The following is a 72089-nucleotide window of genomic DNA, read 5'->3' as shown; positions in this document are numbered from 1 at the left end:
GCATGGGAAATATTTTGTCAATAACCAAATATGCTTCTCCCTCCAAAATATCTCCTCAACATGTTTTCTTCAAGCCAATTATCTCTGTTTAGTAAGAAGTTTTCTGAAAATCTCTTTAATGAGATTAATGAGATCAATTCTTCCATGAAATTACCAGTGTATCATGGGGCCCAAAGTGCCCATCCTCTGAGTGAGACTCCAACAGACAAAATTTATGAGCGGTTCCTGCTTTGTGTGGCCTACTCTACTTAATGTGAATGTTTTTGCTTGTTCTGATTTTGGGGATTTTTTTCTCCAAAAAAAAGTGTTCAAAACAATTTCTTAAAGCCTAATAGTATCTGGACCCCAGTCAACTTAGTTAGCTGAGATGCCCTTAAATAAATATTATTGTATAATCATTTAGAAAGTGCCTAGACCAGATAATTACTGAGATTATTAGTGTTTTCTCCTAAAGTACACAGAAAAAAAATAAAATCTAATTCAATTTGCACAAATAACAAACAATACATTTATGAGATACTTCAGAATTAGAGCATACCTTCACTTCGGAATTGCAGTGTACCTTCACATCCATTTCTTCACCTAGTTCTTATGAGGTTCTTGTGAGATAGACATTATTCTCTTGTTTAGCAAGTTGAGTAATTTGCCTGAGGTGACTCAGATGCTACATGACCAAAGTCAACTCCATATGATCCATATTATCCCTTTATTGAGGTGCGAGGGTTACAACAGTGAGCAAGACAGTGTCTTTCTCCACATTGTGTTAGCAGTGTGTGTACACATATTCTCAGTGAAAAGTCTAACACTTGCAGGAATGAGCTAGAAATTAGTCTCTTCCAGCAGATAAGAAAACTCTAACCAGTCATAGTTCCAATTCAGTCTACCTGCCCTCCTTCAGCATTGACGTTGATAGATCATAAATCATGAGGGGAAAATAGTCGCTGTGCCAATTCTGTTTTTGTTCAGATCCATACAAGTCACCAAGAAAGCTTTTCAGCTTTTTAGAAAACCAGTGTCTCAGGTTGCTGTTACGAGGGCCCTTAATGTCACGTTCATTGTGCCAGGGTGTACTAGTGCTCCACCCTAGGAAAACGTAGGAGCAACTCTGAAGTTCAGCCACTAAGAGGAAGATGACCTGAAAGAGGTCACGTCAAACCACTTAGACCTGTTAGATGTGAACAAATTTTTTTTCTGCTGATTTTTTCCCTGCTGATATGTGGAATGGGATATAGTGATGTGAACTAGTATTCACTTTGATGTCCCCTAAATTCCACTGAAATATTGTCAGAAAATCAGGATGTAAAACTTGCAAACTGTTGGCCAAAGGCACAGACAGTGGTCCAAAGAGTGGAGAGTGAGGCCACAGGCGTGTAGAGCCGTATAATGACTGTGATCTGTGTCAACTTCACCCCTCCACCTCCTCTGCCTCCCTGCTTCTCTGCACTGAGACACCTTCCTCTGGTATATTCAGGATCGGGCTCTATTTTCTATATCTTTCCTCAACTATATACACCCAGCAATTGCTCCTCCCCCCTCTCTTAAATTCTGGCATATGGCATGACTCATTTTGCAGCTGGGGGCTGTCTAGAACTTGCTGTCAGAGTCCCCTTTGAAGGAGGGTGCCACTTCTTTCTATGAGACCAGCAGACAAGACAGGCCTATTTCTTATCTTCTCCACCCGCATGTTTGCTACAACCCCAGCCCACAAAGCTGTGTGATGTGTCAGTCAGTCTTATCCAAACTGTTGAGATCACTAAAAGCACTGGGCCAAGAAGCGAATCATTTAGTTAACAGAATTTGTCCAGGGCAAAACAACCAACAAGGTTCAGCCCTGATAGAAGTTTCTAGATGGACCCTCCCCAAAGTCTCATCCTGTTGCCTTATCCGCACCTATTTGGTATAATCTCTTTGCACCTCACATAACCTGATGCAAATCACCTTTAAAACCCCACTCTTAACCACAGTGGTTGCCCTTTCCTCACTGTTCATTTCCCCCAAGTCACTACATCTAAAATAAATCCCTGAGGTGCTCTGGGCTTCCCTGGTAGCTCAACTGGTAAAAAATCCACCTGCAATGCAGGACACCCCAGTTCAATTCCTGGGTCAGGAAGATCCATTGGAGAAGGGATAGGCTACCCACTCCAGTATTCTTGAGTTTCCCTGATGGTTCAGCTTGTAAAAAATCCACCTGAAAATGTGGGAGACCTGGGTTTGATCCCTGGGTGGGGAAGATTCCCCTGGAGAAGGGACAGGCTACCCACTCCAGTATTCTGGCCTGGAAAATTCCATGGACTACACAGTCCATGGGGTCACAAAGAGTCAGACACGACTGAGAGACTTTTACATTCAGGTGGTCCAGCTGGACAGTCCAGTGTGGCATGTGGAATTTTCCATCTTGCAAAGCAACCCAGCACAGATGTAGAGATGTCATGTCCAGGTTCTCTCTGAGAATTTCCTATTAATGGGAAATCCCTTCCTTCCTTCAGATAACCAGGGAACAGGTGAAGGGACTTGGCATACACACACACATCTCTAAAGGACCAACATTCATTCTCAGAGATGGTAAGCCAGAGTTTAGCCAGAAATCACAAAATAGTGACCATGGATCTGTTTTATTTAAGCCTTTACATTAAAAAGTTAATCAATTTCTGGAGTGGACAGAATTAAAACCCCCACTAAGATACCAGACCACCTGACCTGCTTCCTGAGAAATCTGTATGCAGGTCAAGACGCAACAGTTAGAACTGGACATGGAACAACAGACTGATTCCAAATCAGGAAAGGAGTACATCAAGGCTGTATATTGTCACCCTGCTTATTTAACTTATATTCAGAGTACATCATGAGAAACACTGGGCTGGATGAAGCACAAGCTGGAATCAAGATTTCAGGCAGAAATATAAATAACCTCAGATATGCAGATGACACCACCCTTATTGCAGAAAGTTAAGAAGAACTAAAGAGCCCTTGGTGAAAGTGAAAGAGGAGAGTGAAAAAGTTGGCTTAAAACTCAACATTCAGAAAGCTAAGATCATGACATCTGGTCCCATCATTTCATGGCAAATAGGTGGGAAAACAACGGAAACAGTGACAGACTTTATTTTGGGGGGCTCCAAAATCACTGCAGGTGGTGACTGCAGCCATGAAGCTGAAGCACTATTTGTGGCAATTTGTTTCAGCCGCAATAGAAAGCTAAAACAATTTTCAACATTTTAAAGTCAGAAGTTTTGACACAGAAAAAACTGCCTTTCTTAGAGAAAGATAAATACCACATTCTAACGCATATATATGGAATCTAGAAAAATGGTACTGAAGGATTTATTTACAGGGCAACAGTGGAGAAACAGACATAGAGAATAGACTTATGGACGTGGGGAGAGGGGAGGAGAGCGGATGTATGGAAAGAGTAATGTGGAAACTTACATTACCATGTGTAAAATAGATAGCCAATGGGAATGTGCTGTATGGCTCAGGAAACTCAAACAGGATGACCCTGAGGGATGTGATGGGGAGGGAGGTAGGAGGGGGCTTCAGGATGGGGAACACATGTACACCCATGGCTGATTCATGTCACTGTATGGCAAAAACCACTACAATATTGTAAAGTAATTAGCCTTCAATTAAAATAAATTAATTAATTTTTAAAAAGGGGGGCTCTGTGTCAACCTAGAGGGGTAGAACGGGGAGGGAGATGCGAAGGAGGTTCAAAAGAGAGGGGATATATGTATACCTATGGGTGATTCATGTTGAGGTTTGACAGAAAATAGCAAAATTCTGTAAAGCAATTATCCTTCAATAAAAAATATATTAATTTTTTTTAAATCTACCTTTTTTGCTTATCTTTGAAAATACTGTCCACACTCAACCTACTTTTCATGGCAGAAATCAGCTGAGGAGCAGCTGTCTCTTTTAGAAAGAGAGGGGTATACAGGTCTTCACCATCCCTCCCTTCCCTGTGTTCCCAAGTGCAGGAGCAGAGTCAGGGGTGGATTATCATCCTCAGCTTCGCACTGTGATGGATGACTGGTTGCTTCTCCCAGTGCTCAGTCACCACTGTGGCCACACAATTCTTCCTCTACCATTTTACTGCCTTGAACAATTGCCTAAATGGACAGTCATCCCTTGTTTAAAAAAAAATGCCATCCCAGTTTTAAAAAACTGCCCACGGAAGGCTCCTGATTTTATCTTCACCTCTGAAACACACTGCACAGAGACTTGGAACAAATCAGGGAAAGGAGATAAATGAATCCGCAGGCAAGCTGGGAAGAGGAGCCGGATCATCATGGTGTCACCACTGAGGCCCCATATCCTCTTGAGTTCAGACAGATTTATTTTGACAGTTTTATTTCATGGGTGATTTACAGTAATTGCATGCACACATACAGATTCTACAGATTATAATCATTGAAAGTCTTGGCTTTGTTTAGTTTGAGAGAAAATAAGCCTAAATTAGATTTTAGAATTTTGGGCCAGTGATGTATTTATATCATTTTTATAAAATCATATTTTAAATTCAATGGATGTCAGCCAGAATCTAGTTTGTTTTTTCTGAGAAGAAGGCTCTGGCCACAAACAACTCCTAAAGAGCTTGTAAACAGAAAGTCATGATTCTAAATGTACATAAAAGGGTATTCAAAAATATCTCTGTCTTGGAAATCACTCACTCAATTTGACTTCTAAAAAATGTTTCCACTGTATAGGGGGAATCTTTTGCCAAGCCAGGTAAAAGCATGACTAGCTATAAATGTCTAAAGTTACTTTTTAAAAGGCTACTTTATAAAACAGCATTGGTGTTTTTTTTTCCAATAACACTGAATATCAAAAGTCAGCATGAACAGTACATTTCCAGAAATCATAATCACTTCTTCGGTTAAAAACATCTATTCAGAGCCTTCACTTGTTACCAGGCAACTTCATCTGACTTTATTTTTGTAACATTTTATAACACCTCTGATGGTTCAACTATGCAAAGGCCAAGGCCAGTTCTATTATTAGCCTGGTTGAGAAGAGTCTGCAGCCCCAAATAGTGGGACTAGTGGAAGAAATTTATTCCCCAAAACTAGCTGTTCCCTCTCAATGCAAACTCTAGTCAAAGAACTGTTGAATCTGGGAAATAAGGCAGATTTGGAATATGAAGTAGACTTGTGAAATGAAGCAGTTTTAAATTGCTTAGGTAAACACATTTTTTTCCAGTGTGAACTAAGTCACTCTGTTCTCTGTGGTACGTGAGATTTCAGTGTGTATCCCCTGGAGAAGCACTTTGTTGACCTATTTGCTTACGGACCTATGTTAATTTAGTAGGTTGACTATAACAAAGTACCATAAATGAGGTGGCTTAAGAAACAAAAATTTATTGCCTCACAGTTCTATACCCTGTAAGTCTGAGATCGATGTGTTGGAAGGCTTGGTTCTTTTTGAGGGCTGTGAAAGAGAATCTATCTCTAGCTTCTTTCTTAACTTCTGGAGGTCTGCTGGCAATTTCTGTCATTCCTTGTGTTTGGCTGTGTCACCCTAATCTCTGCCTTTATCATTATGTGATATTCTTCCTGTGTGTATTTTTGTCCAGATCGCCCCTTTTATGGGCTTCCTAGTCGGAGAAGGCAATGGCACCCCACTCCAGTACTCTTGCCTGGAAAATCCCATGGACGGAGGAGCCTGGTAGGCTGCAGTCCATGGGGTCGCTAGGAGTCGGACATGACTGAACGACTTCACTTTGACTTTTCACTTTCATGCATTGGGAAGGGAAATGGCAACCCACTCCAGTGTTCTTGCCTAGAGAATCCCAGGGACGGGGGAGCCTGGTGGGCTGCCGTCTATGGGTCGCACAGAGTCGGACACGACTGACGCGACTTACCAGCAGCAGCAGCAGGTGACTCAGTGTAAAGAATCCACCTGCCAATACAGGAGATGCAGGAGACTTGGGTTCGATCCTGGGTCAGAAAGATCCCCTGGAGGAGGAAATGGCAACCCATTCCAGTATTCTGGCCTGGAAAATTCCATAGACAGAGGAGCCTGGTGGCTGCAGTTCATGGGCTCTCAAAGAGTCGACACAACTGTGCGACTGAGCACGCGTGCACCCCTTTCATAACGACTCCAGCTGTATTGCATTAGGCTCCCACCCTACTCCATTATGATCTCACCTTAACTTATTACAACTACAACAACCCTATTTCCAGACAAAGTCACATTCTGAGCTACTGGGGCTTAAGATTTTAACATAAATTTTGAGAGTTCAGCCTATAACAGGAACAAATCTATTGGTTCAATTGAACCAACTTTTAGAAAATTATGCTAACAGAAAAAGAGAGAAGTTGCAAACTAAGGCTACTCTCACTTTTCTCTTATACGCCATACTCTCTGTTCTTGGCATTTGGAGGATTTATGAATGATAGGCCTTTATCAAGGTAAAAGTTACAGAAAATTTTGTTCAATATTTGAACTTTGTAATTAGATTTTATCAGGAACTCATTTCCAGACACTGGAAATGGATAAATTAATATTATTATGTTTTAAGAGCTAAAATAAAAGAATGAGAGCATTTTAGGTAAGAGTTAATCTGGTTTCTTAAAAATGGAGTAACTTGGCCTGGGGGTAGACTTTTGCTGTAAAAATCTGACTGTCACCTCATCACTGTGGTCGTCTTTGCCATCGTTGGCTTTCTTCCTTCTACCTTGGTCTCCACGCCTAGCTCTCCAGTGGTTTGGGGGGGATTTGTCTGTATGTTTTTGCCATCGTGTGTAGCATGTGAGATCTTAGTTCCCTGATTGGGATTGAACCTGCAGCCCCTGTGTTGGAAGTGTAGAGTCTCCTCTATTGGGTCTCCAGGAAGTCCTTCCGTTTTGATTCTCTTCTTGCCTTCTTCTCACTCTTTGCCATCTTCAGTGAGGTGTAGAATCTTCTCCACATTACACTCCACTTCTGTCCTCTTTCCCTGCTCTACCTTGTGACCTCATTTAGTCTTGGTTCCAATGATCAATTTTAGGTGCCTGATTCCTAAGCTGGTATTTCTAGCCTTGATTTCTCTACCTCACTATAGACTCACATGTCCAGTTGTTTGTGCCTGAAACTCAATAAAACTACAACTGAAAATATTATGTCATCCTTCACCCTAAATCATCTTCTCCTCTGCATCACACTGTTTCAGTTAATTTATTATTCTTCTGCTCAAGCAGGCTTGGAAACTCGTGATCATCATATATGTCTGTTCCTCTTCTCATATATCCATCTTTCTGGAAAATCTTTCGCCTCTACCTCTGAAATATAGTGGTGTTCCTCTGACTTGTCCTTGTCCCCCCCCCTCTTTTTTTTTCATCTGAGGATTTTAAATTGTTTCCTGTTATCTCAGGAGCTCTCTGCTCCTCGCTAAACTTCACCCTGCTTAAAAATGTAATTGATTCCCTCATTCTCTATAAATATTAAACTGAGGCCAAAGTTTTAAACTGGCGTCTGTGACCTCTATACAATGGATATACTCTTCTGGTTTCCTTTATTTCTGGCCAATGTTGTACAGGTACCCCATCTTTGACCAAACTAGACTCCTTGCTATTTTTTTTTCAAAACTAGATTTGACAAAATTGGGATTTTTCCAAACAGTGCATTCTTTAAGGCTAAAGACTTATTTATTCCATATTCTCTATGAAGTCATTTTCTGATCATCCAACAGGATCTCTGTGGCTTAGCATTTATTTGGAACCTCTATTGTTCCACTTAACACCACCCTGACAGAGGGATGGGCTCATGGTATACACTCAACAAACATCTTAACTGACTGTTTCCCCCGTAGGCCTTGCCTTAAAGTTATGGGCATGTTTGTGCTATCCTGTCTCAGTTCAGTTTAGTTCAGTAGCTCAGTTGCATCCAACTCTTTGCGACCCCATGAATTACAGCACGCCAGGCCTCCCTGTCCATCACCAGCTACTGGAGTTTACCCAAACTCATGTCCATCGAGTCGGTGATCCATCCTGCCATCTCATCCTCTGTCATCCCCTGAGTCTTTTCCAATGAGTCAACTCTTCACATGAGGTGGCCAAAGTATTGGAGTTTCAGCTTCAGCATCAGTCCTTCCAATGAACACCCAAGACTGATCTCCTTTAGGATGGACTGGTTGGATCTCCTTGCAGTCCAAGGGACTCTCAAGAGTCTTCTCCAACACCACAGGTCAAAAGCATCAATTCTTTCTTCACAGTCCAACTCTCACATCCATACATGACCACTGGAAGAAACATAGCCTTAACAAGACAGACCTTTGTTGGCAAAGTAATGTCTCTGCTTTTGAATATGTTATCTAGGTCGGTTGTAACTTTCCTTCCAAAGAGTAAGCGTCTTTTAATTTCATGGCTGCAATCACCATCTGCAGTGCAATTATAAAAACTTAATATTCTATATAATCCATCTCTTTTTACCCCATATACTCTTCCTTGTTCTGTGCTTTAATTAGACTACTAACTAAAGACTGTTAATTTAAACCATAAAGGATACTGAGAAATCAATCTGACACACCAAGAAATTCTGTTATAAACTTCCCAACCAATAGATGGGCAGAAGGTTGCAATTATTATTTGACCTAACTATCTATTTTGTTATTTACATTGATTATTTGAGCAAACTCTAGGAGATAGTGAAGGACAAGGAAGCTTGGCATGCTGCAGTCCATGGGGTCACAAAGAGTCAGACACGACTGAGTGACTGAATAATAACAATATTGATTATTAGATTAAAGAACCTTATCTTTGAAACATAATAACTCTCTTGTGAAGGTTCCATGGGCTGCGAATGACTGAGGACTTGGAGGAGAGGGATTAAGAATACCAGAAGGAAACTTCATGTACCCATGAGCCCTGTTGAAAGTGAAGGAGAAGAAGTAATCCAAAATCTTAACCTTAAGAATGTCTCCATGACAAAATTTCCACATGTGCCTGTGTCTGTTACTCTTTAGTACAAGATTTCAGGCAAGAGACCAAGGCTTGGCTTTGTCTCCTAATTTCGTAAATTGAACTTTCAATAGTAATGAAAGATGTTCTTGTTTGTGTTTTCTTACAAGCTCACATTAAAACATCTAAGTTTATTTTTTATTTATCTTGAAAGCTGAGTTTACTTATAGAGAAATTGAAGGTTCTGCTTTTCCTCCTTCCCCTGAGCTGGTGTGATAGTCAGTGATAATTATACTGGAATTTCTAAAAATAGAAAGAAATTTAACACCATCACATTTTTCAGATACTTTGCTTGAAAAAAATGCAGTCTAAAATATGAGTTTACGAATATGGAAAATATTCACCATTTTAATTTACTTGTATAAGAGATATAGAGATCCCTTTCTGCCATAAGCTACTCTAGCCTTGAATTATTTTAAAATACAATTTGAGTTGCAAAATCTGACACTTTTTTTTCCAGAAATGTATATTAAGTAAAGATTATTGAGAAGCTATTGTGTGTAAGCAACTGTTTTATAGATCCTATTGCATAAAATTACAAGCCACGACTAGAACCAGTTAGAGGAAAGAAGTTGTCTAGGTCTTTCAGAGACTGATACTATCTGGGATAATTGAAGTTTACAGCAAAGCGCAGTCAAAACCACATGAGTCCTGAGTGCTTGGATTAGCTCAGTGTTTCGGAGGTTGAGCTCTGAAGTCACATGACTAAGCTCCAATCCCAACCCTATTCCCTACTAAATGCATCGCGTTAACCAAGACATTTAACCTCTTTAAGCATCAAATTCCCAAGTGTGAAATAAGGATAATAATCACATTTCCTTTCTCATAAGCTTACTATGAACATTGAGACTTTATCTAAACTGCCCTCTCTGAAGAAGCCACTCAAGCTGCCTTAAATATTATTACTCATAGCAATTAGTTATGCTGTCAAATTAAACTGATAATTATGGTTGGTTGGTTTGTTTGTTTGCTTGTTTTTCTTTTAGGCTGTAAGGTACTGGATTTCTTTGACTTTTTAAAAATAGCTTTATTGAGATATAATTCACATACATTTCACCCACTTGAAATGCTCAATTCAGTGGTTTTTAGTATACTCATAGATTTTTGCAACTATTACCACAATTTGATTTTAGAACATTTTTTTGTTTATTTTTTGTCTAATAAGTTAGCATGTCTCTTCCTTTTTTAATTTTTGTACTCTATCTTTTTTAGAATTCTTCCTAAATCCCTGTAAAGCTATGGTTGAATAGTAGAAGGAACCATTTTATTAATGGAATTACCAGGATTTTTAGAGTTGGAGAAGTGCAAAAATTTAATTGACATGAAGGCAATGCTGGATGATATTAATATCAGTGTTCTTGGCTGTTTCATACAAGATACAAGATCAATCAGGCTGGTAGAACAGAAGAAAGCAATGGCCTGATTATTATTTTTTCATCAGTTGGGTTGTAGGTTGGCATATAGGTGGACTCATGCCTTAAGAATAAAATGGATCCCCTTACCCAAATATACATGATATTGTTGAGGGCTTAGAGAAGAGGGGATACAATCTTATACCCCTTCAGGGTATAGAGAGTAGAAAGAAGTGTCACAGGATGGGGGACCATAAATCTCTAAAATTCTGAGCTCTGAAGGACTACTCTGGATAAAAAGCACCTTGAGATAACATTCTGTAGGAGAGGAGCACATTGTGGTTTATTTCACCACTTGGCTAAGCACAGATTAACTAAGACCAGCTATTCATGACTCAGTATTTGAGGGAGAGGGCCCTGCTTAGTGTTAGCTTGAACAGGGCACGGAAGGTAAATACTTGGGCAGGAAATTAAGCCCTAGCATTGGTATTCCAAGGCCATGCTTCTGAAGTTGAGGTAAGATGGGCTGAACATGAGATCAAATGGCAAATGTAGAAAAACTGGAACCACTTCACAAAATTGCCTAGTTCCTGCTCTGCTCAAAACACCCACAAGCACACATCAATCCATATTCAAACTTTTTGGCTCATACACACAGAGTGATTTTGGATTTTTTTTTTTAAAGAGTAAATAGGTTCAGAAGAAGCTGAGCATGTACGTTGTTGCCAGTCCCCAAAGTTTCTTGGATGAGCTCAGGCTACAGCTGCATAAACATTTTTTATATTGGCCACCTGCCCCACTCCACTTCTTTGCAGGAAAGAACACATTTTTCCAGTTCAGTTTACTGCTTGCATCTTATGTGGACTGACTGAAGAACATTATTTCTAGAACTAGAGGTGTTCCAAACATAACTATGACTTCTGGCACCTAAAGAGACACTACGAGACAATTTTTCTCCCTCTGTCTGGCTATTCATGTTCATCCTTCGAGACTTAGCTCAGAATTTTCTGTATCAAGAAATGAAAAGGACCTGTATGAATAAAACTATAAGTCCTTATTAAATAACACAAAAAACACTTGAATAGACTGATACACCTATTTAATGGAAAGAAAAATTCAAAACTCAATTTTTCTTAATTAAATCTAGTCTCTATAATAACAATCAAAATCTCAATAAGCTTGTTAGGAATTGATAAAATGACTCCAAAGTTCATCTAGAAAAAAACACAGAATCAGGAAAATTCTGAAGAAGAATGAGAGAACTTGTCTACCTACAAGATAATGCTAGAATTGGTACTGTTTCATGAATTTCTAGATTTTAGTGAATGTAACAGAACAGTCTAGAAATAATCCCACATAACATGTGAATTTGGTATCCAATAATAGCTACAATTTAGTGAGCTAAATTGTCAGCTCCTGAATATCCCTGATATCCTATGCTATGTTTCCTGTATTAAGCTCAGAGGTTTGAAAGAGAAGGCACCCAGTTGCTCAACCATTTGGGAGCTCAAACAAACATCTAGTAAAGTAATATATTGTTGAGGACAGTAGTGTGAGTTTTATGATATTAAGATATTGTTTTTCCCATCGATTTTAGTGAGATAAATACATTGTGCAGAAATGCAAAATAACACCTTTTTAAATGTATCTCTCTCCCTTCAACCAAGACACAGGGTCTCAACGAGTTAACCAGCATCCTTCAGAACCCCTCTTTGAGTACTGCTGTCTCAGCTATGACAGGGCCTGACACTGATTTGCTCCTGGGAACATGTCTCACTCTCTGCTTCTGCAAACTGGAAATGAGGATAATTTGCCCAGCAACAGACATCGACCGCCAATGGCTGTGGGGGCGAGGAAGTGTTTGCTTGAGGGCCTTGCTTTAGACATACTTTCTTTCAGCTCCAAATTTTCCAGTGAACTCTGTCTCTATTTTGACATTGAAAAAATGTTTTGGCACTGAGTAACACTCAAAAATGTTTCACAACAAGCTCTTCTTATCAGCTTGTTGACTTTGTCATGTGAGGTTTTCCTCTAGCCAGACGGCAAATACATTCTGGAGTTAGTGCTTTTGAACTATAGTAGCAGATAGGAATTATAGGTAGCCATGGTCCCTAACTGGGCTTCCCGGGTTGCTCAGTGGAAAAGAATCTGCCTGCCAACATAGAGACCCAGGTTTGGCCCCTTGGCTGGAAAGACTCCTGGAGAAGGAGATGGCAACCCACTCCAGTATTCTTGCCTAGGAAATCCCACAGACAGAGGGCTGGTGGGCTGGTGGGCTACAGTTTCTATTCAGTTCAGTCACTCAGTCATGTCCAACTCTTTGCGATCCCATGAATTGCAGCACGTCAGGCCTCCCTGTCCATCACCAACTCCCAGAGTTCACTCAAACTCACTTGCATCGAGTCAGTGATGCCATCCAGCCATCTCATCCTCGGTTGTCCCCTTCTCCTGCCCCCAATACCTGCCAGCATCAGAGTCTTTTCCAATGAGTCAGCTCTTCGCATGAAGTGGCCAAAGTACTGGAGTTTCAGCTTTAGCATCAGTCCTCCCAAAGAACACCCAGGACTGATCTCCTTTAGAATGGACTTGTTGGATCTCCTTGCAGTCCAAGGGACTCTCAAGAGTATTCTCCAACACCACAGTTCAAAAGCATCAATTCTTCAGTGCTCAGCTTTCTTCACAGTCCAACTCTCACATCCATACATGACTACAGGAAAAACCGTAGCCTTGACTAGATGGACCTTTGTTGGCAAAGTAATGTCTCTGCTTTTGAACGTGCTATCTAGGTTGGTCATAACTTTCCTCCAAGGAGTAAGCGTCTTTTAATTTCATGGCTGCAATCACCATCTGCAGTGATTTTGGAGCCCCCAAAAATAAAGTCTGACACTGTTTCCACTGTTTCCCCATCTAATTCCCATGAAGTGATGGGACCAGATGCCATGATCTTCGTTTTCTGAATGTTGAGCTTTAAGCCAACTTTTTCACTCCCCTCTTTCACTTTCATCAAGAGGCTTTTTAGTTTCTCTTCACTTTCTGCCATAAGGGTAGTGTCATCTGCATGTCGGAGGTTATTGATATTTCTCCCGGCAATCTTGATTCCAGCTTGTGCTTCTTCCAGCCCAGCGTTTCTCATGATGTGCTCTGCATATAAGGCTACAGTTTAGTGGGTCACAAAAGAGTCAGATGGGAGAAGGCAACGGCACCCCACTCCAGTACTCTTGCCTGGAAAATCCCATGGACGGAGGAGCCTGGTAGGCTGCAGTCCATGGGGTCGCTAAGAGTCAGACATGACTGAGCGACTTCCCTTTCACTTTTTATTTTCCTGCACTGGAGAAGGAAATGGCAACCCACTCCAGTGTTCTTGCCTGGAGAATCCCAGGGACGGGGGAGCCTGGTGGGCTGCCGTCTATGGGGTCACACAGAGTCGGACACGACTGAAGCAACTTAGCAGCAGCAGCAAAAGAGTCAGACATGACTCAATGACCAAACAACAAATCATCTCTAATTACTACTATATTATAATTATTATCAGATAGTAATATGACATTTTAAATATGTGAAAAGGGGAGTAAATAACATATCAGATACAGCAAAGGAGTCCTCTAAATGAAATTAGTTAAAAACAGAGAGACTAAAAGTCCATATTCAAAGTGTTAGTGTATTCCTGAACATATTGTAGAGGACCATGTTAGTTTTGGTGTTGATGGTGCTATTGTTGCTTTAAAAAGCAGCAGACAGAATGGTAGTAAGTAAAAAGCTTTAGCCCCCAACACACCAACTAGAGGTAATCATTTCATGTTATTCATAGATATTCAGGTGGTTACTTCACCACTGGGTTTGTCTCCCTGAGTTTAAGGTGGGTGTGATTTTCACACGCTCTTCCAGCCAATGGAAGCACCAGCTGTTAAGGGTAACATGAAAACTATGACTCCCGTTTTACAAATATTGACACTAATGGGGGAGTCATGCCTTCCTTAGTGTTTGTTTACTTAATTTTTTGGAAATTAAGTTTGGAATTCCAACACGTTAAACATGTGTTATCATTTTAATCTTAACATAGTACAGAAAAGCTTATTAAGACATATGCATTGCTAAATATTTATTTATTTAAAAATCAACGGTCCAAAAATTGTATTTATTTATTTTTGACGTGGACCACTTTTAAAGTCTGTGTTGAATTTGTTACAATATTGGTTCTATTTTATGTTTTGGTTTTTTGGCCTCAAAGTATGTGGGATGGATAGTTCCTCAACCAGGGATCAAACCCACAATCCCTGCATTAGAAGGCAAACTCTCTACCATTGGACAGCCAGTGAAGTCACCCAAAGTTTTAAGAAATGTAAAATATTGGGGAATATGAATGAAATACTTCCAGGGAAAAGAAAGAGAGGGAGAAAGTTAGAGAAAGGATGTTTAGAAGTAAGCATGAAAAAGAAGTATCAGACACAAGGAACATACAAGCTATAGTCAGCACAATTATATATGACTATAATTTATAGCACATTATGGCATATATTTCTTGGAGTAGGAAATGGCAACCCAGTCCAGTATTCCTGCCTGGAAAATTCCATGGGCAGAGGAGCCTCATAGGCTATAGTCCATGGGGTCACAAAGAGTCAGACATGACTGAGCACACATGCATGGCATATATTTATAGCAAAAATACTGCAATTAACTTAGATACGGATCTAAGGTCACACAGACTTTTCCTTCCACTTTACACAAATATACTTTTCACTTTTAAGCGAAGGCAGTCTGGGGCTTCCCTGGTGGCTCAGTGGTAAAGAATCTGCTTGCCAATGCAGGGGACATGGGTTCAGTCCTTATCTGGGGAAGATCCCACATGCCTCGGAGCAACTGGGCCCTGTGCAACAACTATTGAGCCTAAGAACCTCAGGACCATTTCTATGGAAGCCCATGTGCCCTAAACACCATGCTCTGTGATGAGAGAGGCCAGCACAACCAGAAGCCTGCACACTGCAACTAGAGAAGAGCCCCTGCTCTCTGCAACCAGAGAAAAAGCCCACTCAACAACGAAAACCCAGCACAGCCAAAAATAAATAAATTTATATTAAAAAAGAAGGCAGTCTGTTACATATTCAGTCATCAGTGGCCATTAACATATCACAACAATAAACTTTTGAAAATGTCTGTTCATGCCTTCCTAAGTGTGTAGGTTCAAATCAACAAATTATCCTCTAAAAAATTCGATCAATGGGCTCCCTGGGAGTTGTACTTGAGAAGAACTGAGCTTATTAATAAATGTGTAGATAAAAGACAGATAGCTACCAGGATGTGCTAGAGAGGCGGATAGTAAGCCAGCTACATCTAATTCTCAAACTACTAATTTATCTCTATTTCTCAATTTAGCGACCTAAGACAGTATCTCTCAATGACCACTATTACAGAGAAGTGATTCACCTTATGTTACTCCTTACTTCTCACCTACCCCTTCTCCCAGGTTTTGTTGGTTTCTTAGCTCTTTTTATTGGTTACTTAAATCATATAATAGGAATTATTTCATAATTTCATAGAATTGCAAATAATACAATGCATATAATTTCAAATAAAATGCTTACATTATTGTTTCATTATTTTAGACTGTATCTTAATTCTCTTTAAGTGTAATGGAGGAATAAGACCCCTATGTTACCTTTACCTTTCTCTACCCCCAGTTCCCAACTTTGTCAACTACACCAGAACTTTTAAATTATCAGTATTTAGAACAATTTTTTGAGAAGGCAATGGCACCCCACTCCAGTACTCTTGCCTGGCAAATCCCATGGACGGAGGAGCCTGGTAGGCTGCAGTCCATGGGGTCGCAAAGAGTCAGACACGACTGAGCGACTTCTTTCACTTTTCACTTTCATGCATTGGAGAAGGAAATGGCAGCCCACTCCAGTGTTCTTGCCTGGAGAATCCCAGGGACGGGGGAGCCTGGTGGGCTGCTGTCTATGGGGTCACACAGAGTCGGACACGACTGAAGTGACTTAGCAGCAGCAGCAGAACAATTTTATCTACAGCCACCCTGACCTTGTTTATAACTTGTATGGAAGACTCTGAGCTTTGTTTAGAGGTTAATTCTAAAAATTAAAAACAAACAGCCGGTACTATTATCATGTCATGATTATTCATTGCATATTCAAGTATGACGTTTGAACCTCAGGAGAAGGAAATGTAATCCTATGTTTATTAAAAATTTATTAGGAAAACTTTGCCATTTAAAGAAAATGACCAAAGAATTAAAGTAAAATTAATTCAACTTGAATCAAGCAAAGTTTCCTTTGTTTCATATATGGGAATGACTTTCTTATACAAGTTTTAGGTTTTATTCTGAGTTTTCTAGTTGCTTTTTCCCCCTATTAGACAAGAAACATATGCACCCTTACTTATATTATTAAAGCAATTCAGTTTTTTTTTCCTTCCCCTCCCATTCAACTCCATTTTTCTGCTCCTCTTACTTGATTTCTTTACCAACTGAGCTAGCAGCACAGTCAGACACAACTGACCGACTGAACTGAACTGAACTGAACTACTTGATTTGTTAGTAGAAAGATGTTTGGCATCCTGGATTAATGTTTAAGGTCACGTGTTTTTTTCTCATTCTATGTTTTTGTCTCACTGCTCTACTTTTATTATTTTTTAATATAAATTTATTTATTTTAATTGGAGGCTAATTACTTTAACAATATTGTATTGGTTTTGCCATACATTGACATGAATCCGCCATGGGTGTACATGTCTTCCCCATCCTAAAGCCCCTTCCCACATCCCTCCCCATCCCATTCTTCTGGGTCATCCCAGTGCACCAGCCCCGAGCATCCTGTATCATGCATCAAACCTGGACTGGCAATTTGTTTCATATATGATAATATACACGTTTCAATGCCATTCTCCTAAATCATCCCACCCTCACCCTCTCCCACAGAGTCCAAAAGACTGTTCTATACATCTGTGTCTCTTTTGCTGTCTCACATACAGAGCTATTGTTACCATCTTTCTAAATTCCATATATATGTGTTGTTATACTATATTCGTGCTTTTCTTTCTGGCTTACTTCACTCTGTATAATAGGCTCCAGTTTCATCCACCTCATTAGAACGGATTCAAATGTATTCTTTTTAATGGCTGAGTAATACTCCATTGTGTATATGTACCACAGCTTTCTTATCCATTCATCTGCTGATGAACTTCTAGGATGCTTCCAGGTCCTGGCTATTATAAGCAGTGTTGCGATGAACATTGGGAGACATGTGTCTCTTTCCCTTCTGGTTTCCTCGGTGTGTATGCCCAACAGTGGGATTGCTGGGTCATATGACAGTTCTATTTCCAGTTTTTTAAGGAGTCTCCACGATATTCTCCATAGTGGCTGTACTAGTTTGCATTCCCACCAACAGTGTAAGAAGGTTCCCTCTTCTTCACACCCTCTCCAGCATTTATTGCTTGTAGACTTTTGGATCGCAGCCATTCTGACTGGTGTGAAATGGTACCTCATTGTGGTTTTGATTTGCATTTCTCTGATAATGAGTGATGTTGAGCATCTTTTCATGTGTTTGTTAGCCATCTGTATGTTTTCTTTGGAGAAATGTCTGTTTAGTTCTTTGGCCCACTTTTTGATTGGGTTGTTTATTTTTCTGGAATTGAGCTGCAGGTGTTGCTTGTATATTTTTGAGATTAATTCTTTGTCAGTTGCTTTGCTTTCTATTATTTTCTCCCATTCTGAAGGCTGTCTTTTCACCTTGCTTATAGTGTCCTTTGTTGTACAGAAGCTTTTAATTTTAATTTGCTCCCATTTGTTTATTTTTGCTTTTATTTCCAATATTCTGGGAGGTGGGTCATAGAGGATCCTGCTGTGATGTATGCCAGAGAGTGTTTTGCCTATGTTTTCCTCTAGGAGGTTTATAGTTTCTGGTCTTACATTTAGATGTTTAATCCATTTTGAGTTTATTTTTGTGTATGGTGTTAGAAAGTGTTCTAGTTTCATTCTTTTACAAGTGGTTGACCAGTTTTCCCAGCACCACTTGTTAAAGAGATTGTCTTTTCTCCATTGTATATTCTTGCCTCCTTTGTCAAAGATAAGGTGTCCACGGTAAAAGCAATCCTAAGGGGAAAGTTCATAGCAATACAGGCACACCTCAAGAAACAAGAAAAAAGTCAAATAGTAACCTAACTCTACACCTAAAGCAACTAGAAAAGGAAGAAATGAAGAACCCCAGGGTTAGTAGAAGGAAAGAAATCTTAAAAATTAGAGCAGAAATAAATGCAAAAGAAACAAAAGAGACTATAGCAAAAATCAACAAAACCAAAAGCTGGTTCTTTGAAAGGATAAATAAAATTGACAAACCATTAGCCAGACTCATCAAGAAACAAAGGGAGAAAAATCAAATCAACAAAATTAGAAACGAAAATGGAGAGATCACAACAGACAACACAGAAATACAAAGGATCATAAGAGACTACTATCAACAATTATATGCCAATAAAATGGACAACGTGGAAGAAATGGACAAATTCTTAGAAAAGTACAACTTTCCAAAACTGGACCAGGAAGAAATAGAAAATCTTAACAGACCCATCACAAGCGCGGAAATTGAAACTTTAATCAAAAATCTTCCAGCAAACAAAAGCTCCGGTCCAGACGGCTTCACAGCTGAATTCTACCAAAAATTTAGAGAAAAGCTAACACCTATCCTGCTCAAACTCTTCCAGAAAATTGCAGAGGAAGGTGAACGTCCAAACTCATTCTATGAGGCCACCATCACCCTAATACCAAAACCTGACAAAGATCCCACAAAAAAAGAAAACTACAGGCCAATATCACTGATGAACATAGATGCAAAAATCCTTAACAAAGTTCTAGCAATCAGAATCCAACAACACATTAAAAAGATCATACACCATGATCAAGTGGGCTTTATCCCAGGGATGCAAGGATTCTTCAACATCTGCAAATCAATGTAATACACCACATTAACAAATTGAAAAATAAAAACCATATGATTATCTCAATAGATGCAGAGAAAGCCTTTGACAAAATTCAACATCCATTTATGATAAAAACTCTCCAGAAAGCAGGAATAGAAGGAACATACCTCAACATAAGAAAAGCTATATATGACAAACCCACAGCAAACATTATCCTCAATGGTGAAAAATTGAAAGCATTTCCTCTAAAGTCAGGAACAAGACAAGGGTGCCCACTTTCACCATTACTATTCAACATAGTTTTGGAAGTTTTGGCCACAGCAATCAGAGCAGAAAAAGAAATAAAAGGAATCCAAATTGGGAAAGAAGAAGTAAAACTCTCGCTATTTGCAGATGACATGATCCTCTACATAGAAAACCCTAAAGATTCCACCAGAAAATTACTAGAACTAATCAATGACTATAGTAAAGTTGCAGGATATAAAATCAACACACAGAAATCCCTTGCATTCCTATACACTAATAATGAGAAAACAGAAAGAGAAATTAAGGAAACAATTCCATTCACCATTGCAATGGAAAGAATAAAATACTTAGGAATATATCTACCTAAAGAAACTAAAGACCTATATATAGAAAACTATAAAACACTGGTGAAAGAAATCAAAGAGGACACTAATAGATGGAGAAATATACCATGTTCACGGATTGGAAGAATCAATATAGTGAAAATGAGTATACTACCCAAAGCAATTTATAGATTCAACGCAATCCCTATCAAGCTACCAACAGTATTCTTCACAGAGCTAGAACAAATAATTTCACAATTTGTATGGAAATACAAAAAACCTCGAATAGCCAAAGCGATCTTGAGAAAGAAGAATGGAACTGGAGGAATCAACCTACCTGACTTCAGGCTCTACTACAAAGCCACAGTTATCAAGACAGTATGGTACTGGCACAAAGACAGAAATATTGATCAATGGAATAAAATAGAAAGCCCAGAGATAAATCCACGCACATATGGACACCTTATCTTTGACAAAGGAGGCAAGAATATACAATGGATTAAAGACAATCTCTTTAACAAATGGTGCTGGGAAATCTGGTCAACCACTTGTAAAAGAATGAAATTAGACCACTTTCTAACACCATACACAAAAATAAACTCAAAATGGATTAAAGATCTAAACGTAAGACCAGAAACTATAAAACTCCTAGAGGAGAACATAGGCAAAACACTCTCCGACATACATCACAGCAGGATCCTCTATGACCCACCTCCCAGAATATTGGAAATAAAAGCAAAAATAAACAAATGGGACCTAATTAACCTTAAAAGCTTCTGCACATCAAAGGAAACTATTAGCAAGGTGAAAAGACAGCCTTCAGAATGGGAGAAAATAATAGCAAATGAAGCAACCGACAAACAACTAATCTCAAAAATATACAAGCAACTCCTACAGCTCAACTCCAGAAAAATAATGACCCAATCAAAAAATGGGCCAAAGAACTAAATAGACATTTCTCCAAAGAAGACATACAGATGGCTAACAAACATATGAAAAGATGCTCAACATCACTCATTATCAGAGAAATGCAAATCAAAACCACTATGAGGTACCATTTCATGCCAGTCAGAATGGCTGCAATCCAAAAGTCTACAAATAATAAATGCTGGAGAGGGTGTGGAGAAAAGGGAACTCTCTTACACTGTTGGTGGAAATGCAAACTAGTACAGCCACTATGGAGAACAGTGTGGAGATTCCTTAAAAAACTGGAAATAGAACTGCCTTATGATCCAGCAATCCCACTGCTGGGCATACACACTGAGGAAACCAGAAGGGAAAGAGACACGTGTACCCCAATGTTCATCGCAGCACTGTTTATAATAGCCAGGACATGGAAGCAACCTAGATGTCCATCAGCAGATGAATGGATAAGAAAGCTGTGGTACATATACACAATGGAGTATTACTCAGCCATTAAAAAGAATACATTTGAATCAGTTCTAATGAGGTGGATGAAACTGGAGCCTATTATACAGAGTGAAGTAAGCCAGAAGGAAAAACATAAATACAGTATACTAACGCATATATATGGAATTTAGAAAGATGGTAACAATAACCCTGTGTACGAGACAGCAAAAGAGACACTGATGTATAGAACAGTCTTATAGACTCTGTGGGAGAGGGAGAGGGTGGGAAGATTTGGGAGAATGGCATTGAAACATGTAAAATATCATGTAAGAAACGAGTTGCCAGTCCAGGTTCAATGCACGATACTGGATGCTTGGGGCTAGTGCACTGGGACGACCCAGAGGGATGGTATGGGTAGGGAGGAGGGAGGAGGGTTCAGGATGGGGAACACATGTATACCTGTGGCGGATTCATTTTGATATTTGGCAAAACTAATACAATTATGTAAAGTTTAAAAATAAAATAAAATTAGAAAAAAAAAAAAGATAAGGTGTCCATAGGTGTGTGGATTTATCTCTGGGCTTTCTATTTTGTACCATTGATCTATATTTCTGTCTTTGTGCCAGTACCATACTGTCTTGATGACTGTGGCTTTGTAGTAGAGCCTGAAGTCAGGCAGGTTGATTCCTCCAGTTCCATTCTCCTTTCTCAAGATTGCTTTGACTATTTGAGTTTTTTTTTTTTTTTTTTCCATACAAATTGTGAAATTATTTGTTCTAGCTTTGAGAAGGCAATGCCACCCCACTCTAGTACTCTTGCCTGGAAAATCCCATTGATGGAGGAGCCTAGTGGGCTGCAGTCCATGGGGTCACTAAGAGGCGGACACGACTGAGCGATTTCACTTTCACTTTTCACTTTCATGCACTGGAGAAGGAAATGGCAACCCATTCCGGTGTTCTTGCTTGGAGAATCCCAGGGATGGGGGAGCCTGGTGGGCTGCCGTCTCTGGGGACGCACAGAGTCGGACATGACTGAAGTGACTTAGCAGTAGCAGTAGCTTTGTGAAAAATACCATTGGTAGCTTGATAGGGATTGCATTGAATCTATAGATTGTTTTGGGTAGTATACTCATTTTCACTATATTGATTCTTCTGATCCATGAACATGGTATATTTCTCCATCTATTTGTGTCCTCTTTGATTTCTTTCACCAGTGTTTTATAGTTTTCTATATATAGGTCTTTTGTTTCTCTAGGTAGATATATTCCTAAGTATTTTATTCTTTTCATTGCAATGGTGAATCGAATTGTTTCCTTAATTTCTCTTTCTATTTTCCCATTATTAGTGTATAGGAATGCAAGGCATTTCTGTGTGTTGATTTTATAACCTGCAACTTTACTACATTCATTGATTAGCTCTAGTAATTTTCTGGTGGAGTCTTTAGGGTGTTCTATGTAGAGGATCATGCCATCTGCAAATAGTGAGAGTTTTACTTCTTCTTTTCCAATTTGGATTCCTTTTATTTCTTTTTCTGCTCTGATTGCTGTGGCCAAAACTTCCAAAACTATGTTGAATAGTAGTGGTGAGAGTGGGCACCATTGTTTTGTTCCTGACTTTAGGGGAAATGCTTTCAATTTTTCACCACTGAGGATAATGTTTGCTATGGGTTTGTCATATATAGCTTTTATTATGTTGAGGTATGTTCCTTCTATTCTGCTTTCTGGAGGGTTTTTATCATAAATGGATGTTGAATTTTGTCAAAGGCTTTCTCTGCATCTATTTAGATAATCATATGGCTTTTATTTTTCAATTTGTTAATGTGGTGTATTACATTGATTGATTTGCGGATATTGAAGAATCCTTGCATCCCTGGGATAAAGCCTACTTGGTCATGATGCATGGTCTTTTTAATGTGTTGGTGGATTTTGTTTGTTAGAATTTTGTTAAGGATTTTTGTATTTATGTTCATCAGTGATATTGGCCTGTAGTTTTCTTTTTTCTGTGGCATCTTTGTCAGGTTTTGGTATTAAGGTGATGGTGGCCTCATAGAATGAGTTTGGAAGTTTACCTTCCTCTGCAATTTTCTGGAAGAGTTTGAGTAGGATAGGTGTTAGTGCGTCTCTAAATTTTTGGTAGAATTCAGCTATGAAGCCGTCTGGTCCTGAGCTTTTGTTTTTTGGAAAATTTCTGATTACAGTTTCAATTTCTGTGCTTGTGATGGGTCTGTTAAGATTTTCTATTTCTTCCTGGTTCAGTTTTGGAAAGTTGTACTTTTCTAAGAATTTGTCCATTTCTTCCAAGTTGTCCATTTTATTGGCATATAGTTGCTGATAGTAGTTTCTATAATCCTTTGTATTTCTATGTTGTCTGTTGCGATCTCTCCATTTTCATTTCTAATTTTATTGATTTGATTTTTCTCCCTTTGTTTCTTGATGAGTCTGGCTAATGGTTTGTCAATTTTACTTGTCTTCTCAAAGAACCTGCTTTTGGCTTTGTTGATTTTTGCTATGGTCTCTTTTGTTTCTTTTGCATTTATTTCTGCCCTAATTTTTAAGATTTCTTTCTTTCTATTAACCCTGGGGTTCTTCATTTTTTCCTTTTTAGTTGCTTTAGGTGTAGAGTTAGGTTATTATTTGACTTTTTTCTTGTTTCTTGAGGTATGCCTGTATTGCTATGAACCTTCCCCTTAGGACTGCTTTACAGTGTCCCACAGGTTTTGGGGTTGTTGTGTTTTCATTTTCATTCATTTCTATGCATATTTTGATTTCTTTTTTGATTTCTTCTGTGATTTGTTGGTTATTCAGCAGTGTGTTGTTCAGCTTCCATTTGTTGGAATTTTTAATAGTTTTTCTCCTGTAATTGAGATCTAATCTTACTGCATTGTGGTCAGAAAAGATGCTTGGAATGATTTCAATTTTTTTGAATTTACCAAGGCTAGATTTATGGCCCAGGATGTGATCTATCTTGGAAAAGGTTCCGTGTGCACTTGAGAAAAAGGTGAAATTCATTGTTTTGGGGTGAAATGTTCTATAGATATCAATTAGGTCTAACTGGTCTATAGTATCATTTAAAGTTTGTGTTTCCTTGTTAGTTTTCTGTTTAGTTGATCTATCCATAGGTGCAAGTGGGTATTAAAGTCTCCCACTATTATTGTGTTGTTGTTAATTTCCCCTTTCATACTTGTTAGCATTTGTCTTACATATTGCAGTGCTCCTATGTTGGGTGCATATATATTTATAATTGTTATCTCTTCTTCTTGGATTGATCCTTTGATCATTATGTAGTGTCCTTCTTTGTCTCTTTTCACAGCCTTAGTTTTAAAGTCTATTTTATCTGATATGAGTATTGCTACTTCTGCTTTCTTTTGGTCTCTATTTGCATAGAATATCTTTTTCCAGCCCTTCAGTTTCAGTCTGTATGTGTCCCTTGTTTTGAGGTGGGTCTCTTTTAGACAACATATATAGGGGTCTTGGTTTTGTATCCACTCAGCCAGTCTTTGTTTTTTGGTTAGGGCATTCAACCCATTTACATTTAAGGTAATTATTGATAAGTATGATCCCATTGCCATTTACTTTATTGTTTTGGATTTGAGTTTATACACCTTTTCTGTGTTTCCTGTCTAGGCAAGATCCTTTAGCATTTGTTGGAAAGCTGGTTTGGTGATGCTGAATTCTCTCAGCTTTTGCTTGTCTAAGAACTGCACTGCACACCCGACTCCCTGAACCCCGACAGCTGTCAGAGCAAGCCCGCCCCATGGGGGCAGGCAAAGCCAGGGAGGAACCTGTGCTTGCTGCGACCACAGGCCAGGCTCGCGGGGGTCTGAGGAGGACTCAAGTGCCCACTCCACTGCACTCCAGGACAAAGGGTGGTGGGCCGGTGCCCAGGGCCGCAGCAAGCTCCCCTGCTCTACTTTTAAATTCATCTTTTCATTGAAATTAGGTGGGGGGGGGGGGCAATATTTTTAACTTCCAACCACTTTCTCCTGTTCTCTTTTTGCATACAACACTTTCTTAATAGATGCCATCCTTTTAAGAAATCTTTCTGAGGATATTAACTAGAGTTAAAAAAAAAGTCATTTTCTTACCTGAATTATCACTTTGTTTGATTCTTTTTTGATCCGTCACCTTCTTCATTCGTCTTAGTTCTATTATTTGGTGCTATTGCTTTACCCCCGGTATCATCTGTTCATACTTACAAAGGAAAGTCTAGGTTAATGAACTCAAGGACTTTGGGTGGATTTCCGCCACTGTTGAGTAGGTGGTTTTTTTCTCAAAAGGTCCTACTGATGGGGAAGATTTCAGAGTAAGTGGGCAAGTCATGCTGACGGGTAGGCTCCTTTAAGATATGTGAGCAAGAACACAAAGGCAATCAGGGTTTCACTCTCAATATAAGAGCAGGAGGCTCTTTTCTACTGCCCACACCCTCACTAAGAGACTTTCCAAGGCTAATTAGCACTGCAAACAAGGTCTGCTTAGATGGGAAGGAGCAGCCATTTTAAATACTAAATACAATCCATCTGCCCATTCCTCTCACTGGGGACCCAAGCCTTTCCAGGAAAGATGGCTTACAACTGTGCTGCAGCTTTGGGGACTTCTATGTCAATATATGTCAAAATGGCTTATATGACATTTGACATAATCAGAAATCTATTTTTTTTAATTTTATTTTATTTTTAAACTTTACAATATTGTATTAGTTTTGCCAAATATCGAAATGAATCCGCCACAGGTATACCTGTGTTCCCCATCCTGAACCCTCCTCCCTCCTCCCTCCCCATACCCTCCCTCTGGGTCGTCCCAGTGCACCAGCCCCAAGCATCCAGTATCGTGCATCGAACCTGGACTGGCGACTTGTTTCATACATGATATTATACATGTTTCAATGCCATTCTCCCAAATCTCCCCACCCTCTCCCTCTCCCACAGAGTCCATAAGACTGATCTATACATCAGTGTCTCTTTTGCTGTCTCGTACACAGGGTTATTGTTACCATCTTTCTAAATTCCATATATATGCGTTAGTATACTGTATTGGTGTTTTTCTTTCTATTTTTGATCCACTAATGGTTCCAGGCTATCCTGCTTTTAAAAGAAGGAGCTGACATGTTTTTGTACTCTTTTCCTTTCATATCATTGGCATTTGAGGAGTTCGGTTCAGTTCAACTCAGTTCAGTCACTCAGTCGTGTCCGACTCTTTGTGACACCAAGGACTGCAGCACACCAGGCCTCTCTGTCCATCACCAACTCCCCGAGTTTATTCAAACTCATGTCCATTGAGTCGGTGATGCCATCCAAACATCTCATCCTCTTTCGTCCCCTTTTCCTCCTGCCTTCAATCCTTCTCAGCATCAGGGTCTTTTCCAATGAGTCACATCTTCACATCAGGTGGCCAAAGTGTTGGAGTTTCAGCTTCAACATCAGTCCTTCCAGTGAATATTAAGACTGATTTCCTTTAGAATGAACTGGTTGGATCTTCTTGCAGTCCAGGGAACTCTCAAGAGTCTTCTCCAACACCACAGTTCAAAAGTATCAATTCTTCGGCATCCAGCTTTCTTTATGGTCCAACTCTCACATCCATACCTGACTACTGGAAAAACCATAACCTTGACTAGACGGACCTTTGTTGGCAAAGTAATGTCTCTGTTTTTGAATATGCTGTCTAGTTTGGTAACGACTTCTCTTCCAAGGAGTAAGTGTCTTTTAGTTTCATGGATGCAGTTACCATTTGCAGTGATTTTGGAGCCCAAGAAAATAAACACTGTTTCCACTGTTTCTCCATCTATTTGCCATGTAGTGATGGAACTGGGTGCCATGATCTTCGTTTTCTGAATGTTGAGCTTTAAGTCAACTTTTTTACTCTCCTCTTTAACTTTCATCAAGAGGCTCTTTAGTTCCTCTTCACTTTCTGCCTTAAGGGCGGTGTCATCTGCATATCTGAGGTTATTGATATTTCTCTTAGCAATCCTGATTCCAGCTTGTGCTTCATCCAGCCCAGCATTTCTCATGATGTACTCTGCATATAAGTTAAATAAGCAGGGTGACAATATACAGCCTTGACATACTCCTTTTCCTATTTGGAACCAGTCTGTAATTCCATGTCTAGTTCTGACTGTTGCTTCCTGACCTGCAAACAGATTTCTCAAGAGGCAGGTAAGGTGATCTAGTATTCCCTTCTCTTTCAGAATTTTCCACAGTTTGTGGTGATCCACATAGTCAAAGGCTTTGGCATAGTCAACAAAGCAGAAATAGATGTTTTTCTGGAACTCTCTTGCTTTTTTGATGATCCAACGGATGTTGGCAATTTGATCTCTGGTTCCTCTGTCTTTTCTAAAACCAGCTTGAACATCTGGAAGTTCATGGTTCACGTGTTGTTGAAGCCTGGCTTGGAGAATTTTGAGCATTACTTTATGAGTGTGTGAGATGCGTGCAATTGTGAGGTAGTTTGAACATTCTTTGGCATTGCCTTTTTGGGGGATTGGAATGAAAACTGAACTTTTCCAGTCCTGTGGCCACTGCTATGTTTTCCAAATTTGCTGGCATATTGAGTGCAGCATTTTCACAGCATCATCTTTTAGGATTTGAAGTAGCTCAACTGGAATTCCATTACCTCCACTAGCTTTGTTTGTAGTGATGCTTCCTAAGGCCCACTTGACTTTGCACTCCAGGATGTCTGGCTCTAGGTGAGTTATCACACCATCGTGATTATCTGGATCATGAAGATCTTTTTTGTAGTTTTTCTGTGTATTCTTGCCACCTCTTCTTAATATCTTCTGCTTCTGTTAGGTCCATACCATTTCTGTCCTTTATTGTGCCCATCTTTGCATGAAATGTTCCCTTGGTATGTCTAATTTTCTTGAAGCGATCTCTAGTCTTTCCCATTCTATTGTTTTCATCTGTTTCTTTGCATTGATCATTGAGGAAGGCTTTCTTTTTTCTCCTTGCTATCTTTGGAACTCTGAATTCAAGTGGGTATATCTTTCCTTTTCTCCTTTGCTTTTCTCTTCTCTTCTTTTCACAGCTATTTGTAAGGCCTCCTCAGACAGCCATTTTGCTTTTTTGTATTTCTTTTCCATGGGGATGGTCTTGATCCCTGTCTCCTGTACAGTGTCACAAACCTCTATCCATAGTTCATCAGGCACTCTGTCTATCAGATCTAGTCCCTTAAATCTATTTCTCACTTCCACTGTATAATCGTAAGTGATTTGATTTAGGTCGTACCTGAATGGTCTAGTGGTTTTCCCTACTTTCTTCAGTTTAAGTCTGAATTTAGCAATAAGGAGTTCATGATCTGAGCCACAGTCAGCTCCCGGTCTTGTTTTTGCTGACTGTATAGAGCTTCTCCTTCTTTGGCTGCAAAGAATATAATCAATCTGATTTCAGAATTTACCATCTGGTGTTATCCATGTGTACAATCTTCGCTTGTATTGTTGGAAGAGAGTGTTTGTTATGACCAGTGCATTCTCTTGGCAAAACTCTATTAGCCCTTGCCCTGCTTCATTCTGTACTCCAAGGCCAAATTTGCTAGGTATTTCTTGACTTCCTACTTTTGCATTCCAGTCCTCTGTAGTGAAAGGGGCAACTTTTGGGGGTGTTAGTTTTAGAAGGTCTTATAGGTCTTCATAGAACCATTCAACTTCAGCTTCTTCAGCATTACCAGTTGGGGCCTAGACTTGGATTACCATGATATTGAATGGTTTGCCTTGAAAATGAACAGAGATCATTCTGTCATTTTTGAGATTGCATCTAAGTACTGCATTTCAGACTCTTTTGTTGACTATGATGGCTATTCTGTTTCTTCTAAGGGATTCTTGCCCACAGTAGTAGATATAATGGTCATCTGAGTTAAATTCACCGATTCCAGTCCATCTTAGTTCGCTGATTCCTAGAATGTCGACGTTCACTCTTGCCATCTCCTGTTTGACCACTTCCTATTTACCTTTTTTATGGACCCAACATTCCAGCTTCCTATGCAATGTTGCTCTTCACCACATCGGACCTTGCTTCCATCACCAGTCACATCCACAGCTGGGTGTTGTTTTTGCTTTGGCTCTGTCTCTGCATTTTTCCTGGGGTTACTTCTCCACATTTGAGGAGTAGATTGGATAAATAGATGTACTACTTTGTTTGCTATCTACCATTGACTAACAACGTGGGCTGGGAATTCCCTCCCCACTCTCCCCAATAACCTTCACTCCTTCTCTCCGTCTTTTTCTCTAACCTTTTCTTTTACAGATCACTACCTAGAAGTCTCAGAAATGATGTTGGATATATACCCAGGAATGAAATTGCCAGATCATATGGTAGATCTATTTTTTTGTTTTGTGCAGAACCTCCATACTGTCCTCCTTAATGGCTGTACCAACAAGGTACAAGGATTCCTTTTTCTCCACATCCTTACCAACATGTGTTATTTGTTGTCTTTTTGACAATAACCTTGCTGACAAGAGTGAGGTGATACCTTACTGTAGTTTTGATTTGCATTTCCCCGATAATTAGCAATGTAGTGCATCTTTGCATGTGTTTGTTTGACCATCTTTTTTGATGTCTTTTATGTCTTTTTTTGAAAAATGACTATTTAGGTCTTCTGCCCATTTTTTAATCAAGTTGTTTGTTTTTCTGATATAGAATTTTATGAGCTGTTTATGCCCCTGGGAATATAGTCAAAGAAAAAGAAAACACTAATTTGAAAAGTTACCCTGATATTCACAACAGCATTATTTACTGTAGCCAACCACAATAAGGAAGCAACTTAGGTTCCATCAATAGATGAATGGATAAAGATGTGATATATGCCATGGAATATTAGTCATAAAAAGAATGAATTTTGCCATTTGTCACAACATGGATGGACCTGGAGGGTATTATGCTTAGTGAAATAAACCAGACAAAGAAGGGCAAATACTGTATGCTTTCACTTTTATGTGAAATTTAAAAAATAAAATAAATACATGAATATAGCAAAACAGAAATAGACTCACAGATATAGAAAACAAACTAGTGGTTACCAGTGGGAACAGAAATGAGGGGAGAGGCAAGATGACATTAGAGGATTAAAGAGGTACAAACCATTATGAATAAAATAAATAATATATAAGGATGTAATATACAACAGAGAATATATCCAATAACTTAATAACAACTTCAAATGGAGTCTAATCTATAAAAATCTTGAATCACTGTATTGCACACCTGAAACTAATACTATATTGTAAATAACTATACTTTAGTAAAAGTAAAAAACAGTGATGAAAATTTTCCTCCTTTTTTACCATAGAGGTTCTTTACAATGACCACAGTAGAAATTTCAGCTGTTTTCCAAAGAACAGAAAGTAAACAATTTAGTTTCTCTATTTTAAACAAATCTCTTTGTAGACTCCTACTATCAAAGAAAATATGTCACATTTGAAGAAAAAAATTAACAGGTATATTTAACTAAATAGTTCTTCCAACATGACACTTTGCATAAAGATAATTCATGTAACAATAAATATGTTGAAACAGAAAATATTCTTAATTATTCCTCATATGAATTTAAGAAACACTCTGGGGCATATATTTGGTACTTTACTAAGAGTTCTAATCCCCTATATGTTAGATATTAATATTCCCAGTATGTGAATGAAGAGCACAAGTTCAGGGAAGTTTGACAACATTCCCAGAGCACAGAAGCTAGTAATTACTAATAGCAAGGCCAAAATCTGAACCCAGGTCTCTCTGCCACTCCTAACTATTTCTGTATTCCACCTCCTATAGGCATTAAGAATGTCCCAAAGTACTGTAAGCACTGCACAAAGACCCACGAAGACGCTTAAAACAGGGGACAGTCATGAATCCTGGAAAAACTTGAGCTGTCAGGAAAAACAGTTAGAAATTCTCATGCTCAATGAGTCAGTTAACAGAGTTACACTCACTGCACTATATAAGTTTAAATGTTTGTCATAAATAAATAGACCCCCTTAGGATTTTCTGACCTTTCCCGTTAGAAAAAAGAAAAAATGTGCTGGAGTTGTGTTATGAAACAAAGAAGACAGCCTTTGGAGGCAGACAGAAATTATTTTAGACTCTATTCTATACTTACTAACTATATAAGTGCATGACACCCTAAGACTCAGTTTCCTCATCTATAAAACACAGATAATAATACCTTCTCCACTGAGTTATGGTGAGGATTAAATGAATAAAATGCTGACAAATACAGATGTTAAATATTATTTCCTTTCCACCATAGTGTCTTTTACTTAAACAACTTAGAATTAATAGAAAAGATATATTATGTGTATATTTGGTGAATACATAGTACTAAATAAAAATAAATCTATCATAGGACAACCTTTCTTTTTAGAATATATATACATTAAGCTCAAATATTCCTTTATGTATGATTTACTATGTGACCATGTCCTGTTCATTAGGGATCATTTATCATAAGGTCTTTGAAAACATATTTCTCCTGGAGTGTTTTAGTTACTATAAAACATATTCATCCTCTTGCATCTTCAATCTGTTTAATTATTTTTGCATTATCATCACTACAACTGCATACATACGTTAAGGACAACCACTTTCTAAGACAATTTTTGAAAGTAACTATTTCAAGAAGTTTGCGATGCACTTTTATCCTAGTGAAATGCAATAAGGAAAATGTTCAAACAGGAAGATATGTAATAACTTCCATAGAGCTTAGGTGAAGAACTGGAAAAAAGTACTTGAACTTTGCACCTCTCATTTGTCCATTCTTTAGATAAAATACTTGCTGTCTTTTGGACTTGGAAAATGTAAACAAGTACCCATATAAGGGATAAAATTTGTTTAGCTTTCAAAGTGTGACTAAATGTAACCAGTTCAGACTTGTTTGTAATAAAAGTATATGTGTTGTCACAAGGTTCTAACATTTCAACTCTATTCTTGAATTGCTATCTTGTAAAACAAAACTGTTCTGCTAGCAAAGATTACTCTGAATGGTGGATCAAGAGGAAAAAAAAGGAGACATTATACATGGAAAAGCAATGCTTAACTGAAGTAATAAGAGTTTCAAGTAAGTGTCATTTGAGGAGAAAAAGGTAAAATTCAGTGGTCTTTTGTCTTGCTGAAAGGAATATCAGACTAAATCTCCTTCTCAATGACAATAAAATTAGACTTGGTAATTTGTATACCTATGTCACTTTTTAAAGTTTCTAACTTACTATGCTGCTAAGTCACTTCAGTCATGTCCGACTCTGTGCGGCCCCATAGACGGCAGCCCACCAGGCTTCCCAGTCCCTGGGATTCTCCAGGCAAGAACCCTGGAGTGGGTTGCCATTTCCTTCTCTAATTACTATATCAACACCCTTAATGCAAACATGACTTTAATAGAGCCCTCTGAATTTGAGGGGGGCGGGGAATATACACTGATTGACTGATCAAGCAACAGACAGACAGAATGATACAATCTTGGTGAATAAACCAAATGATATAACAAATTATTTTTCCAACTTTCATTAAAAAATTCTCTGGAAGTATACACTAAACTGTTCACAGTGGGTACTGGGGATTCGAGGAGCAGGGTAGGAAGAGAGGAATTGAGTAAAGTCTGTGCTGCTTCTTTTTTAAAATAGGAGCATATTATGTTTATACTTAAGACAAACTTTAAAAGTATTTTTAAATTAAATCGTCATTACCCTTTAACACAACTGTATAAACAACACATGGAATAAGGGACAGGGGGCAGAATTCTCACTGACATCAATGTGGCAGGTAACAAATGCATAGATTATTTGATCTTAAATGATCTCTAACAAAGGATGCCTGATCTCTTAATGTTTTTCACCATTGTTTGCCAAGTTCATTCTTGTTCTTTGTGCTCCACCAATTTTGTATATATATCTCCTTTTATCTATACATTTTTCAAATACCATTCTCTTGCAAACAACTGTCCTCTTAAAGAAAAACTTTAAAAATGGCACCCCATGGGTGGCTCCTCAGTAGCCTACAGGTATACGTATTTTCAAATTAATTGCCAGAATTGAAGGATTTGGAGATGTCACACAAAATTTCAGAATCCCAGCTTCTCTTGAAAGATAAAAGATATGACTAGAGAGGCTCACATTCCGTGTTGCTTAGCTGTTTCTTTATCCTGGTTATGTGCTCGCCAGCTTGCATACCCTGTGACCTCCCCAAAAGCATGTTCAGGGCTTTAGCTCCCCTCTTGTATTGTTTTTTCTTAGGGTGAACAGGAAAGTTATTTCTTATACCTTTTTCTTTCTTTAAGTGGGTCAGGGGGCAGGAAATGAAAGGAATATCAAGGAAGCCAGATGCCCCAAGAAAAAAAGGGAGAATAGGAGTATTTCTTCATAAAATGAATATTTTTCCTATGCAAAGGAGGTCTATGTGGAAAGAATCAATTTTAATAACCATAAGAAGCCTCCATGGGAATTGTGGTGGTATGTGGTTTAGTCACTAAATTGTGTTCGACTCTTGTGACCCCCATGGACTGTAGCCCACTAGGCTTCTCTGTCCGTGGGACTTCCCAGACAACAATACTGGAATGAATTACCATTTCATTCTTTGGGGGATCTTCCTGACCCAGGGATCAAACCTGGGTCTCCTGCATTGCCAGCAGATTCTTTACTGACGGAGCCAGAATTAAGAAAAAAAAATGGTAATAATTTGTTTTTAAGTGGGAACAAATAAGTGATACTTTTGTGAAATGCAATTACATGTTAAATGTAAGACTGTTTTCACTTCACTCATTTGTATTACCTACTGACCCTGTAGGTATCTGAGTTTGTCTCCCTAGTTAGAAACATACCCAGAATAACACACATCATCCACCCAGCCCTAGTATGCCTGGGGGGCAGTACCCAGCAAAGGCTACCTTGTCCAGCAGTTATTTTCTCCATTTCCCTTCTCCTCCTGCTCTGAGCAACGCTCTGCAAAGATAAGGGCAGCAGCTATAAACATTTCTGTTAACTAACTCCACTTCCCTTCCTCTCACACAGAGCCGCTCTCACCAGGCCCACAGTCTGGCAAGATGCCCACACTGAGAGATGGGACCTTCCTTTGCTAAGATGGTTTTACTCAATTCACAAGGTCACAGGCCTTCAATTACAGCTACAAACACTCAGGGCAGACCTCCAACCGTAGCTCGACCACTGCAGGAAGAAGTGGATGACCTGTTCAAGACAGTAGCCAGACCTAACAGAAACGTCTACTGTCTACTCAGAAGTCAGCAGCTGATCAGTAATTATGGGTGATGCCAGAAGTCGTCAAGCTCCCAATTTGGGGGGAAAAGAAGAGGAGTCTCTGATCAACCATGTTTTGAGTCAAATCTGCATCTCCAAGACCAATCAGTCTGGGACACAGATTGGTTGTTTAGCAAACATTTGCTGAATACAGAATGTGGCTCTACTCTCTCTGGCTTCTCAACAGGAATCTAACTGTTACTAGTTAGACCCGACTTCTAGTAATATTATTAATACTACCTCATCGTATAGTCCACAAAGTGCTTCTACAAGAAGTACCTTACTTGACTCATTCAGGGAAACTGTGATGTAGGTACAGCTGGTTTTATAATAACACTTCCAATTTACAGAAGAGAAAATAGAATTCAAGAGAGCTTAAAGTGACTTCTTCAAGGTCAAAGAATGAGTTCTGGGGCTCATGTTTACTATACTGTTATGCCAGCCACCATAAACTAGACATATGAGCAGGGAGATAACACTTAAAAGTGTGAATTATTACAACATTATAGATCTTTAGAGGGAAACAGATAGTATCTAAAACAGATGTTCTGTTAACAAAAGCAATATTAAACAACAAGGGAACGCAACTCAGGAAAAAGAAGTCAAGATTTTTTTTAATGTTTTTATATAGAAATATTTTACAAAGATTTTACAACATGGCAAATCATTACATCATACTGTAGAAAGAAGAAAAAGATTAAACCTCAAGAAAAGAGAAAGTGCTCAGTGCAATGTATTGCAGTCTCCATGAAAGTGCATGAATGGTTAGGGCAAGGCATGCCGCTGGCACTGGCATGCTGCAAAATGACTTGCAAAACAGCTTTGAAAAAATATATATATAAAAGGAGTTTTTCCCTCCATTTTTCTCAAAGACATTTGAAAGGGATACATTTATGAACAGTTTTGCTCTACGGCTAGGTAAAAATAACTCCTGGGTACAAAACAGTAAAAGTAAAAACGTTCTACTGAGCATGTTAAAAGTAAGTCAAATGATTTACAAAAACAAAACCTTTCCAAGTTTGGGCCTGCTTTCTACATTTAACTTGCCAACTCCCTCATGCTCCAAGACAGAGATCCTGAAGGACAGTGGCATGAGTTAAGTCTGGATCTTGACCTTCATGTGACTTTTAACTTCCAGTTTCTATGGCCAAACTGCCGGCACGTTTGAAGTCCTCGTGCCTTCACTGTATTATAAATCTACCCTATAGCTTTGCTTTTACCTGTAGCTTACACAATAGCCATTTTATGAAGTGCTACATATGCTTAATACAATATTTTGCCCTAGCTGATAAGAAAAATACAAAGGTGCTCTCTAAAGTTAAACCATAAACCCTATTAAAGAATTCTAGTTAAGTATTTCATTCCTCCACATATATGTCAATGCCTTAACAGCAACAGGACCAACGAGGATAATACTGGTTATCCAACTTGAATTTTCAAACTTGGAAGAGAATTCGTTTTTATAGTATAACTGAGAATAAGATTTTTTTTAAAGTAAATTAACTAGACTTGAACAAGAGTGTTAGGGCAAACTGACATATCTGAATTCTAGTACAGATAATAAATATCTGCCAAAAAATAACTTAATTCACCTGACTAATCACTCTCCTATGGAAAATTTTACACTCTTATGAGAAATAGGGAAAGTCAGTGTTACTCTTCTAGTCTCTGTATTTAAACTGAGTTTCTCTTTCTCTATTTTTTTTCTATCCTTAAATATAAGGGAAATTAACCAGCTCATTTCTCCTGGCTTGTTTCCTAACTAGCTTTTGGCCCTCAAGGCATAGCTATGGTCAAACCAGAGAGAAACACCCAGCAATTTATTGGAATTCTGAAGAACAAAATATGCACATGTGCTCTACATAATCTAGTAACAGGGGCAGCAACAGCTGAACTGTCTTACACATCAGAAGTATTAGCTTGATCTGCATCTGTAACTTCTTTATCATCATGACCACAGGCAAAAAGCTGGGAGCCCAGAGTTTTCTGGGCAAATCGGAAATACATGACGTGGCCCATTGCCACAAAGGAGACTGAAATCAACACGAGCAAGCCAAAAGCTTCAGGGTTCGGAGCCAGGATGACCATGATGAAGTGCAGAAGGTCAAGAAGATAGTTCATGGAGTTCTGTACACCATTTATAATGCCTCTTTCAGATTCAACAACATTTTCTTGCAGCAACTGTGTCACAGTTAAATCAAAGGACCAAAGACCTAAAATAAAAGATATTTCTTAGAAACTTAATTTTAACTTAGAGCCATACATTTCAGAACTATACATTAAATATCTGTTGACATACACAAAATACATACTTAACTCTATTACCTTAAAGTCACCATATGTATATTTATCATAGCTGAGTTTTAGAGAATTATTTTTCATTAATAAATACTGTGCTATTACTGGTTTCAAGAAATTGTTTTTACAGCCATAAGAAATAATTCTTTTCTGTGATTATTCATACTCTGAAGGCAAAACTCTGAAATCAGAGACATAATAAATCCTATTATAATTACTAGTATTTTTAAAGTTTAAAATGAACGGACCTGATATATTGATAGGTTTAAAGTGTAAGGAAACTTTAAGCCATTAATACATTTACTGCTTCGGTCCTAAAGCCCCTACAATAAAGCTGTCTTGCTTTAATATTAATATCCTTAATAAATTAATGAACTGCTGTGTATCACAAGATAAATACGGTTTCATTTCAAGAACGAATTCAGACAGAGATAATTCATCAGCAGTCTATTAATGATTACTTAAACTTTCCTTTGTAAGAGGTTTTTACATTATGCTTCCTTTCAGGGCTATAAAAATCATTTGTTTGGCAAAGTATACAACAAAGAAACATCAGCTAGAGAAGACCTCTGAAGGATTTTTCTCTAACTATTGTGTCTTATTTTTTTTAATTTAAACCCCACTTTTTTTAACTTTATTGCATTGAACTATTTGCTAAATTACAGTCCTTTTGGTAGAGTTATAATAATAAAAAGGCTCTAAATTACTAAAAGTATAATTATTATTGATAATATCTTTTTAAAAATTAACTAAATTACATTAAAAGAGAAAGATATCCACTCAGTAAAAAGCTTCAAGCCCTAACCATGTTTTAGGAAAGTATATATACATACACACTCTACAAAATACAGGTTCTTTCAAACTATAAAGTTAAATTTTCATAATAAATGACTGGATTATACATAAGAATAAAGAGTGGATTTTGCTTAAATTAACATTCAGGGAATATTTTAGCCCAATTTCTGCTGAATTATCTGACCCTCCATTGCAAAAAGACACTTTAATTCATTAATATACAAAAGGAGACTTCTTACCGATTCTAGCAGCAATGACGCCTGCAAACAGCAGGCTGACAGAGATTATAGGCACGGATTTAGAACTCATCTCTGGGACAACACTAGCAGGAACAGACCCGTTTGACATGTGTGTATCAGTTGTAGAGATGATTTCAGGTATTTTTGTAGGTGTAACTGAAAGTGGTTCTGTTTGAATGAACCTAGTACGGATATCTTCAAAAGGTGAAACAGACAAGTCCAAGGGGCTTCCAGGCATGAACACGGAGATCACACACAAGATCAAACAGGAAAGCTGTGCGAGTCCTGAGATCAGACCAGTCCGAACCAGGCCACATCTTCGACGCAGCCATGTAAAAGCCACAGTTCCCATTATTCCAGTTATGGCTGATGCTCCCATCAAAATACTGAGGATGGACCCGCTCAGCCCCTGAGTGTAGGCGTACCCTGTAGTGATGCAGTCAAAGCCCAGGACAGTCATATAGAGGAAAGCAAGACCCATGCCCGCCAGAAACACAGACTGGTTGTAATAGGAGACCCATCCGTCTCGGAAAGTGCGGAAGGGCTCAGCCATCTGGGAGGCACAGCTTGGCTCTTGCTCATGTTCAAGTTCATGGATGTCAGGGTCTTTCTCACCCATTAGATGAGTTCCCTCCAGGGGTTTTGGCTCAGATTCTGTTAATAAAAGACATTATTATTTGAGGGAGGGGACATGGAAGAAAAAGCTAACTACCTTACTCAGTAATTTTCTTCTCCCCATTCCCTCACCTATGGAGGGCACACCCATGGACACCCTCGGCTACTACAATATAATATGTATTTTCTTGTACTCATCTAAGGATTTCAGCCAAGCAATAAACTCCAAGTACTTACATTATAAACAAAATACTATTGATACTTCTCCCCTCCCCATTCCCCCTCTCTCTCAGAATTATAATCCCACCAAAGTAAACAGCAGGAAAACTTAACAGATAAAATCTAATAATTGTCTGAGAAAAATACACAACCTTATGTCTGGGGCCCATTTAAGCTTCCATTTGCTCAGAAGCCTAACTTCCTCTTCTCTTCTTGAAAAATGCCCACCCTCATATCTCACTCTCTTCCACTGTCCCACAAATGGCAGGCAACTCCCTTCTTTACAGACTTCTAGGAATTCTCTTCTCTTTCCCCCCAGTGTTCCTCCCATTACCATGCCCAACTCTGCCCATCCCCCAATTAATTGCCCCTCTGTGCCTGCTATTCACATTAAGAAAAAGGGCCAGAGGTCCCATTCCAACCCCTTGAGGTTCAACCCAGATTTGTTCCACAGATCCTCAAAAGACTGGGTTTTAACTTATTACCATGTTGATATAGTTAACCTCATGCAGACCATCAATAATAACTAAACCTGACATAAATTCAAATTTATTTTGGTCTCAACCAACATACAAGATCTGCAAATAAAATCAAAATAAGGTCAAAATAAAGGGATCGAACATTTTGTTGAGTTTACCTTTGTATAAATTCAGTCGTTTCAACTCAGTTTCCTCTTTAGGAGGAGCCTTCACAGCTAGAGCAGGGGTTTTCTGGTAAACCTTCCAGAGCAGAAAGTATTCCATACACATGGATACCAAATTCCATGCCGAAATGAAACCACAGCCAATGACTGTAGAGCCAAATGTCATAATCTGGCCAACAGCCATGGGGGCCAAGATGTTGGTTAACTGGTCAATCCTTCGTATTGTAGCATTCATATCTACAGAGATAGGTGAAAAAGGCAGGCAAGTGTGCAAATCTATCAAAGAGAGACTGCCCACGTACATAACGCAACTCATAAACCAAGTGTATTGATTCCTAAGTAAATTTCTAAAGGCACTCTGCAAGCAAACTGTTTTGTTAGAAAATCAATTGCTGTTTGGAGCAAGTCACATTAAACTTGCCTCAAAAATCATGATTCTCTAGGATTATGTAAGTTAGTCTAACATCAGCTTTTTTAAAATGAATTCAATAGTAACTCTATATTCATTTATTTCAACAAGCATTTATTAAATGCTTATCATGAATTAGGCTATGACAAAAAATGAATACGCTTCCCATCTTCATGAAGTTTATACTCACATGGGAAAACAAAGACAGTCAACAAGCATATAAATACACAGCAAGTCAGATGTTCATTAAAGACTAGAGTGAAAAATAATGCAAAAGAAGGGCATAGAGAGTGCTCAGGGGAAGGGGGAAACTTCAGTCCTATATATGGCAAGGTCAGGGAAAAAAAGAGAACATCATAGCAAAGGCATGAAGCAGTAGGAGGTAAAAGAGTGAGTCCTGTGGGTATTAGGGAAAAGACGATCCCAGGCCAAGGCAAGTGTAAAAACCCTGGAACAGGAGGAGCATGCTCACAGGAACAGTGAGGACAGTAAGACTGCAGCAGAATGAGGAAGGGAGAGGATAAGAGATGAGGTCAGAGAGGGACGGACTGGCCCAATCATGCAGGATCTTACCCCACTACTTGGAAATCAATTTTTATGCCAGATGACTCAGGAAACCTTTCGAAGCTAATCAACAGAGAGGTGGTACCACATGACTTGTATTTTTAAAGGTTCATTTTGGCTGCTGTGATAAGAAAACAGCGTGCAGTGTGTGTGTGTGTGCGTGGGTCAGGTTGGGGTGTAGACAACAGTGGAGCCAAGGAGACAGGTGGGAGATGACGGAGGGGGAGCAAGACAGTAAGAGTGGAAACAGAGAAACAGACACTGGATATAATCTAAAGGAGAATCAGGAAGACTTGAAACAGACTAGATATGGTATGCAAGAGAAAGAGAGGAATTACAGATGACTCTAAAGTTTTCATACTGAGCAACAATTGGAAGGACAGAGTTTCCACTTACCGAGAAAGGGAAGACTTCAGAAGAATCAGGTTTGGACAAAAGAATAAGCATTTGGTTCTAGAGATATTGATTTCTCTAAGTCGACTGACATTCAAGAGGCTCTGTCAAGCAGACAATTAAACATACAGGTCTGGAGTCCAGAGAAGAAGTAGGTACCAGATCTGCAAGTCACCACCAGCTGCTTGATTTTTAAACCAAAGACACTGGAGGTGACCGAGAGAGTGAGTATAGACGGATAAGGTCTGAGGACTCAGTCTATATTCAGAGGTTAGGAAGATGAAGAGGAACGAGCAAAAGAGGAGGAAAACCAGGAGACTGTAGTGTCCTAAGCCAAGAGGGAGCAATGTTTCAAAGAGGAGGAAGTGATCAATTGGCAATCAATGCCGTTAAGTCAAGAAAGATGAGCACTGAGAAGCATCTCTAGACAGGTCACATGGAAGGTTCTGAGGACCTTAAAAAGAATAGTTCTGGTGAGCAATAAGGGCAAATGCCTGATTAAAGCTGGTTAAAGAGGTTGGTGCCAACTCCAGGGGACACCATTTCTATCATATTCTAAGTGAGTGGCACCGTCCAGCTTCACAATGTGAAAGTTGCCCCCGCCCCTCCCACCCAGCCCCGGTATTATGGAAAGCAAGGCCCCAACCAAGCAAAGGAATTGGAAAGAGTGAACACAGATATTTCTTTTGGTTAAGTTTTGTTCAAAAGGAGAATAAAGAAATGGGAGTGATAGAGGGGGTAAAGAAGGGCATTTTTAAGATAAGCAAAGTTACAGCATGTTTATATGCTAATGTGAATGATTCAGTAGATGAGAAAGGACAGAATTGAGTCTACTGCACAAGCTGCAGAGCTGTTCTTAGATAGGACCACAAGCAATTCAAGAGTGTAGGTCATGTGAACGGCTGTAGGTACAAGTGGGAAGAGAGACGTGAAGATGGGAGCACGTGAAAATTCTCTTCTCATTTTCCCACTTTCTCAGTAGAATGCAAGGCAAGGTCATCAGCGAAAGTGAGGATGGGAGAGGCGGTACTGAATGTATGAGGAAAAAGTGAGACACAGTCCTTTAGGACAGTGGGAGGAGGAAGGGGCCAGAGGCAATTGTATGATCACACAGCAGCATGAAAGGGCTGGCTTGAACCCAGTGGTCATGAACTTTAAGCGAGAGCAGTGAGCAAAATTGTGCATTTTTTTTTTCACCAGCCATGTGCTACCATGGAGAGTTGGATTTAAGCAGGATCTTAGGAAAGGAAAAGAACAAAAGAAGAGGAGGCCAAGTGAGCTGAGGGTATATACTAGGAGGTGTTCATATGGTTGGAACCACTGAGTTTGGAATTTAAACTGGGTAAGGAGAGGAGACCAGAGAAGGCAATGGCACCCCACTCCAGTACTCTTGCTTGGAAAATCCCATGGACGGAGAAGCCAGGTAGGCTGCAGTCCATGGGGTCACTAAGAGTCGGACACGACTGAGCGACTTCACTTTCACCTTTCACTTTCATGAATTGGAGAAGGAAATGGCAACCCACTCCAATGTTCTTGCCTGGAGACTCCCAGGGATGGCAGAGCCTGGCGGACTGCCGTCTATGGGGTTGCACAGAGTCGGGCACGACTGAAGCGACTTAGCAGCAGCAGCAGCAGCAAGGAGAGGAGACAAGAGGGGGTCACGAGCAGTGGAAAGGCACTGGAATCGATGACTTGTAGGTGCCAATGAGGCTGGAGCACTGCTGTGGCTGGGGAACCAGGAGGAGGGAGCTGATAAGGCAGGAGGTATAGTTCAAGTCTTGGATGCCAAAGATTGAGATTAGGGAAGGGGAGGGTTTCGCAGTGATAACAAAGTCTTTGGGTATGACCATGGGAACATACAGCTGAGTTAGGGTGGAGGACGAGATGCATAAAGGAGAGGAAATCAAGAAAATAACCTACTTTCTCATTTTCTACCTCACAGAGTGAAAACTGAGAAAGTTCTTATCAATCACGTGGGGCACCTTGGAAAATTTATGTGACTAATAGGCACATTAACAGAAAACTGTCATTATTCTTTCTTGCACTCTTCCTGGTCCTCAACTGCCTTCCAATTAGTCCTATGCATGCAGAACACCTGCATGATAACAGGAGAACTTTGACATATTTCACCTTTCACTTGAGAAGCAAAGGCAGTTTTCATCGATCTTATACATAACCAATTTTGCAGAGGCCTCATTAACTTCCATCTGCCCCTGCTAATAATTTCCTAACATGGAAACGTAGGATTGCTCCTAATAACTCAATAACTTGAATTCAAAAATCAAATACTAATGAAAACATACACTTGGATCTGAAGGCCTCAGAACAACAATGAAATTTAACTAAAATGATTTGTTACTTTTTTACTACCTCCCTTTTCAAGTGCTCATGAAACTTCCTAATGCCACCAATTTCTTTTCTTTATTATCAAAATTTAGAAACTTCTATCTAAGGAAGCTAATAATGTTTAGATGTAATGTAGTATCAGAAAAGAGATTTAATTTTTCTGAAGTAGAATTAATTAAATAATTTTTGAAACAGACCTAACCATTTTACTGGTAACAGGCTAGAGAAGAACTGGTCCTCTCAATGTGCAAACATACTCTTTTTCACAGGCTTGTATTGACTCTTATGCAAACACACAAAAGTGTGCTCATTTAATTTCAATTAACTGTTTTCAGCTGCAGCTGTGACAGAGCAGGACATCAGTAACTACTTGCTGTTATAAAGGGTATATATCTCATAGAATAATAAAGAACAGATTTGCTGAGCAAATAGCACCTCGCAGGTTTGTCTACCTCAAATATGAAATCAATTTTCAGTCAATGGAGTTCAAACAAGAAATGTATCTACCTTACTTGATCAAGCCAACCAGCAGATGTTTCTCTGGAATGATGGACAAGAAAAATCTCAGACACTATGAACAAAAAGTGATTAACAAAGGAAATGAAGAAGGAAATAAAACAACAGATGGAATAAAAAGTCAGGGAAAGGAAGTGAGTTTCAAACAGATTTGACAGGCTAAGGGTCATGGCTCAAGAGAAGGCTTTAATTAGACACTAACTAAATAAAGTACTTAGACAAATTAGTTGACAGATTAATTAACAGTATGTATGTGGAAAAAGAGTACCTTTTCTGGAGCTGTCTAAACTGGATGGTAACAACTATATTTTGACCTGATGCACCGAAATTATAAAACTTTTCAACCTTCCAGGGAACATCTCTCTTGTTCTTTACCCTCAGTGATAAAACTTCCACTTTTATAAACTACTCTGAAAACAAGAAACATTGGGATGTGGGATTGGGAACAATTAGCTTCCAGCTGACAACCCTCCCTCTTAATGGGCACACTCTTACCCCATCACATACACTTTACAACATAAACACACACACACACATGTGCGATGCACATGCGTTCAGTTGGTCCTGCCCAGTCTCCCACTTGGTTTCTAACAGTCTTTGCCAGCAACCTCAAAGATCGGCCTGCATGAACATAAATTACTTCTGCCTGGAACAGATGTGCATCTGTGTACAGAGACACAAAACCAGAGGTAGCACAGGCGGCAGGTGGAGTCCCCTCCTAGTGTACTTTTCCCCTTTCTCTTCTATTTTTCCTTTACCCTCCTCTTTTTTTATCTTTTCTGTATCTCTGACTTATAGCAGGAATAGTACCAAAATCCATGGTGAGAGCCTTGTTGATCCCCAGCATGGAATAATTATCTGCTCCTATTTTGAAGGACCGTTTTTAATTAGTTTTTAAACAAATATGGAGGTCAAAACTTGAGGAAAAACAACACGGAGAGCTTCTTTAGGCTCTATCCTGTACTTGCAGCTGAATTTGAAACAGCACCACTTCCTAAACTAATCCACAGTGGACAAGAGTTCAACAGGCAGCTTCCTTCCTTTTTTAAACTCGAGAAACTCCAGAAAAGGGAAAGGGAAAGGGAAGTCGCTCAGTCGTGTCTGACTCTTAGCAACCTCATGGACTGCAGCCTACCAGGCTCCTCCGTCCATGGGATTTTCCAGGCAAGAGTACTGGAGTGGGGTGCCAGAAAATAGACCGGTTAGCCCAGATTCTTCCATTATGCAATAATTCCTCAAATAAAGAAAGACAGCTGAGAAGTGGCCAGTCGTATTTTTGTTGTTTTCCTGGAATATCACTTTATAGTCAGAAAGGTCCCAGAAAGTTACATGGGATCTTTGCTTTGTTATTTATTTATTTATTTATGTAGATATTTAGCACAAATGAACCGTGAACTTCCTGATGTTCAAGCTGGTTTTAGAAAAGGCAGAGGAACCAGAGATCAAATTGCCAACATCCGCTAGATCATAGAAAAATCAAGAGAGTTCCAGAAAAACATCTATTTCTGCTTTATTGACTATGCCAAAGCTTTTGACTGTGTGGATCACAATAAACTGTGGAAAATTCTGAAAGAGATGGGAATACCAGACCACCTGACCTGCCTCTTGAGAAATTTGTATGCAGGTCAGGAAGCAACAGTTAGAACTGGACATGGAACAACAGACTGGTTCCAAATAGGAAAAGGAGTTCGTCAAGGCTGTGTATTGTTACCCTGTTTATTTAACTTATATGCAGAGTACATCATGAGAAATGCTGGGCTGGAAGAAACACAAGCTGGAATCAAGATTGCCGGAGAAATATCAATAACCTCAGATATGCAGATGACACCACCCTTATGGCAGAAAGTGAAGAGGAACTAAAAAGCCTCTTGATGAAAGTGAAAGTGGAAAGTGAAAAAGTTGGCTTAAAGCTCAACATTCAGAAAACAAAGATCATGGCATCTGGTCCCACCACTTCATGGGAAATAGATGGGGAAACAGTGGAAACAGTGTCAGACTTTATTTTTCTGGGCTCCAAAATCACTACAGATGGTGACTGCAGCCATGAAATTAAAAGACGCTTACTCCTTGGAAGGAAAGTTATGACCAACCTAGATAGCATATTGAAAAGCAGAGACATTACTTTGCCAACAAAGGTTTGTCTAGTCAAGGCTATGGTTTTTCCTGTGGTCATATATGGATGTGAGAGTTGGACTATGAAGAAGGCTGAGTGCCAAAGAATTGATGCTTTTGAACTGTGGTGTTGGAGAAGACTTTTGAGAGTCCCTTGGACTGCCAGGAGATCCAACCAGTCCATTCTGAAGGAGATCAGCCCTGGGATTTCTTTGGAAGGAATGATGCTAAAGCTGAAACTCCAGTACTTTGGCCACCTCATGCAAAGAGTTGATTCATTGGAAAAGACCCTGATGCTGGGAGGGATTGGGGGCAGGAGGAGAAGGGGACGACAGAGGATGAGATGGCTGGATGGCATCACTGACTCGATGGACGTGAGTCTCGGTGAACTCCGGGAGTTGGTGATGGACAGGGAGGCCTGGCGTGCTGCGATTCATGGGGTCGCAAAGAGTCGGACATGACTGAGTGACCGATCTGATCTGATGTGAAAGATTCTGAGTAACTTTCTCTTTACTCGGGGCTTTTTTTTTTTTTCCCAATTACAGACTCTACACACTTCACAGAGTCAGCATGAGTTAAGAAATTCAGATATGAGAAAGAAAATCATCTTAAAAACTAACTTTTCCCCCAAATACATTTCAACAGATATATGTGATCTATTTTTAAAACATATCCTTTCGTACCCTTTGAATTTCAGAACATGGACATACGTTACATCCTTAAAACAACACACTGAAAGAGAAAGAAAATAACAGGGAAAAATGCCCTAAAAAGGACAAAATCTTATCTTTTAATTCTATGTGACAAAAAGAGATATGGAATTATTTCCTATTAGTAAATGATCATAGGAAGAAAAATCAATGAGAATCACTACTTTAGCTCCAGAGAGAATTTTCTGCAATACAGGCTTTCCTGTGCTAAATTCATCTTCCATACTCACTGACCTCTAAAATCACCGTGGTATCTCTATCTGAAGCAGTGTTATTACTGCTATCACAAAGTGATGACTTAAACAAATCCTTCTTTTTCTTCATGTAGACCTTTCACAGATTTTGTTCCCTTTCTCTCAACTTTTTTTTTTAAACCACACGTCTAGTCAAACAAAGTTGCTTGCTAACCCCAGCCTCTGTGTCCTAGGATAAGCCACTAAAGTGATTGGGAATGGTCTTGTCAGTCAGGGTGGTTGGCAATGAGTTTGTGATACCCATTAATCTCAGTGACTAGCAGAGCTGACCCAGCTGACCTGATGGGTAAATAAGTGCGCATTCCTCCTTTACTCGGCGCGATTTCAATCCATCTGTGTCTGGGTGCTCTATGCAGTAGGGGGTAAGTAGGGAATATTGAGTAAGTAGGTTACTCTAAGCCCAGGTGTTACTGATGTAATGGATATACTGCTCTGTAAGCACCCTTCAGCCTTTGTTTGCCCTCCTGTACATTTCCAATGGACAACTAAAATGCAAGCTTTGTAAGACCTACATTCTATCCTCTACTTCTTTAGTGTTCATAACAGCAGTTACAGTGCATCATACATAATGTAATAAAAGTTATCAACTATAACTTTAAAGTTGAAGGAATTAACTTCTACAGTCTATCCTAGAATTGTGTGTGTGTGTGCTGCATATTCAGTCATGTTCGACTCTTCGCCACCCCATGGGCTGTTGTGTTCCAGGCTCCTCTGTCCACGGAGTTTCCCGGGCAAGAATACTGGAGCAGATTGCCATTTCCTTCTGCAGGGGATACTCCTGACCAGGAATTGAACCCACATCTCTCGCATCTCCCGCATTGGTAGGAGGGTTCTTTACCAGCTGAGCCACATATTTGCTTCTATTTGTTTGGATAAAAGTAATATCCACAATATGACCAATAGGTACTGGTAATAATAACCATAGTATAATGATAAAATTCATGTCAGATATTCACTGTTTTAAGTATTAGAAAGAAAAAGCTCAAAAGAAATATTCTTCTATTTGCCAGGTTTTCATAGAATAAAAGAGAAGGTCACTAGCCTATAAATTAGCTTCTTAACAGTGAGATACATCTTTGTGCTAAGATTGATAATGTAAGAAAAAGACTATTCTTTCAGTTTATTATTCCTTAAAATTACTCATAAAAAAAGGCTTAAGCCTCAGTTATTACCACTGATCTAAAGTGAATCCTAATATAAACCATTTGGTAGAAAGAGAAAAGCAAATTACCTGCTAATCTGCCTCTGTCTCCTCCTGCAACAACCACAATCCAATCCCTTTGGATTGTGATTGCAGTAGCAGTACTGGCCAAGTTTGCAATATTTGCAATCGTGATGATCAAGATATAGCATGAAGTCTAAGGAATTACAGGAAAAACATTAAAATGTCAGTGTTACTACACTGTACCGACTGGTCTTTGGTAGCATAATAAAATTTTTATTTTAACTTAATTTCATAAATTATAAAAAAAAATCATCTTACTTGTAGACATGAAACAATAAGATAGCAGTGGTCAAGTTAAAGGGCATAATATCTTTCTAATCCGTATCTTCTGTGGTACAAAAACATATTGAGTGCTTGGTCACATCTGACTCTTTGTGACCCATGGACTGTAGTCTGCCAGGCTCCTCTGTCCATGGACTTATCCAGGCAAGAATACTGACATGGGTTGCCATTTCCTACTTCAGGGGATCTTCCCAACCCAGGGATCAAAGCACATCTGCGTTTCCTGCTTTGGCAAGTGGATACTTTGCCAATGAGCTACCTGGGAAGCCCCATCCGTAGTATACATGATACAAAAGAGTCATATGCACATTTATATGACCTAGTTATCACAGTGTTAACCTCAGGGTAGTTTTTAATTCCTCCCATAAATATGTCCTTTGGAAGAAACATTGAAGGGGAAGTGAAAAGTCTTGCATTTAAATCAGTGTTCTGACATTTTCCAGTTGCATGACCACAGGCAATCAGCTAACATCACCTTGCCTCATTTTTTCATCAACAAAATAAAGGGAATAGAGTAGAAGATTTCTTGTCCATCTAGCTTTGGAACTCTACAATATCAATTCAAATATACCTAAGATTTACTAGTGACACCAAATTTATTGTTTTCCACTACACCCATTTCTGTGCTCTTTTCTGTCAAGCTATCATGAGATTAAAGTGTGAGAAGTTATCTACTCACGTCCTCAAATACAAATACCAATTATTAGTGGAGGACCACAATCATGACTGATTTATATATATGGATAACATTTCTTATATGGTGTGAACAAATTATAGGTTAATACTAATGATCTGAAAGCTAGCAACTGGATTATGTAATAAACTCTTTGAACTGCCATTAAAACAAAAAGGGAAAAAAAACCAATAGAACAAAATTTAAATTCAAACAACACATAATGAATGCCTGTTATGGGCAAAAAAAAACCCAAACAAAAGTGGTAGGGGATATTAAAGTAACATGGATCACAGCCTTGTCTAACTCAACGAAACTATGAGATTAAAATTAACAGGGCTTATTTGCAAAAGACATTCCCTAGCCTTGAGAGTTTTCCTCTTTTATTACTAACAGATACATCAATTTTCTGCCATCAAAAATCTTGTTGAGAACTTACAAGAACCCATCCATGGTACATAGTCAGAAGCTCGTTCTTATGTAGGAAAACCATCATCAGGATGATTCCACACAGGATGACCGAAACATTCTGGATCACCAGTGAAGTCTGGGCCACTACACAGAAGGAGAAACAAAGTGTTCACACACCAAAGCATCTCAACGGAGCTGTTTTCATCCATGCATCACTGTTTTACTGTATTAATGCATATGCAAATTACAAGAAATGAAAACATTCCTACCTGAACTATTTCTAGCAGGACCCAGCATATCACATCAGACCAGTAAAACTTGCAGACAGAATAAAGAAGTACTTCTCATTTTCCCTGATAAAGCCATTCGTAACGACCGTATTTTCATTTATTTTCTTGAAAGTATACTGTCATAAACAGAACTATATTAGATAAACAAGACCCACGTCTCAGCCCTTTGTAGCTTAGGCAAAACTAAGAACGTGGAAGAAGCTAAGGAAGAGGTCATGAAATTCATAACCTCCTAGATGGTGGGCTGAATTTGATAAGATGGTACGGATGAGTAGGAAAGACATATAAAAAATTGCCAAGAATAAGGCAGCAGTGTGTTCCTTTTAGAACACTAAAGCTATTTGCTTTGCTATGAAATTCTAAACTACACCTTTCCTCAGAGAAAATGCCAACTTTCTGAGAGTGAGGCATCCGAATAGACAAAGAGCTGACACAAGCATGGGTCAGGATACCAGGAAAGGACACCATGGAGTCTTTGCTTTGCCGCTCACTACACAGATGATCTAGGGCAGCATACTTAAACTCTTGTGTCTGTGTCTATAAAGTGAGGATATAATACACATCTATCTGCCTTCCTTACTTTATGGGGTCATTATGATGCTCAAATAAAATACTCATGAAAGCACTCTGAAAAACACAGAGGGCTGTATATGAAAGGTATGATTATAGCTCTTGCCTTTAAGGACAGTAAAGCTCATTCTGGCTTAGAAGGTTATATCAAAGCCTCGAGACAAAACAAACTGCTTTCTGAAATTAGTTTGAAATAAAATCCCAACATATAAGTCATCCTTTTATTGTACAAGGCTTAAATACCAACTGAGTGAGATTTTTGGCTTTCAGAACCCCACAGACCACAGGAAGGGTACACAAATGAACAGATAATTGTAAGAGCATAAGTGAGATAGTAACTAAGCTGTAATGAGAGTGCAGAAAAAACAGTGTCTCTAGCTAACTCAGCCTAGAGACATCAAAGATTTTCATGGAGGCAGACACATGAGTTGATTACATCGGGTAAGTGCAAGATTGCTATCCCACCGAACTCCTCTTCATCCAACTCAACATTCTTTCCTAACTTACAATTTCAGTGTTCAACAATCATAAGATTAAAGGTCTCTATATATAACATTCCCATGCCCCTACGTATAATGATGTAAATAACTGGGAATTTTTTTCTAGGATACAAAACCTTTTTTTATATGTTCTTTGGTCTGTTGATTCTCAAAATAAAATAATGTCCATCTTGGCCATTTTACTAATAGCATCAAGTCCTAGAATTTGATAATCCAGTTGCTCTTTAACCAAGGGCAGTCATCCTGCATTGAAAGAAACAGATACCTCAATTTTTCCCCAATGACTAAGACAGACATGGCCAGGTCTTAGCATTATCAACTGAATAATTCTGGGAAATTCTGCCCTGAATTATTATCCAAATTGCCCTTATATTCTGAATAACTGAACTGTTCTCTTATACAATACTTAATGATTTCAGGATTAGTGCTCTAGATTAATGTCAGTATACTATCATTTCTTTTTTCTTAAAAAATTAATAATTCAGCTTTGATCAGATACTCTTTTTTAAACCTATTGTTTCCATTTCCCCTAAACACCCGCCTATATGAAACACAGTACCCCAGAAAACAGATGTTAAAGCTGTCCCAGGAACATTATATTAAGTGAACTCCAATGCAAGTCCTGGTTAAAAAGATGCCAGAGTTAAGTAAACTTTTAATGTTTAACATGGTTCACAGAAAAGTGCTATGATGTTAATCATTAACATTTGTAATTTATGAACAGCCAAAAAAGATACCTCCCCAAATCTGTAAACTCAATATCCTGATATCCCATCTTTCTGCAGGAGTCCCAGCACCCTCCAAGCAGGGGTGCTGCCCCTGAGCACCCTACCACCCAGGCAGGGGCTGCAGAGGTTCAGTGGGTGAGTCACAGTGGCTTCTCTCTAGCGCAGGCACTGGTCCCATGAACACAGAGGCTCCCATGACACCACTCACCTTTCAGTCTGGCATTCTTATCCACCCAGTCGCCAATGATGGCTCCTAGGACCAGCACCGAGCCTGCCACCACCAGCCCGTAGACCGCCGTCAAGAGCAGGCTGTTCCCGTAGAGCTCCACCAGGAACACGGACACCGCGAAGTGCCACATCCGGTCCCCCTGGAAACAGGACAGGAGAAAAGGTGCTGACAGATTCGGGCGGTGGGGGTTTCTAGCCAATTACACTCAAAAAATCGTTTCCCTAACAAAAGAGCATTTTCCGACTCTATCAGGAGATTTTCAAAGTCAACAATTCCTCTATGGATTGAACGTGGTCAGGTGTTAAAACTGTTCATCCAGGCACAGCGGAAAATATTCCTGCCCAATGACTAAGTAAACCTGAGAGAAAAAGCATATTAATGAAACAAACATACTTATCATTCCAGAAAAGCATAGTTTCCAAGTTCAAGAAGGTTTTTTTGAGATAAAACCTGTTCCCTTTTTTTTAATCAGGTTTCTAGCCAGGCCTGGGATTGAGAGGCATAAAGGAGTTTGCTACTGAACCAGAATGAAACTACAGTATCGTAGTTTACAAACATCAGTATGCCTTGGATGTCAAGTAAAAGCTAGTTTCCCAACTTGTACATGGTAAGAATGCACTACATTACCTTTCAAGTTTCTTTTACCTATAACATTCTAAAATCCATGTTCTACTTCAGAAATAAATTTCAAAGACATAAAACATCAGGACAATCAAAAAGATGAAGTTAATACTTTCAAATTCTGGCACCATATGAAGATGTCAGAAATAAATACATAAATAATTTAACTTTTTGACATAGATGAGTTTTAAAAGGGAAAAAAAAAAAAAAAACCTATTTCTTCTCTCCAGAGTATACAGGAAATGCTGGAATTCACTGCTGCAAAATGAGTAACAGAAACTTTTAAATGAGTTGAGCAAATTAATGTGTAAGAAGTCTAAAATGGACTTTATTATGAGTTTTTAGGCCCCACTGCTGACTTGTAAGGTTAACCTAAACCAGGACAATAATGTTCTATCATAACCTATCGCTATGAGGAATCACTACAGGAAAATAAATTCCCAGGCTAGCCTCCACAGTTACGGATTGGAAGTAGTACTACACTCCTAGTTCTTTCCAACGTCTTAACATCCTCTCAACAAAGTTAGTGTATAAGGAGCAATGTATTATCCTGCTATGTCGTATGATTTTAAACATTTAATAAAGCCAAGACAACAATCTGATGCATCCCAAGTTAAATGGATGCGCATATTGTAGCAAACATTTACAATAAACTTCATATAGACCAGTATTTCTCAAACGGGGGTGAACCTCCTGAGATTGCTTAGCAATGTCTGGATCTGTTTTGGGTTGTTACAACTGTGAGGGTGGGTTTACTACTGGCATCTACAGTCCCTACAACAAAGAATTAATCAGGCCAAGACATCAGTAGTGCCAAGGTACAGAAGCTTTGGTGTAGAGGATTATGAACATTATTTAGAACCACAGCTCAAAGTTAACCTAAGAGTAGGGTCTTGAGGGATGGGGTGAACCAGGACGAGTAAACATCTGGAAACCAGTGGAAGCACTGTGTTTGAAAGACTGATTCTCACTTGATGGTCTGGGATGTGAGCTCTAGCACAAGCCTCAGCACAGGGCAAAAGCCCAGACTAGAAGCACAGCAAATAACTGTGGAATCAGCAAAGAAATGGATGCGCAGTGAATCCTGGCTGTAAATGAGTACAGAGTAAGACTAATTCATCAACCATAATGTTCTGGTACATTAGATTTGTTACATGAATGTTCAAGAAGTTTGAGGTTTAATTAGAACCATAATTCGTATTTCTCATACAGCTTTTTAAAGTTTGCTTTGATAATGGAAAATTTCTTCCACTTAAGTAGGAATAACATTTCAAATACCATTATACTAAATGACTAAAAATATACGATACAGCTTGTTTGAAAACAATAAAAAGACAATTTTACATTAAGATAAAAATGTCAATAAGAGTAACAAATTAACCTATTTTCTTAACCTTTAACATGAGAAGTAAATTTATATTTGATTAGAAGAAAATGGGATGAGGAGGGCAGAGGTGCTTTATCCTAATCTCCATCCTCTAAAAAGATAAAAACACATAAATGCCTCAAATGATAGCCTGCCTCCATGAGAGAATTTATCATAAAGAATAAGAAATATTATTCCTATTGCTTCTTTCTTTCCTTTTGTACAGTTACTCCATTGAAGAACAGTTGACTTACTATGCTGTGCTGGTTTCTGGTGTACAGCATAGTGATTCAGTTACACATTCTTTTTCACGTTCTTTTCCATTATGGTTTATCACAGGATTTTGAATACAGTTCCCCGTGCTATACAGTAGGTGCTTCTTCCTTTCTTTGTTGTTTTACTTCTATATTTTTTTCCAAAAGAATTTGTTTAGGTTTTTTTAAAGCAGGACTTTGAAACAAGTGCCACAAAAGTTTTCTCTCTTGCCTCCTCCTTGATGGAGAAGAATAAAACTTCTCCACTTGCTCCAATTTCCAAAGGCTCAGGCTTTAAGAAGTAACAGGCTCAATATTCACAAAGCCCAAGAATCAGGTAAAGTCTCTGTAAATATTGACCAAGCGAGCTCTCAGGCCCACCCATCCATTCTTTCCTAACCTCCATTTCCTGCCCTCCCACAAGCTCTCATCATACTTTGAGGATTTGTTTACATGTTCATCTACATCCAGAGCACTGAGCCAAAGGCCAAATGAATGTCATTATTGCACTGAATACTTTTTGAGAGGCTACTATGTACCCAACCACACTGCTGCTGCTGCTAAGTCGCTTCAGTCGTGTCCGACTCTGTGCGACCCCATAGACGGCAGCCCACCAGGCTCCGCCGTCCCTGGGATTCTCCAGGCAAGAACACTGGAGTGGGTTGCCATTTCCTTCTCCAATGCATGAAAGTGAAAAGTCAAAGTGAGATCACTCAGTCGTGTCTGACTCTTAGCTACCCCATGGACTGCAGCCCACCAGGCTCCTCCCTCCATGGGATTTTCCAGGCAAGAGTACTGGAGTGGGGTGCCATTGCCTTCTCCGAACCATACTGAAGGCACTAGAAATTCAGCAGTACACAAAAATCAAGATCTATGTTCATGCTGCTTGCATCCTAGTGAACAGAGACCTAAAGCAAACCCAGAGTAGGCCAGGTGGTATAAATGCTACATGGAAAAATAAAGTAGGGTGGGGCAGGAAGGTGGCATTTTGCATGAAGCATACCTATGAGTAGAAACCCAAGGAATTAAGAGCCGGCACCATGCAGACATCTGGCACATAAATGGAGACAGTCCATAGCATGATGCATAAGATAGTAACACTGGCCACCCTTTTTCAGTGCCTTACACTGTTAGTTATCTTTTTGTAATTAGATACATTGTTTAAAACCCATACCAAATTATTTCATAGGTTCCTTGAAAACAGGATTCGCTTCTTACCATATTTTGTATTCTGATAGCATAGAGTAAAATATATTGATCCACTGGCAGAAAGAAATGAAGTCAAAAACAAAAAGCATTCAACCTCAAACAAATCTAACCCAATATAACCTTCTACCCTAACACCTATATACTCAGTGTACAGGAAACCACGGGCAATGGATAGACAGATTTGTACACATATGCATACATATATTTTGTTGGAATAAAACCAGGCAAAGCGTCAAACAGGAGACAACACTCAAAAGGCAGAATTATCTAGCATTAGAGAGCATTCCTTTTTTGCACTCTTCTGCACCAAGAAGTGAAAATCCACTAAACCGTACATGGCTGTAATTGCTGTGTCTTGTTTTAATCCAAGTTTCCCACAAGAACTCCTTTTGCTCAATTATCTTTAAGACTGGAGTAAGCATCTGTCATTTTTCTTGTGTTTTGTATGACAAAAAACAAATCCTCCTGGAACAATCACAGTTCCACTCTTTTGGCAAATCTGACCTGTCAACCTACTAACGAAAGGTCATATAAATCTAAAACTTGATCAGTATTTGGAAGTTAGGCACCTTCTTCCCCTAAGAGATAGGTCCAGATCACAAGATAAGAATTTCAGACATTTACGTCCATCACGTAACACTTTTTAAAAAAAATACTCAATACTACTGAATTAAATTGGAAGAATAATTTAACTGGATTTAAATTAATTAAGGGCAGTTTCACTCGATTTCTACTTAGAATCATCAGTTACCGGAAATGGAACTCAGGCCAAGTCTACTTTGTTTACATGTATTTGCAGAGTCATCCCTGTCTAAGCCTCTGGGGAGATAGAAGCTGGCCTTTCTAAAAAGCCATCTTTGAACTGCTCTTTCTTAAAGAGCTGATAACCTAGCTTAATAATTTCCCAAGGGCTTGGGTACAGATTTCCTCATACTATAGTTTGCATTCATGTCTTAAGGATGATCCAATAGAAGTTTCCACTTTAAAAAGAAAATAGCATTCACAAAATTTATTCTCAAAATTCATTCTCCTTACTTACAGTTCTGTAAAACAGAAACTTACGGTTCTGTAACTATCACACATGACACATGAATAGAATATACTCAGATTTATTGCTTTAAACAATAAGACCAATTGTTTAAAAGATTTTAATCACCAAAATGATTTAATAATCAAAAAGACATCTATCATCCTTCGGGGATTATTCTTTGAGGTCAGGGGCTGTTGGTGAAAGAACCCAGGCCCACGGAAACACTGGGACTCTTCCAAGACCATGTAAGAAGTCAGAGGGCGACTTAATCAGCTGCTCATTTTCACTGGATGATGGCTTTTAAGATAGACTGAGATGTCTCACATATATCTAGCTACAGATAACATTTGAAAAGACCAGAATTTTCATCTCTCAGATATTTGTTATTGGGGTCCATCATATTCACATTAATCTTAGAACTGCTATTTTTAGCCTGTTAGTTACACCATTATTCTACTGTATTTTCATAGTGTGGTATGCTGGAACTTATCTTAACAAAAGAAAATAAACAAATACCTTAAAATATGTAAAAGCAGAAAGTAATATCAATGAGACATTCATCCATTCTTGGTAGCAGATATTACCATTTATTAAGCCTTGTAAGGCAAAATACAATACAAGTAATGAAGATAATCCTGCCCTTTTTAATCCTGTCTTTGGATAGCTGGTGGTCTACATAAAGTATGATAACCTAACAATTAAGTAGCATTCACTAACACCTATGGGAAAACATCTTTGGTGAAAATAACTTTGAGCATGTGTGTTCAATTGATTTCTTCAGGTGCATGACAAAACTGGAAGGTGGCTTAATACAACTGGCCCAAATGAAAGGAAACAAGAAATTGTGCAAGTATGTTGTAAGAATTACTGTAGATCATCACTTACCCAAGTAGACAGAGAATGACCAAGGTAGAGAAGGAATTTTGCAGAGGTCAGGTAGTTTGCTAAGGATCCTGCAAAGACACACAGTGGAGAGATAAAAAGCGTAGTCACCTGAGTGAACTGAGGTTGGAATGTTCATTCATTTGCTCTTATTAAATACAATAATTAAAAATTGCTTTGTGGGGCAAACCATGTAGATTTCATCAAGTCACCTGGAAACTGCTGGGTAAATGAAAAGTTCAGCATGAGGTCAATTATTATTGGTCAATACCTGCAAAACTTCACATACAGTGAAGAAAGCTCTTGTTTCAACAGTCTTAAACTCCATTCTATTTTTAACAAGGCAATCCAAACTGTCCAGTCGATTCCATCCTCTTTTGTGTGCAAACTCCTTTCCCAAACCTTGAAATTCCTTTCTTCCTTAACCTCCACCAAAACATGAGTCAAAAGAGCTGCTAAGCACGCTGGTTAACAGCTGAGCCACATTCCTCCAAAACCTGCGTGGAGCTGCCGGTCTCCAACGAACCAGTTTCTACCCCAAGCGTGGGCTCTACTCACCACAGCATCCTCCCTGACGGCTCTGCTCTCTTGTCCTGGTCATGACACCAGACGCCCCCCGCTTGTTCTTCTGCTGTTCCTGCTGCTCCTGCTGAGGTGTTTGTCAACAGGAGTGCAAGAAACTGAAGAAAGCACCGCCGAAAATACAACAGCTCTGTGCAAAAAGCCTCTGACGACGACTATGATAAAAACAAAAAGGAAAACGGCCGGGGGTCTTCTTTTAATCTTCCTTCCAAACTTAGCTAACACTGTAGCTGAAGTTGGAAAGGCAAAGCCTTATGGAAGCGGGTGGGAGGCTCAACAGGCCGTCCGAGCCGAGTTGGGAGCCCTGCGCCGCCGCCGCCGCCGCCGCCGCCGCCGCGGGCCGGGCCTGGGCCGCCACTTATACGGGGACGGGGGCGGAGCTCCGGCCGCCGCCGCGGCGCTAGGCCAGGCGCCCCGCAGCCTTCCACGCCCTTCCTAGAGTCGCCGCCTACCCGCCGCCCTAGGGTCCGTCTGGCCGCAAACGACCCGCGGGCCTGGGAGCGCTTTCGCCGGACGAGCTGTGCTCGCCGGGTTACCCGCCCTCCGGGAGCCAGCCGGCTGGGCGGTGTTGGGGGAGGCGAGAGCCAAGGCCCGGGCCGCGGCTGCGGAGCCGCGCTTCGCACCGGCGGCCTGGTCGGTCGGGGAGCGGGCTGCCGCCGACGGTCGACAGTCGTCGTGCAAAGCGCCAGTCGGCTTGGAGGTGTTGGGGAAACATCCTTTTTTTTTTTTTTTTTTAACGAAAATCATTTTTAATATAGATAAATAAATAGAATCCGTGTCACAGAGGCCGTTTTCCTGGCCTTGCCGTTCCGGCCCTCCTGCTGGCAGAGAATGTCTTTCCTTCCCAGGACCTCATGGCGGGGCTTCCCTCAAAGAACTAGAATCAAAGGGCAGGAAGGGGCGCCGGGATCAGAGTCCAGCCCTCTTCAGAGGAGTAAACGGAGCCTTTGGAAAGGTGAAGTCCCGAAACGACGTAGGGACCTAGCCCCAGCCCAGAGCTAGGGGCTCCATGTCCTTCTGGAGAAGCAACCAGGAGGAAGCACCCAAGCACTTCCTTTACCAACAAGCTTGCTTCTGTCTCGGCGCCCCCTGAGCCCTGCCCGCACCCACATGGCCATTCCCCATCTCTCCTCCAAGTGGCCCAGGATGGGACAGGCAGTTACCAGGAATACCGGTTACCCCAGTTGTGTCCCTGTCCAGATAAAGCCATTCGGTGGCCTCCTGGAGGCCAGTGAAAAACTTTAAAGAACACCAGACTTGACCCTCTCTTGACTTTTCCACACCCCCTTCCACCACCTCTCTGCCAAAATCCCTGGAGCCCCTAAAACCCCCAGGTTAAACTTACCCTTCTCAGTCTCGCCGAAACCTGGGGACTGGACCCTACACATTGAAACTCCAGCCAGATTCCACTCCCCGCAAAGGCCAGACTGCCACCCAGTAGTGAAAGGAGACACAAGTGAATATGTATGTGCCCTGTATCTAGACTCAGTCAAGAGCCCCAGAGGTCGGCGGGGCGGGGTGCAGCTGAACTGCGTTGGGATGTGGTCTGGAGGTCAGAGATAGGTGATTTACAGTTTAGCTGCTGCTCTTAACTGCCTTTGTCCTTTTCAAGCCCTCTTTTTCCCCGTTTCTTTCACAACACTTGCAAGTCCTTTCTCTTCACTCCTAGAGAGGTTTTGGTTTGTCTTCTAAAGTTGGAAAATAGGGTAATGTACCCACACGTCCTTGAGAAGTAAACCAAGGCACCCTCATATGAGGCACATGCAGAAGAAGGGAACTGAGGAATCAAACACCTTCCACATTATGGCAGTCTCTTCCAGGAGATAAATTTTGTTGATAGGTCCTCAAACAAGGCACCAAAGATTCACCGCAGTCTCTCAGCAATGAGGACCCCCAAGTGCTTTACATTAATTTGTACTTGCCACAAGACAAGTATGTTGTGCTGCCCCCAACTTCCAGGTAGCTCAAAGGAGATTCGGTTGGTTAAAAAAAAAAAAATTACTTCCGGCCCACACTGTCTGAGAAATGTTTGTTGGAATAGTAGCTAAGTCATGCACATTTCACAATGTGAGGCAGAGGCTCTGTTTTCCATCGTCATCAAGGAGTCCTCAGAAGTCAAAAAACGAGAGAATGGGGGCAAAAAGAAGAGGCGAGAGACTACCGTGAAGCATGTGGATAAGAAATTTGGAAAGAAAACAGGCAAGATCTGTAACACCACAGCTACAACCAGTTCTTACTAGTGGAAATGGTTAAGATAATTAGTTGTGGCTTATGAAATGGAAAGGAATTGAGAATGAAAATGGAGTAAAACTCCTCAAAATACACAAAATGCAAAATGACAGTAATCTCCTGGCCTTGACAGTCTAGATTACAAAGGCACCACTGAAGTCACAAGACCCGACAGACTAGCTATTCCTCCTTCTGAGGAATTACTTGACTGGATGAAAATTAATATTTCTTTCAAGTTGTATGTATCTTTTCCAGAATTTAGACAACACAAGTTTCCTGTCAGTATAATCATAATGAAGGAAGTCATGCAAGTTTTAAATCAGTTTACAAAAAAATGCCCTATAAAACATTTTCTAGTTCATTCTCCAAGTTTTTTAATTAAATAGGTTACCTAACTTTTTTAAAATTCCAGGCAGAATAAAACGTGTATTTTAATTTAAAATTGATAAGTAGTTATGGCTACAAAAGAAGTTTCATTATTTTAAGTTGTGTTTAACTTACCGGTCAGGCATCCTAAGTTTCCTCTGCTGTATCTGATGTGCTCAACAGGACAAATAAATGCAGAATAAGCAATGGTCACTGCAACACTGCTCTAAAGAAAAGTAATAGGGTTATCATCAGCAATTACAGGAAAAGCTTGGATCCAGGACAGAGCTTCTGTCGGGTGTGAAACTGTTTAGCCTAACGTAGGAGTGGTAAAGCCACACTGCCATTCAAGAAACTTCCTCAGTGTTGCAGGCATATCTCAAGAACTGTTGGCCATTTCTTGAACCTGTAATTGACTGGACCCTTGAGGAGTTTACCTTCAGATACCTAATTTAAGTTATGAACAGCTAATTAAAAAATAAGTATCCTCCCACGTTTCCATTTTGTTATCCTATTTCACAAGATTTTACCTTGCAGTTTCTCATGAATGCTAACCTCTCATCTCCCTCTCTCTCTCATACCACACACACTACAGGTACACTCAGCAGTCTCCTACCTCTAGTTGTAAAATTAAATGCAGAATTCGTAAGATTCCAAAAGAAATACATTCCTAAGACAAATCCATAGAGAAGGTGTTTGAGGGAGAGGAGTATGGGTAGGAACTGCTTAATGGGTGTGAGGTTTCCTTCTGCAGTGATGAAAATGTTCTGTAATTAGTGGCAATGGTTGCACAGCATTTGCATGTACTAAAACTTCCTGAAAAGCATGCATTTTGTGTTATGTCAGGTGTACCCATTTTTTTTTAAGAAATGTATTCATTTATGGAAAGTTTGCCATTTTTCAACAATAGTATTCACTGGGATAAAAAGTAAACCAAAAGTGGTCTTAGAAAATCTTAAAAAGAAAGAGAATTTGAAGGAGAAAAAGAGACGTTTTGTCCATCACACTCACTGGAAACCCCAAAAAACATGGCACTGAATTTACTGTTTAGTTTCTCTATGTGCAGCCAGAAAATACATACAAATTTCATTTAATGAATGTTTCAATCTCTCAGCTTTTGCCATAGGTGGTTTCCTTTGCTGCAAATCTATTTCTCTCGTGTTACCATTAGTGCCCATTTTCTTGTGTGCTGTCTTTAGAGACAGAAGGCAAGCACCTATAGCACCACCACAATATTCCCTTCACATTCTCCAAACCTTGCCTGGCTTCACCCAGACTTGCTGTCCTTGGGTTAAAAAAAGACAGGGATGGATTTCTCTGGCATTCAGTCATTTTAACTCATCTTCTTGGTAACCCTTTTCAATTGCACCATTTGCTTGCAAGGCCTTCCCAGGAGACAGCACCCAGGGCCTAACTCATTTGAGTAGAGTTCCCATGTCATATAAGCTCATAGTCATCTGCCTCAGATACTCCACACTGCATCCCTATTTCTGAGCATCACCCTGAAGCTGATTCTCACTAAGCTGGCCATACACTTACACGTGAAGTCTGCACTCTGGACTCTTAATAAAAATTTCAGAGTTCCTAACTATGTCCCTTTGGAACATAGTCCACATGTCCAGTGTAAGAGTCTCTGTTTTCCAGCTCCTTCCCCACCCCAGTCTCTTACTGATGTGATCATTGTGCCTGCTCCTCTGTTTGTTTTTTATTTCAGTAAATACCACTTCCATAGTGTTAATTTGTTCCTTAACAGTTTCATAAGATGCCCAGTTGTGACAACATGTCAATTATGAATGCGGCATAGTAAAAGATAATGGTGTCTCACAGCCATAAAATTTTGATTAATGGCATCCCTCATCTTGGGTCCTTGAATTTGCACACATATAGACCCTAATATGATAAATAAGACCCTTATCATGTGCTCTAGACATAAACCTCCGGTTTAATGCAATTAGAAAATATTAACTAGAGTGATTGTTTAATCATTTAAGGATAATTAAAAATACAGTAAGAAGTTCTTCCCAAAGATGTCTGCCAGAAATGTCTTACTGCAATGTTATCTGCATTGAGCTACATATATAACAAAAGGTATCACATGTGGAGCACCATGGCAGATATTAAACAAGGGGCTTATCAGATATTATCTTGTCTCATCTTCACAACACCCCGATGAAATATACTATTATTATCCCCATTGTATACATAAAGAAATTAGAGACTCAGAGAGGTTAAATAACTCATCTAAGGTCACTCAGTTAGAAAGGATTCAAGCCTAGACTTGTCTAGTTGCAAAGCCCTTGCTCCTCTGCTTTGTTATTCTGCCTGTCACCACCTAATAAGCTTGGGACAGCACAGGTGATGCCAGTAAGCATAAATAGGGCTTTTTCCTGTTGGCTCCCTTAGAGATGATGGGGACTCAGGCACCAGTAGGGAATTGGAACTAAGCATTGACAGTGGAGGCCAATGTAAAACTGGATGGGAAGAGTGTATCGGGAGTAATACTATCTCTTTCATGGGGTTATTGCTAAGTTGCTGAGTTGTGTGCCACTCTTTGCAAGCCATGGACTGCAGCATGCAAGGTTTCCCTGTCCTTCACTATCTCCTGGAGTTTGCTCAAACTCATGTCCATTGAGTCAGTGATGCCATCCAACAATCTTTTCCTCTGTCACCCTCTTCTCCTCCTGCCCTCAATCTTTCCCAGCATCAGAGTCTTTTCCAATAAGCCAGGTCTTCACACCAGGTGGCCAAAGTACTGGAGCTTCAGCTTCAGCATCAGTCCTTCCAATGAATACTCAGGGTTTATTTCTTTCAGTATTAACTGCTTGGATCCCTTTGCTGTCCAAGAGACTCTGAAGAGTCTTCTCCAGCACCACAATTCGAAAGCATCAATTCTTTGGTGCTAAGTCTTCTTTATGGTCCAGCTCTCACATCCATAATGACTACCGGAAAAACCATAGCTTTAACTATACAGACCTTTGTCAGCAAAGTGATGTCTCTGCTTTTTAATATACTGTCTGGGTCTGTCATAGCTTTTCTTCCAAGGAGCAAGTGGCTTTTAATTTCATGGCTGCAGTCACCATCTGCAATGACTTTGGTGCCCTAGAACATAAAATCTGTCACTGTTCCCACTTTTTACCCATCCGTTTGCCATGAAATTGGATGCCATGATTTTCATTTGTTCACTGTTGAGTTTTAAGCCAGCTTTTTCACGCTCATCTTTCACCCTCATCCAGAGGCTCTTTAGTTCCTCTTCAATTTCTGCCATTAAAGTGGTATCATCTGCATATCTGAGGTTGCTGATATTTCTCCCAGCAATTTTGATTCCAGCTTGTAAGTCATCCAGCCTGGCATTTCTCATGATGTACTCTGCACATAAGTGAGATAAGCAGAGTGACAATATACAGCCGTGAAGTCCTCCTTTCCCAATTTGGAACAAGTCCATTGTTCCATGTTCGGTTCTAACTATTGCTTCTTGTTCTGCATACAAATTTCTCAGGAGACAGATAAGGTGATCTGGTTTTCCCATCTCTAAGAATTTTCCACAATTTTTTTGTGATCCACATAGTCAAATCTGCCTGCAATGCAGAATCAGCATGCACTGCGGCAGACCTGGGTTTGATTCCTCGGTTGGGGAAGACTTTGACTGTGTGGATCACAATAAACTGTGGAAAATTCTGAAAGAGATGGGAACACCAGACCACCTGAGCTGCCTCCTGAGAAATCTATATGCAGGTCAGGAAGCAACAGTTAGAACTGGACATGGAATGACACACTGGTTCCAAATAGGAAAAGGAGTGTGTCAAGGCTGTATATTGTCACCCTGTTTATTCAACTTCTATGCAGAGTACATCATGAGAAATGCTGGGCTGGAAGAAGCACAAGCTAGAATCAAGATTTCTGGGAGAAATATCAATAACCTCAGGTATGCAGATGACACGACCCTTATGGCAGAAAGTGAAGAGGAACTAAAAAGCCTCTTGATGAAGGTGAAAGAAGAGAGTGAAAAAGTTGGCTTAAAGCTCAACATTCAGAAAACAAAGATCATGGCATCTGGTCCCACCACTTCATGGGAAATAGATGGGGAAACAGTGGAAACAGTGTCAGACTTTATTTTTCTGGGCTCCAGAATCACTACAGATGGTGACCGCAGCCATGAAATTAAAAGACGCTTACTCCTTGGAAGGAAAGTTATGACCAACCTAGATAGCATATTCAAAAGCAGAGACATAACTTTGCCAACAAAGGTCCATCTAGTCAAGGCTATGGTTTTTCCTGTGGTCGTGTATGGATGTGAGAGTTGGACTGTGAAGAAGGCTGAGCACCGAAGAATTGATGCTTTTGAACTGTGGGGTTGGAGAATACTCTTGAGAGTCCCTTGGACTGCAAGGAGATCCAACCAGTCCATTCTGAAGGAGATCAGCCCTGGGATTTCTTTGAAAGGACTGATGCTGAAGCTGAAACTCCAGTACTTTGGCCACCTCATGCGAAGAGTTGACTCATTGGAAAAGACTCTGATGCTGGGAGGGATTGGGGGCAGGAGGAGAAGGGGATGACAGAGGATGAGATGGCTGGATGGCATCACTGACTCGACAGACATGAGTCTGAGTGAACTCTGGGAGTTGGTGATGGACAGGGAGGCCTGGTGTGCTACGATTCATGGGGTCACAAGGAGTTGGACATGACTGAGTGACTGAACTGAACTGAACTGAACCCACTTCAGTATTCTGACCTGGAGAATTCCATGGCCTAGTCCATGGGGTCCCAAAGAGTTGGATACAACTGAGTGACTTTCACTCACACAGTCAAAGGCTTTAGCAAAGTCAGTGAAGCAGAAGTAGATTTTTTTTGGAATTCCCTTACCTTTTCTATGATCCAGCGGATGCTAGCAATTTGATCTTTGGTTCCTCTGCCTTTTCTAATGGGAGAAGGCAATGGCACCCCACTCCAGTACTCTTGCCTGGAAAATCCCATGGACAGAGGAGCCTGGTAGGCTGCAGTGCATGAGGTGGCTAAGAGTCAGACATGACTGAGTGACTTCACTTTCACTTTTCACTTTCATGCATTGGAGAAGAAAATGGCAACCCACTCCAGTATTCTTGCCTTTTCTAAATCCAGCTTGTACATCTGAAAGTTCTTGGTTGTGTACTATTGACGCCTCACTTGAAGGATTTTGAGCATTACCTTGCTAGCATGTGAAATGAGCACAATTGTGTGGTAGTTTGAATATTCTTTGGCATTGCCTTTCTTTGCGATTGGAATGAAAACTGACCTTTTCCAGTCCTGTGGCCTCTGCTGAGTTTTCCAAATTTGTTGGCGTATTGACTGTAGCACTTTCACAGCATCATCTTTTAGGATTTGAAATAGCTCAGCTGGAATTCTGTCACATCCTCTAGCTTTGTTCATAGTGATGCTCCCTAAGGCTCACTTGACTTCACACTCCAGGATGTCTGGGTCTAGATGAGTAGCCATACTGTCATGGTTATTTGGATCATTAAGACCTCTTTGTATGGTTCTTCTGTGTATTCTTGCCACCACTTCTCAATCTCTTCTGCTTCTGTTAGGTCCTTGCCATTTCTGTCCTTTATTGTGCCCATCTTTGCATGAAATGTTCCCTTGATAGCTCCAGTTTTCTTCAAGAGATCTCTAGTCTTTCCCATTCTATTGTTTTCCTCTGTTTCTTTGTATTGTTCACTTAAGAAGGCTTTCTTATCTCTCCTTGCTATACTCTGGAACTCTGCTCGGGGTATATCTTTCCCCTCCTTATTTGCCTTTCACTTCTTTTATATTCTCAGCTACTTATAAGGCCTCCTCAGACAACCACTTTGCCTTCTTGCATTTCTTTTTCTTGGGGATGGTTTTGGTCACCACCTCCCGTACAATGTTATGAACCTCTGTCCATAGTTCTTCCAGGACTCTCTCTACCAGGTTTAATCTCTTAAATCTATTCGTCCCTCTACTGTATAATAATAAGAGATTTGATTTAGGTCATGACTGAATAGGCTAGTGATTTTCCTTACTTTTTTCAATTTAAACCTAAATTTTGCAATAAGGATAGTCAACAAAAGAGTCCCAAACGCAGTATTTGGGTGCAATCTCAAAAATGGCAGAAAGATCTTTGTTCATTTCCAAGGCAAACCATTTAGCCTCATAGTAATCCAAGTCCATTCCCCAGTCACTGATGCCAAAGAAGTTGAAGTTGATGGGTTCTGTGAAGACCTATAAGACCTTCTGGAACTAACACCAAAAAAGATGTCCTTTTCATCATAGGGGATTGGAATGAAAAAGTAGAAAGTCAAGAGATCCCTGGAGTAACGGGCAAGTTTGACTGTGGAGTACAAAATGAAACAAAGTTTAACAGAGTTTTGTCAAGAGAATGCACTGATTATGGCAAACACCCTCTTCCAACAACAAAAGAGATGACTCGACACATGGACATCACCAGATGGTCAATACCAAAATCAGATTGATTATATTCTTTGCAGCCAAAGGTGAGAAGCTCTATACAGTTAGCAAAGACAAGACCTGGAGCTGACTGTGGCTCAGATCATCAGCTCCTTATTACAAAATATCTGCATAGGTCTCTTTAGTCTAGAATGTGCTTTGGTATTTTCTTACTTAATCCTCTAATAATTGTACAACATTTTGATCATGGCCATCATACATCAAGTTAATCCAAGAAGTCCATTGCCTATGCTCTCACACACACACACACACACACACACGCGCGCGCACACACACACACACACACACACAGTACGTGTCCCTCTAGAAGCAGGAAAGGTTTTGAGTGATGGGAGCTTGTAATGTAGGATATTATGGGTTTGGAAAGGGGACTGGGTTAAACAGAATTTAAGGGGCTGAAGATAAAAGTGAACAAAAGAGCAGGGAGAAAGAGAGTGGGCAGCATGGTACATCAAGAAACAAGCTTCAGATTAGAAATCAGGAGACAAAGTTCCGTCTTTGCTTAATTGGCAGCTTTGTGCTTTGTGTGCTTGGGCAACTTTGCCTCTATCCAAGGTCTGTTTTCTTGTTTGTAAATGAAGGCTTTGGTTTATCTCTGGGGTCAAATTTATCAAAATTGTCTGTGATTCAATAACAGTAGTTAGCTTCAGTGATTTTTAGTTTCCTCTCAATAATTTTCCACATAATGAGCATGTATTACTTACATACCTTTATAGTGAGCATGTATTACCTATGTATCCAGAAACAAAAAGATTAAACTTTCTGTGGTCTAATTCCTTCAACCACAGAAAGGCTTTCTTGTATCAGTTTATGCCACTTCAACCTTTGAACAGGACTAAATGTAAATTATCTTCAAGGACAATGATCCATAAAACACTAATTAAATTAATTAAGTTTTTTTTAAACTAGTTGCAATAATGTGTTTGAAGTAACTCTCAATAAATTTTTCTGCCACAATATACGGTATTATTTTATTCAAGAGGAAAATGGATGATAGCTTTCTAGTTTTGATACTGCACTCAAATTGATCTCATTATTATATCTCTGGGGAATTTTGAGCTAGTCATTAAAGTAACATATGATACCTGTTTATTTTTAGACTAGTTTACTTATCTGCTGGGTCCAAATATTTATAAGATAGAAAGTAATATCACCAAGTAAGAGACCTTTGTGTGGTAACTCTTTTGATGCCTCTGTACTTTAATTTTTTTTAATTGTTTAGTCCATCAGCCATCTGAAATTAACAATAGATTTTTGCTTCCTGAAAAACTGTATTTACATATGAAGACTGGTTTTCCATACATACCTATAGTTGCCAAAAATATAAAAAAATATGCTGCTAGAACTGATGGACAAAAATATTTTCAAGGCTATCACTCTCAAAGAATGTGTTCTCGAACTTTTAGGTTTCCTTTTATTTTGGAAGTCCAGCTTAAGCCAGCTTCAGCTTCTTCAAGAGTTGTTTTCTTACAAGTGGATACATGTGATTTAAAACTCAATTGAGTGTGTTCAACTACTGGGTTTTTGATTCCTGATGTATAGCAGGCACTGTTCATGTTGTTGGAAATGCGTCATAAATGAATCACTTCTTCCTTGCTGGGCAATGAAAATAAAGCATGTGTTTGCCTCAAAAGAAAAAAAAAAAAAGAGTTGTTTTCTTAGGTTCACCTGACCCTCCATCAACACTGCCTGTGAGTCTCCCCTTTTCCATCCCCACCCTTTCCCTCTGATGGACATTAATGGCCAGTTACTGTGCTGCGGCAAGCTCAGCATCCCATTTCTTGTGGTCATGAGGTATGTACATTTTGTAATCTACTTTGTGTTCCTAGCATTATGATGCATCCTTAAGAAGTCACACTAGAAAACATTAATGTTTTGACTAATTTAAAACTATAAATGAAAAGCACCTGGGCTACAATTATCAGTTTACGAGGATATAGGGTATCATTAAATGAGTTTGCTTGTTTCTTCTTAGTACCAATTACTTAGACATGCCTGATTTGTTTTTCCTCATGTGAGCAATCAATTGCCCTTTAAGGTAAAGTGGACTGACCTATAATGATGATTAATTGTGTGTCAGCTGTTCATAGGGTGGACCATCTAAGCTAAAGTTAAGTGCTAAGGATAAAATGATTGAGGGAAGGTTCATATTTGCATCATAGAAGTCTCTTCAGTCCACTGAAAAAAAAAAGTCTCACTACAGTTAGTAGCTGACCAGATCTTTAGCAAATTAACTGTATTCACTTACCTATTGTGAGCTTATACTGAGTTGGTGGATAAATATTTAGGAAATAATTCCTCACTAAAATCTCATGAATTAAATTAGTATTTATCTTTATTTGATTGTGCTATATGGTGCCAAGGGAAATCTGGCATATTTTCTTTTTCAACTGTTGACACTTTTTAAAAGTAAAAGTATATGACAACTCTCCTGATTTATTCTGTTTCCTATTTCAAAGGCTGCTTGGCTCATCAATGCCTTTTGTTCCAAACTGCTTTGCAAACCATAACAGTATATGAAGGCCCCAACAGACAAAAGTCCCAGAAGTGCCCTAACCATGCCTTTTGGTCAAATTAAGTAGCTATCTTCTTATAGAAAAAGATCAAAATAGTTTTGATCTTTTGTTTTGATACTTCCAGTTCAAAATACTTTCATGTTTGTGAAAAGACAGTTTGGCTTACACTACTAAACCTAAAAGTCCAGCCAAATATATAAACTAACGGCTCAACCAACAAAAGAGTGGGTAACCATGCTGGGATGTTTATAAGGATTACTGGTCAAAATATCTCTCTGATAAATTTCCCTTTATCTATATATGTTCAGGTCAACTCTGGGTATAAATTTTGTTCAAATTATCCCTGTGTAAATATTACTTCCTCAAGGGAAAGGAAACATCTCTACTGAAATCCATTTATTTTGAAATTAAAAGAGAAAAGAAGATCCTTTTGATACTTAGTCCAGATTCTCTGAACTTAAATTTTATTTGCTGGCTCTGCTGTTAAGAAGTTAGACACTGTTGTTTAAACTATTCCCGAGAACAGGACTCTAAATGTCAGAAGGAACTAACCTGGATCCAAGATTTAGTCTCCAACTTTGGAACAAAGGGATAATTTGTGAGAAGATGACAGTGGCTTGCTTCTTTGTCTTTAAGGAAGTATTAGTAGTAAGACATAGGGTGGGACATTCACTAGACAAATCTGAGTTCAATCTACTTCCTATTAACTATGTGATGAGATTACAAACTGGACTTCAGCTTCCTTTTTGAATAAATTGGAGATAGTGGTGTCTCTTTGCATAGTCAATGTAAGGCATAAATGAAATGCCATTGGTATGTGGTGAACCTTAAATGTCAATTTCTTCATCAGAACTTAGAGACAGACACCTTAGAAACCTGTTAAGAGTTATCTTTTCACTGATCTCCACATTTCCTCAATCTGTGTTTTGATTTTGTAACATAAATTTATTATCACTCCCTATCTGGAAAAAATAGTCCATTTGTTTACATTCATTATTTTATTTACCTTGAAAGCTCATTTTCAAACTGTCAGAAAAGAACCCTGATTAGAGTTGCTCAAGTTCATGCTCACTTGTTCTGCCTTCTATAATTTCTTTGTATTCAATCATTCCTCCTTTAAATCTTCCTATTTACAAATTAAAGTCCCACATTAGGGGTTAGAACTCATTGAAAAATTCTCAATCAATCTTCCTTCTGATCTTATTAAGGAGTTGGGTAGTACTGACCGGCCAAACCTCCTAGATAATTTTACAAACAGGAAGTGGGGTGTAAAATGGGTATGCACACCCAGCCTAAAAGCAGGGATGCAGAGGGGGGTGGGGTATCCGTTAGCCACTGAGTTGAATAACTCACCCCATTTCACTGGAATTTCGGGAAAACATGTTTGTCTTGCCTAACAGTGTGTTTCTAGTGTCTAGCATAGTGATTATCACACGGCAGCTGCTTAAAAAATGTTTGTTGACTGAAGGAAGGCATGGGCAAATAGATGCCACTGAGAATGGACCTACGTGTACTCTGCTCAATGCTATGGCGGCCTGGATGATGGGAGGGCAGTTCAGGGGAGAATGGATACATATATACGTATGGCTGAGTCCCTTTACTAATCACCTGAAATTACAACAACATTGTCCATCGGCTATAACCCAATACAACATAAAAAGTTTTAAAAAAAGAATCTACCCATCTGTTCGCTTTGGTGAGATACTACATGTTATACCTGGTTATACCTGTTAATAATGCTTTCAACTGCAAGTCAGAATGCCTATCCAACAGTGGCTTAAATAAATGAGAGTTTCTCCCCCTTACAGTTTGGAGAAAGGTTGTTCGGGCCTATGTTGGCCCAGTAGCCCTATGAAGTCAGGTTTAGAGCCTCTGAGAGTCCTTGAACTTTTGTGACTGGCAAGATTGTTGCAGGAGTCCCAGGCGTCATGTCTTCCAAGGACCATGTGCAAGAACAGATGTAGCTAGTGGTACAGAGCAGAGAGCTTCCTTGTCTCTTATCAGAGAGGAAAATATTTCATAGGAGACCTCTAGGGAATTGCCCCTTATACTTCATTGGTCAGAATTGGGTTTCATTCTCACTCCTAGGCCCAGAAACTAGGACCACTTTCCCTGAGATCATTGGATCCCCAGCTAACATCTGTGAGCAAGGAAGAAGAAATAGGAGAACGGCTTTGCCATCCTCAAACCTACTCTGGAGGGATTGTTAAAACTCAGTGTACTGTTCATTTTCTTCGGCGATAGCTAGACATAAAATGAGTGCTTTTAGTTACCACTGCTAGAAGTGAATGCAAAACTAAGGCAATGTTAATTAATTTGTTAATGTTAATTAAATAATTTAAATAAAATACTGTGTATAATTCAAGGAAAACAACTAATAATCCCTCAGATTTTTTGTCTGTGTCTGTGATGTTGCTACCATTCCTGAAGGTGTGTATCTGAATGGCTTTTTGTCTTCATAAAGGAAATAAGATCTATTTCAACAAAAAGAAATCAATTAAGATCTGGACTGATTCTGAAAACTTATCTTTTATTGTGAGCATAAGACTATTGACTTGTGTTTGCCCTACCAATCAGTGACCACAAAAATAAAATCATGAATCATAAAGTGAAAAATTCAAACAGCTTTCTAGTATCATAGATGCCTTAGATATTATATCTAGTATACAGTATCATACAAGCCATCAAAAAAGTGGAATCCAACCTTTTGAAATTTAACTTAGTTAAACTATATTTCTTACTTCTCTTTTTTTGTTTGTTTTAATTTAATTTTATTTTTTAACTTTACAATATTGTATTGGTTTTGCCATATATCAAAATGAATCCGCCACAGGTATACATGTGTTCCCCATCCTGAACCCTCCTCCCTCCTCCCTACCCATACCATCCCTCTGAGTCGTCCAAGTGCACCAGCCCCAAACATCCAGTATCGCGCATCGAACCTGGACTGGCGACTGGTTTCATATATGATATTCTACATATTTCAATGCCATTCTCCCAAATCATCCCACCCTTTCCCTCTCCCACAGAGTCCAAAAGACTGTTCTATACATCAGTGTCTCTTTTGCTGTCTCGTATACACGGTTATTGTTACCATCTTTCTAAATTCCATATATATGCGTTAGTATACTGTATTGGTGTTTTTCTTTCTGGCTTACTTCACTCTGTATAATTACTCAGCCATTAAAAAGAATACATTTGAATCAGT

The 72089-nt window shown here is 39.5% G+C and overlaps 1 protein-coding gene across 2 annotated transcripts; it reads right to left on the bottom strand.

Moving 5' to 3' along the window:
* Nucleotides 1-34931: 34931 nt before the first annotated feature.
* Nucleotides 34932-58766, bottom strand: SLC40A1 (solute carrier family 40 member 1). Of its 2 annotated transcripts, NM_001077970.1 has the most exons (9): nucleotides 58654-58678; nucleotides 57285-57463; nucleotides 56730-56797; nucleotides 51344-51503; nucleotides 49076-49191; nucleotides 47688-47814; nucleotides 39147-39389; nucleotides 37676-38329; nucleotides 34940-36556 (listed from the first exon to the last, which is right to left on the bottom strand). In NM_001077970.1, the coding sequence occupies exons 2-9, from the start codon at nucleotides 57325-57327 to the stop codon at nucleotides 36243-36245; spliced, it is 1725 nt and encodes a 574-aa protein (NP_001071438.1). In that variant the 5' UTR covers nucleotides 57328-57463; nucleotides 58654-58678; the 3' UTR covers nucleotides 34940-36242. The 2 variants fall into 2 exon arrangements, with proteins under 2 accessions (XP_005202259.1, NP_001071438.1); XM_005202202.5 differs by having other exon boundaries at nucleotides 34932-36556; nucleotides 57285-58766.
* Between the last annotated feature and the right edge of the window lie 13323 nt (nucleotides 58767-72089).

This window comes from Bos taurus, chromosome 2 (genome assembly GCF_002263795.3).
Source record: "Bos taurus isolate L1 Dominette 01449 registration number 42190680 breed Hereford chromosome 2, ARS-UCD2.0, whole genome shotgun sequence".
In the NCBI taxonomy this organism is placed as follows: domain Eukaryota; kingdom Metazoa; phylum Chordata; class Mammalia; order Artiodactyla; family Bovidae; genus Bos; species Bos taurus.
This window is presented reverse-complemented; position numbering and strand designations above follow the sequence as displayed.

Coding starts and splice junctions, on each gene's coding strand:
- SLC40A1 (XM_005202202.5), bottom strand. CDS start 57,327: ATGACCAGGACAAGAGAGCAGAGCCGTCAGGGAGGATGCTGTG. Junction 56,798..57,284: donor CCGTCAGGGAGGATGCTGTG/GTGAGTAGAGCC, acceptor GTGTCTTTGCAG/GATCCTTAGCAAACTACCTG. Junction 39,390..47,687: donor AGACAGAGGCAGATTAGCAG/GTAATTTGCTTT, acceptor CTATCTCTGTAG/ATATGAATGCTACAATACGA.